We start from the raw sequence: 72089 nt of genomic DNA, 5'->3' as shown, positions 1-72089 counted from the left end.
TATATGGTCTCCAGGCTAACCTATCCTCGGAGTATGCACTAGGCTCAGCAGATTTGAATTGATCAACCCGGTGCACTCATTCCCCAAATCACCCCTGCTTGAAACTGAGTCAGCAACAGATGTATCCAAGTGTGCTTCCGAAAAGGAATCCAATATTTCTACAAGAGTTAGGTCAGATGCCCACCAACCACACCGAAAATTAATCAGACCACGCTCAATAATCCACTTGCACGAGTGGATGCGATGCCACATTTCAGAGCTATACAGCTTCTTTCTCTAGCAACAGACATGTCTTCACCTCTCAAATATTTCCTTCTCAAGAACTGGGCCCATATAGAAGACTATGACATGAGAACCCAAACCACCTCCTGTTTGGAAGCCCAAATTTTCTTCCAATCAATCTAGGATATTTTCGACGGCAAACAGTGGGCCCCACTTGTTAGAACTGAAATCTATGCAGCCACTACACCTATCATATAATTCACCATTGAGAAATATCGTCTTAATATCAATAGATGAATAGATGAATCAGGCCTTTTGTAATTTCCTTGCACATCAATGAAACGTCCTTTTTGGTAGACGAATCTACCAGACCAGTAAAAACCCAATGGTTATTGAAGTTGGGTTAGTTTAATAAGAAGCGCAGGTTTTAGTAGATCTAGACCTCTGCCAGTGACTCATATTGATGTGGCCACACATGAAGTGTTTGATGCTTATAATAAATAAATAAATAATAAATACAATAGTAGTTTAGTGACCCAAGTAGGGGGATAAAAGTCTCTATGTCATGGGCATCACAATCAGTGAACAATAACAAATAGAAACTAAGAAGTTAGGTTAGACAAGAGGAATTTTGGGGTCCCTATACATCATGATGACGTGTATAATGTTTGTCCACCCATCAGTACAAGTAGGGCCATGGTGTTGGATCCCAGCTGTTGATCTGATGGTCCCCACTATCAGTAAGGGTCACCAATAAATTATCGTAGTATCCAATCTTAGGTATTTTTTTCCCAATCAATAGAAGGGTTATGAAATTCCAATCTAGAGGTTTTTGTAGCACTAGCCATCCACAAGAGGCCCATCATATCAATGGTCTGGATCAGCGATCCATGGGCCCCATTTGTTCTGAACAACATGTACATCATCGCACCATAAATTAAAGTCTCCCATTAGGGAACTTGTAATTCCCTGGTGGCCAATGCCTTTAAGACTTCAATAAAGGGTTATGAATAGCTGGAAAACCTACCATCTTTTAATTATTTGTAGTACGTGTCATGCATTTAAGAGGTTTTATTCCGTTTGATGCCTATCAAATTCCATCCATTTGGATTTTAAATGCCGTTGTTTTAAAATCTTCGTTGTAGACTTTCATGAATGAAAAGCTTCTACGTCCAACAACTTATAAGATGGACCACACATGAACCCTTACGATAGAGAGTATCTTTTTTACTCCAGTAGCGTGTGGTGGTTCATATGCAAGCACTTAGAATTATAAATATGGCATGCATGTACCGCCTAAAATTAAGCCCTCTAAATAGTGGGTCCCGCTTTAGATGGATCACAAACCAAAAATTACATTAAGCCCATGTCCTGAATGGCTTATTAATGGACATTTAATGGGCGGATAACATGATAAATAGTCAACTGCCAGAATTCACTAAAAGTGACATCCAATCAGAGGTTAGGATGTTCAGACCAATCTGATTTTTTGGATCAGGTCCTATCTAAAGTGGGTCCCATGATTTGGACCGTTTAATTTTGAGCTACAAGTAGGCCATGTCTATTTAGAGGGATTAATAGAAAAAAAAAAAGTATGCCATGTCTGATTTTTGGACCAATCCGATTTTCAGACCAATCTGATTTTTGGATCAGGTCCTATCTAAAGTGGGTCCCATGTTTAGACCGTTTAATTTTGAGCTACAAGTATGCCATGTCTATTTAGAGGGCTTAATAGAAAAAAAAAAAAGTATGCATGTCTATGATTTTGAGGTGCATGAACCATCACATAATGCCAGAGTATCAAATAACTCCTTCATACTGTATAAATGTCACATTTTCTTTGTACTAACCCTTTGTATTTATTGTTTTGTCTTCTCTTACAATATAACACTTGTACATATCATTCCTATTCGTGTGGGACACCACGTAGAAATAAATGACGAAACACAGGAATATAATTAAGAGAATATATTTAATTATTTCCCATTATTCATACCTGCCCTTTCTCATGCATACATCCTTTTTCCTACATTTGTTAATGCAATAGTACAAAGTTGCACTTTGTACTACCAAGGAAAGAATCAAAGGGGTGTGTCTATGTATCTATCAACAGGAGTGGGTCTAAATATCAATTCTCTGAATTAATTAATTATAATATGCACCCTCAGCAACTTCACCTGTTCTTTATGATAAGTTGGATCGAATCCATGACCTCAACATTGGGACACCTTGCAAATTTTAAAAAATAAATAAAGGGAAATGATCCAGTGCTAGACACCCATACCAAAGATTTGCTATTGACGAACCTTACACCGCCCAATGAGAATGGTATGGTGATTTGGAAGTGAGCCTCAATTGATAGCAACTCATCATGAGAGTCAAAATTGAGATGGGTGATGGGATTTCCTCCTCATGGCTCGACCGGTCGAGGGCAGTGCTAAACCAGTCGAGTGGCGCTCGACTCAAAGTCCAGCGAGCTTTTGGTTTGGAAATTCTAAGGTGCTCAACCAGTTGAGGGATGTACTCGACCGATCGAATGGTCCGCTCGACCGGTCCAGGACTCTGCTCGACAGGTCGAGGTTTCGCAGATTCATGTCCGGATTTTGTGCGGACTGCGTAAATTTGAGGTGGTTTCACAAGAGGTGCGAAAGGAAGTTGCCTAGACTATAAATAGGGGTTCTTAGGGCTTTTCTAAGTAATGCAAGGGAGTTTCTTAAAACTTTGCAAGCGTTTGCTAAAGGGTTTAGGACTATCAAAGGTGTGTGAGAGAAAGAGGAAGCTTGTGGAAGGGAGGTTCTGCTCGTAGAGGTGATCTACTGTACACTCGACATCTCAGCGCTTCTACGTCCTCGTAATCGGTGAGATTTATCTGTTTTTCTTTATTATCTTATTGTTCATCAACTCCTGCATTAGTGAAGAAGGTTTGATCCAAGCGGTGTGTGCTTATAATCAGTTGTAATGTTCTACTTCATAGTAGATTGTTTATCTGGATGAGGTTCCGTGGTTTTTACCTCTTTGAGAGTTTTCCACGTAAAAATCTCTTGTGTCATATGGTTTATGCTTTGATTTATTTCATTGCTTTATTATCCCATAATTCTGGTGTTTTTGGGAGGATAGATCCTAAGGTTTTGTACAACGGCCTACAACAATATGGGCCCACTTCATTTTATCCTTCAATCTTGACGGGACAATGAAAAGGCGCTTCGAATAATCCGGTGCTAGACACCAACAGTAAATATTCGTTATTGATGAACCTTGGCACCAATATGGGAAGTGGGCAAAGATTGAGATAACCAAATCATAAGAATTAAAAAAAAAAAAAAAAAAAGTGAGTGTGACCCATTTCATTGTTCAATCTTGACCACACAATGATAAGGTCCATAGGGAGTACAAACAAAGGAGACAGTATTCATAGGGAAGGAAGGAGGAGAAAAATAAAAGGGTGGGTGGCAGATGAGGGCCAAAACCAGTCTCTGTAAGTTATTCCATGGTGTTGTCTCTTTCACTATCATCCAAGGATTTACTTTCCAAAGCTTTTGATAGAAAGACATTAGATGGAATTTGGAGTGCATGTCTTCACATATGAGAGGGCATTACATTAAAATCCTTGGGAGAAGAGCAGGTCAAAGGTAGGAATTTGTTTAAGGATTACGTGACAGGCTACAAGACACTTGGTTTTTTGTGATGTGAATATAACCATTGGGCTACATTATTGCCAGTAATAGTTCACCACCACTTTCCAAGCTACAGTGCCTCTCTTCACCACTTCCCACAAGGCATGGACCCCATTGTGGGCGGACCATGCATGGCTCGAACTTCAATCTGATTGCATGGTCTTATCGATCCGATTCGCTTGTCGGATTTGGACTGTTAACCATCATCATATTCTAACCATTCATCTGATAGCCGCAAATCATTTAGGTAAATCTACCCATGTGCAATATATGTACCGAAATCCTTAAACATGAAAAAATTGTGGATGGGTCATAGCTCAAACTTCAATCCGATTGCACCATCTTTAAAACGAGATCCACTTATCAAATCTGGACTGTTAATTGTTAGCGGTTGTATTTTTAACCATTCATTTGATGGCCACTAATAAGATGGTTGTGATTATCATATCATTGTGGGTCCCTAAGATTCAGATGGTTCGATACGGATGTAGATCGGTCCCACATGTACGATGGGCGATGCACCCCAACTTAAAAGATTTGTGGTGAACTATCAATATAGTCATGTCCATGATTATATGTATATATGAAAATGAGTGGCAACAGCAAACCAAACACGACCCACTTTGTGAGATTCCAAAATCAATAAGGACAAATATTCGAAGTAGTAAACTAAAGAAAAACAAGAGAGGGGAGAGAAGGAAATCGAGTCTCGTGCTTTAGAAAATGCGGTACGCTCACATCTTTAAATACCCAAGACATGCTTAGAAAACCTTTTTCATTTTGTCTTTGTATGCATGGGAGTTGACATTCTACTATTTTAGTCGATTGTCATGCTCTAAAGAATCTCTCAAAGGAATTGCCTTTTGTATGTTTTTCATCCATGGGTAGTCACGTCTCCTATTCTATTGCTAACACATATCGTAGTCGCTAGAAGTAGATATGTATTAGGAAAACAAAATTCTGGGAATTAATAAAAAAAATTACAATATAATATGTGGTATGAGGTCAGATCCACTGCAAAGCTTTTTAAGCTTAGCTTAGCTTATGGCACAATGTGTGGGGCCCACCATGATGTGTGCATAGCATCCCTTCCTTTTATTGTATGTGTCTCTTCAGGTTCTCCTAAAAAATCAGGCTAATTTAAAACGCAGGTGGGCTGAAATGTGATACATCATGCCTAAAACCTCTAAAATCATGTGATGTAGCCCACCTGAGTTTTTTTAGTGGCTGGATTTTTGGCTTGTTCATTCACTCTAGTGGGTCGCATCTTCTAAATGGATTGAATTGCATATGCAAAACACTGTACGCTAGGTGGTTTTTTTTTTTTTAAGTGGACGTTCCTATCACCACTGTTCCCTGTGGTGTGGCCCACTCGAATTTTGGATCAGCTTGATGTTTAACCACGTAGGAGAATGTGAGGGGGTGCACACTATGGACAGATTGGATGACCCGTTCACATCATGGTGGGCCCCACTCATCCCATTGTAGGCTAAGCTAAACCTCCAAAGCTTTGTAGTGGATCCCACTTCATGTTATTAAATAGTAATTACCATTACATGCAAGGACGAAAGATCTGGTTGGATATTTTATTTTACAGACGTCATGACAAATTAGGATATTGGGTCTTTTCTCGATCTTGCAAGGAACCGCACCTTGATTGATGAGAAAATAAAAGGTTTCTTTTATTTTCCTCGCGACTAAGGACTGCCAGCATATGTGGCCACTCTAGGTAACAAATTTTTAGATATTTTGATGATCGGCACCATTCATGTTATTGACGATATATTATATGGTCCAGTCAAGAGTCTGAACGGATTATTCTGACCATTACTGTGTAGATGAATGTAATAAATTGATTTTTTTTAAATCCAAAATCAAAGGTAAGGATCATCCTTCAAGTATGATTATAAAATTATAATTTATTTGTGGTACCACCAAGAAGATAGATGGCTCCAATCATCAGACCATCTCCGTATGTAGGTTAAATGGAGCAACGCATTGGGAAACCATACAGGCAAGACGCAGTCTAGAATAAACAGATCAGAAAAGTGGGGGAAGAGTGGAATTATACCATGGTCTGGAATAATACGGTGGATCATAGACACGCGCTCATCAACTGGGATTTACCTGGACACAAACTCCAAAACTATGGAAATCATGGATCCACCATCAGCTGGTCATAGCCCAAAATCACATCATCGAACAATCCTAACCAATTCTCGACGGCCACCCATTCAATGGATTAGATTGTCCGACCAATCACCCATCTGGGCCCACAATTTAGATGGTGTAGTATAGCATGCATATGTTTCACCTATAGTGTAGATATATGTGTAGTATGATCCACGTTATTCCTTCATACGTTGATATAATTCTCTTCAGGAACAATGTAATGCCATCAAAAACAGAACTTTGAAACGAACTATATAATAGAGCAGGTAAGAGCACTGAGGTAGTCCAAATACATATTTTTTTGGACATAGACTCACTTGTTTCTGAGGAACAGGGAACTTCCATGTTTTGCACCCAGTTTGTACATGTGGGCCCGTGGTTGGTTTATCCAAGCCATTGATCTGCCAACCTATACCATGGATGGACCATGCACCCAAAATCTCCCAAGTTGGGAGATCCTACCCATCGAATCTTTGGACTTTTGGCCCATGTCTTCTTAACCATGTATTTGAATGCCAACAATGGAAAGGTTACAGTTTACCAATTGTGTAGACGTTTTGGATATTGTCCATCCATGATAGCAGCAAGCAGATCAATGGCTTGGATAAACCAACCATGGGCTCTACATTCACAAACTCCTCCACAACAGGTAAGAACTGTTCTTTTTTTTTTCTTTTTCTTTTTTTTCTATTTTCATATACTATAATAGCTGTAGATGTGCGTGAACAGATTCCATGGGTTGAAGGTTGTTGGCAAAAGAGGCGCCGCGAACATTGGCATGTAATGCGACTGTGTATCACAGTCTCACATGCCATGTTTTCCGGGCTCTTGTATGCATCTGCAACTGATAGTTGTACTACTCTCACTACTGATAAACTACTCTATCTCCTCGTGTTAATTAAATTAATCACATTTTATAATTGCTAAGTAACTTAACTTTAACTGTGCTGAGAATTTCAAGAAATTCTCTACCAAATTGGGTCTATGATTCAACCAAAATTCCTCTTTGGGGCCCACTACTTGCCAATTTGATCCATCGATCTTTGATCCAGCGCTAAGGGCTCGGATCCTATGGTGGTGCAAATTCCTCGAGTAGGCCTGGCTTTGATCACAGTGATGATAAGGTATGAGTGGTCCACCTAGATTTATTTTTTTCTTTTTTCTACACATACACTCACACCACAATAGGATTTCACCATAATGGGTACTCTTAACCCATGATCACCTCGTGTTAAAACTCTTGTGAGTCTACGGCCGCGGCATGAGTAATTAAGGACCCAAATCCACCCTAGATTGCAATTGGATGATCCCAACCAATCAAGTAATCGCCCAGAAAATGGTCACCGTTGTCTAACTCAATTCGGGTCGATGACATGATCATGTTTGGATGTTCCTTTGTAGTTTGAAATGTTAGATTGTTAGGTTTTACGAGAAAAAGCCATGGCCAGTCCTATTGTGGAAAAATATCCACACATGATCCCCAAGCCACCTAAAAAAAGTAAATTTAAAATTAAAATAAAAATTAAAATTAAAAATTAAAAATTAAATAAATAAATAAAAGACGAGACTTAGAGGTTTAGCTTATGGTGTAATAATACATATCTTTCTCTTTTTTTCACTAAAGTAAGAAAAATTAAAAGTACATGAAATTTGTGGTGGACCTCCAGTGAGTGATTTTGGGACTCTGCAATCTATTTTGGACCTGACCTATACAACTGTCCGCCTTGATCATAGATGGCCAATTTGGGTGGGCCCTACATAGGACTGGAAGAATTCATCTAGATCATTAATCATTGAAATTCTTTTGGCAAGACAACATTACGAAATATGGTGCGTGTCAAAAGGGTTTGGTGTGGTGTCCCTTTTTTCCTTATGTTGCTGGGATTTTTCTCTCCTTGTTTTAATGATGTCGTGCATTTCTATTGAAAGGGACGTGAACAAGTATTCAAACGGAGGGTGTTTGTGTCAAACCAAACAGCCAAACCACGTGATAGTAGAAATTCTTATATGATGGTCCGCCATAGCTATGGTACAAGGGCAACAGTTTCCCAGTGAACCTAAGATATTGATATCGTGGACCCCATCATGGGATGGCCAGTGACCTTCATCAGATGATACTAGCTAATGTTGAATGGATGTCTTCATGTTATGCGGACAAGGGACAACCATCGATCTACAGCCATGCTTGATTGATCGAAGCTCCATGAGATCACAAGATCAGACACATTGTTCTTTGGACGTTTTGGACCATAATCGATCGATTGAACTATCAAGTCAATCAATCGACAATAATTTGAAAAATACCCCAAACTCTTGGCACTATTTTTGGCGTGTTTAATTGATCAAACATGCATCCTTGATTGATCGAGGATTGCTTAATTGATGTCGATCGATCGATAGTGTGCGCAGAACTGCGCAAGTGCGTGATTTATTTCTAATTCTAGTTGTGATAGTATATATATATCGGGTGTAATCGAGATTAGGGTATTCTACGTGAATAATGTTAAGACGTTCCTAAGAGTTTTAAAGAAAATAAATAAATAAAAATAAAAAATAAAAAAAAAAACTAGAGTTTTGGGTTATTCAAAGAGAGTTCTCACCTTATAAGTTCTTTATCTCTTGTAATATTGTTTTATAGTGGATTACTTATCGATTTGCGCCATGGTTTTTTCTGAGAGGATTTTTTCACTTAAAATTAGTGTGTTTTTTACATATTTTTGTTCGTCTTTGATTTCCTCTCGTTTGATTGAATTCGGGTTTGCTTCCTCGATATTCTCAACAAGTAGTATCAGAGCTAACGTTAGGTGTCGAGTTCTAATGTAAGACATGTCGACCAAAGGGTTTAACGTGAAGTACGAAACAGAAAAATTCACTACTAGAAACAATTTTGAATTATAGAAGGTGAATATGAGAAGCTTTCTAGTTCAACAAGGATTGCAACACGCTCTCCTTAGCAAAGCAAAGCGTCATGCGTTTATGAGTGATGAAGAGTAAGATGAACTTGATGAGAGGGCTTCAACCTCGATCCAATTGTGTCTAGTAAATCATATTCTCTACAATGTCTTAGATTAAAAGACCGCCGCAGGGGTATGGACGAAACTTGATAGTTTGTACATGAAGAAATTCATAGGCAGTAGTCTGTATCTTAAGAAACAATTCTATAATCTTAATATCATAGAGGGATCTAATATCAAGGAACACATAAGCACATTCAACAAATTTCTTTATAAATTAATGAATGTGGAGGTTAAGATCAAAAATGAAGATCAAACCTTAATTCTGTTAAATTCACTTCCATCATCTTATGAGAATCTTGTAGACACTCTGATCCATGATAAGGATATCATCGATATTGAAACTACCATATTAACCTTTCATGACAAGCAGTTGATCAGGAAAGATAGTGACCAAGGTACCTCTACAGATACGTTGGTTCCCGGGGGAATGAATTCTAAATGGGAGAAGGAGAATTCTCGATCTAGATCTAAATCGAAAGAGAATAGCAAAATGAAGTGCTGGAATTATGGTATGAAAGAACACGTGATGAAGGATTGTCAGAATCCTAAGGCTGAAAAGGGAGAAAAATCTGATAATACGTCGAAAGAAGCCAACACAGTAGAATCTATTGATGGGGCGGAGCGTATCCTGACGGATGTGAGATACATTACTGACCTTAGGAAAAATCGAATCTCTCTTAAGGAAGTTTACTTGTTTTGGGCGGGTCCTTAAAGTTTCTAAAGAGACAATTGTAGTGATAAAAGCGCAATGGAATAACAATCATTATAAGTTGATTAGGAATACCGTATCAAGTGGAGTTGAGGCATTTGTAGTGGAGTCCATATCGGCACGTTTATAGCATGTGCATATGGACCATATGAGCGAGCGCGGTATAAAGGTACTTGATGATTATAGCTTGATTCATGTATTTAAAAGCGTTGATTTTCATATATATGAGTATTGTATATATGTTAAACAATCACAGCTAACTTTTAATACTAGAAAGCATGTATGTAAAGGAGTTCTTGAGTATATGCATTCATATGTATGGGGTCCGTCACCCGTTGTTTTCATTGAGGGTCATCGTTTTTTGTCTCATTCATAAATGACTACTCTATAAAAGTGTGAGTTTATTACCTGAAAAATAAACCCGATATATTCATCATATTCAAGGTGTGGAAGGCAATGGTTAAGAAGTGAACAGAGCATAAACTGAAAGTTCTAAAGACAGACAATGGTGGTGGATTTACTTCAAAGAAATTCAACTAGTTTTGTAAAAACAAGAGAATTATAAGGCATAATACAGTGAGGCACACACCTGAACAGTGTGGTGTAGCGATACAAATGAATCGGACTCTCTTGGAGAGAACCCGAAGCATGTTAAGTAATGCTAGATTGGGCAAGGAGCTTTGGACTGAGCTTGTTATCTGGTGAATAGGTCTCTGTCTATGCCAATAAACTATAAAATTTCTGAAGAAGTATAAAGTGGTCATGATATTGACTACTCAGGTTGTATATATTTAGTTACAATGGTTACTTTCATGTACCGTCAGTTAAGAGAGATAAGCTATACCGAATGGCAAAGAAATTTACCTTTTTGGGATATGGTTATGACTATGATGATGGTGTGAAAAAATATAGGTTGTACGACCAGATCACTCAAAAAATCACTTTGAGTCGCGACGTTAGGTTTGATGAGGATTCTTTGTTCCGTAAGAACGAAAGCAAGGAAAAAAAAAAAATCGGCAGTAATTGACGTTGAAATCGAAAAGGGATAAATATAGTTTGAAGCTGAGCCGCAAACAGAAATACATGAGCAGGTGGAGAAGTCACCTCTCAGAAGAAATCTGTCGAAAGATTACGGATTACTAATTAGATATAGAAATTACTCAAATATTACATTCGCCCTCAATATAGATGAGGGGAATTCATCTACCTCCCAAGAAGCATTAGATGGCTCTGATGCTGAGAAATTGATGGTGGTCATGCATGACGAGATGAACTCTCTGCATAAAAATGAGACATGAGAGCTAGTAGAGCTTCTAATGGAGTGTAAATCGATCTTTTATAAGTAAATTTACAAGAAGAATGAGGATAGATACAAGGAGAGATTAGTTGCGAAAGGGTATGTGCAAAAGGAAGGTGTCAACTTCAGCAAGATTTTCGCACCTGTGGTCAAGCAGGTATCTATCATATTTGTATTAGCATTGGTTGCCCAATATAATCTGGAACTAGAACAGATTGATGTAAAGAGTACTTTCCCACATGGAGAGTTAAGAGGAGCAAATTTACATGAAGTAACTAGAAGGGTTCGAAGTACAAGGGGCTAAGACTAAAGTTTGCAAGTTTAGGAGGTCATTTTTTTTGAGAAGGTTTTTCCAAGTAAAATTTGTGTGTTCTCTGCGTATTTTCGTTTGCGTTTGATTTCGTCTTGTTTGATTAAATTCGAGTTTGATTCCACAATATTCCCAAGAGCCATCTGATAGAAGTCAACAAGCATAGCCTACGGCCCACATTTGACAAGTGCAGATTAGACAATTGGGACTATCTAATGGGAGAGTTTCAGATAGTGTCGCATATCCACCATGGATCACAAGAAGGTGGGCCCCACTCGTACAGTTTGTTAAGAAATAAAGGCTAGATGAAGCATTTTTATATTTATTTTTTATCTTCCTGCAGGGCGGCTGTGCAATATAGAAATAAGGGGCCTCTATCATGCAAATAATAACCACACCCTTATAAATATTTCTTAAATTGTCCACCCGTACAAGTTCCCTCCTAATTTTTTAAATTTTATTTGTATATTGATATTTTTAAATCTTATATCATTAATATGATTAGGAGGACGAGATCATGAAAACGCATTAAACTGTCTTAATTACACAGAACGAAGAAAGATGGACCATTAATGGTCCGGATCTTGGACCACGTATTGGGTCAGTACGAGAACAGCTATTCATTAAACAGGGCAGATATACATGTTCAGGTAACCAAAACCGTGCTTGGATCTGGGCTGGACCACACAGGGCCACAGGTGGGAATCCATCAAACCTGGGTCAGTCCTGGCCCATACAAATATAGGGCCTAAAAATGTACCTAGAAACAACACATGGACCAAAATACGACCCCAGAACAGAGCCAAATGGATTATGCTCGGAGGCAGGTTCGGAGATGGCGATGTTACAAGTCGCAGGGGTATGGATGTTGATGGCACCAGAAACTAGGGGTGCAACATGGGTTAGGTCAAACCGACCCCAATTGGCCCAACCCGAATTTTAGGTTGGGTTAGGCTTAAGTTGAAAATCCCAACCTGATGCTGACCAATCTCAGGTTAGGCTGGGCTTGGACCTAAGCCTCAGGCAACTCGAACCTTAACTGCAATTCATATACATGTGAGTTATGACTAACATACATAATGAAAAATAAGATTCGTAATTGGATTCATCAACGCAAGGAAAATAGAGTTAATATTCAGAGTTGATGCTCGGCCCACATGCCGAGTGGTCCAATATCTTTTTAATACTTTTTGAACATTAATGAGTTTCTTTTTTATCTATTGCTTTAGCTTTATTTGTTTATGAGCTATTTTTGCGAGTGTTAATTTGGTAGCTACAAGTATTACTAGCATTATGTCATGGTTTTAAGACTTGGACGAGTCTGACGTGACTCACCTGAGTCAACCAGACTCAATCAGACCCAATCCAGTTCGGTACCACGTCACCACTAACTTGGGCTATTGGGCTGATTCAGCCCTGGTTAGGGCAAGTCGTGACTCGATTCAGGCCAAACAATTCGGCCTGAGCCGTTGCTGAGCTTTAAACCACGAATGATGTCATTTGATATATAATGTTTGATTTCTAGTCAATTTACTATTTGCAGGTATTAAACCCACCCAGCTTGATCTAACGAGACCCAGACCAATTTGTGTTAGGGTTGAGTATTTGACACCTTGGGTTCGGTTTGGGTTGGGGTAGCTTGCATTGGGTTTGGCTTGGATTGACCCTCAACCCAACCTGGCCCACACCACTTCCAGAAACAGGAGAGACGCATCTAGCTAGGCTGAGTCCAGACCCACTAAATACAGCTAAGAACATGGTTCGTATTTGTGCTTGAGAGGAATTATACAGTGCTTGAAAAATACAAGCAATAACATGGTCCAAATTATCTGGACGGTTCATCAGTAAACAGGCCATAGTTGAAATATCACAGACAACCTCCGTTCAGTCTCTACCATCAGTTCAAGGGCCAAGTTTATCCGAGCCCAACCAAAAAGATCATACGGCTGCAGCTGGCTGAGGATGGTGGAATGGATCCTAATCAACTGGCTACCTGGCAACATGCCTAATTTTATTGGGATGAAAACATCACCTTGGTGAGCTATCCTAGGGAAGGTGCTGTTTGATAAGATGAAACGAAGAGAGTTGCAGCTCAGGGTTCCATTTTGTGTCACTGTTCGGCCTGCATTCTCAAATGTGTCGAAAGATCAGAACCGTCCAAATTCTTGGGCCCATGCCATGTAGGCCACCAAAGAACTTAGGCCAAAGGAATAATTCAAACCACCACTGTAGGTGAATATGCAACATCGAAAAGAACATTTCCCATGGCTCAACTTCATCTCCAATTCCAAGTTCAAGACACGACTTATGTTTGATAATGGAACAATAGCTTAGGGTGCGTTTGATTGCACAAAATATCATATAATATCATCAACCAAATGCGCCCTTAGATATAGTAGTACTGAGAACATGAATGGTTCAAATCAACGGGACATCTTAGACTGTTAGCACCAATGGGGTAACACATGCCGGCCATACTGAGTTGCAACATAAGGCAAGACGAACTCCAAAGTAAATGAGGTGTGACCAAAGCCGCTGCCACAATGGTCTGTGTTTCAACATTGAGATCATAGGTTCGAGCACTATACAACAAAAAAAAGGACGATAGTTCACGGCCTATCTAGGAGTTATCACTGGGCCCCATTGATTGGATGGTCCATAACACAATGAATGATGACAATTACTGCATGGTAAACAAAGATAAACAAATAACGGAATTTTCCATGCAAAAGCCATGCTCTGATGCATGGAACTATACAACCTACTCTTAATTCTTGAACATGGTCCACAATGAGACTTTGATGTGAAAGACAATGATTTACAAAAAAATAAAATTTGCACCGACCAAACACAAGAAGGCAAAGCCCACTAACATTATTTTTTCAATTGATTAAAGATAAGATAGGCTAAAGATTATTCCTTAACAGAGAGATCTGTTCAAAACTGATATCTGTCCAGAATCTCCATTCAACAGGAAAACTTCCAAAGGAATGTAAGATGATGAGGTTGCTGCTGATGATGATCCAAACCTCAGTGTGGGTTGCAAGATTTTGCTGCCTTTGGCACATTGAATGGTTAGGAGGCGGGGTCCGATTCGCATCTTCCAGACCTGCATAAGCACCATTTTAGATAGCCTAGATATTTGCAGACAGAAATTGCTAGGTGAATACGTCAAGTCTAGACTAGCATTTTTGGCATATATATACCACATACCAGAATCTGTCATAAGAATAATTGTCAACATGGGTGCGCACATAATTCATGAAATATTTATTATATGGTGCAAAGGGTGTCTTTGATTGACAAGGCAATGATATGGGCGAAGCCACCTTTCAACAATCTAAGCCATTCATCTAGGGACACTACTCATCACAGTATGGGATGTACCTAGGGCTGTCAACAGGTCAGAATTTGGGTTGGATACTACTCGTCATAGTGACAAATCTTATTCTTGGCAATTTTTCAGCCCAGAAATTTCTTGGGAGATTTTCAAATATTTGAGTTTTTTACGATATCGGGAAAATCTTGCCAAAATAAAAATATTTATAATAAATTAATAAATAATTTTAATTTTATATATATATATATATATATATATATATATATATATAAATATATATAAAACACAAATTCCTTGAGGATTTTACTATTTCTCAAGTCAATATCATGATATTTTAAAATCTGCCAATATTTTGACAAATATCGAGATAATTTCACGACAGTATCATCCTGTCCAGAGCGATTTCAGGTCCGGGCAGTAATTACAAGTCCCGGGAGCAATTTCAGGTCCATGGAGCGATTTGAGGTCTCGGAAGCGATTACAGGTCCCATGAGTTACTCAAGTCCCAGGAGCAATTTCAAGGCCTGAGAGTGATTTCAAGTCCCGGGAGAGATTACAGGTCCAAGGAGTGATTTTAGGTCTTGGGATGGATTTCAGGTCTCGGGAGCGATTTTGGGACACAGGAACGATTACAGGTCCTGGGAGTGATTTCAGGACCCAGGTGCGATTAAAGCTCCCAAAAGCAATGGAGGCCCCCTTACTCAAAGAATAACCTATTCAAGTACTATATACAGCTTATTCAACTCAGTTATCTATTCTATTCAACTATTGATTAAACATATTTTCTAATAAACTTTCGTGCATGATTACAGGTCCCAGGAGCGATTTTCAGTTCCGAGAACGATTACAAGTCCTGGGAGCAATTTTAAGTCCCCGGTGTGATTACAATTGCCAGGAGTGAATACGGGTCTTGGGAGCGATTTGAGGTCTTGCGAGCGAATTCAGGTCATGGGAGCGATTACAAGTCCCAGGAGCGATTTCAAGTCCCGGGAACGATAATGGATCTCGGGAATGATTTGAGGTCCAGGGAGCAAATTCAGATCCCAGGAACGATTTCAAGTCCCGACAGCAATTTCAGGTCCCAAGAACGATTTCATGTACTGCGAGCTATTATAGGTCAATTACCGCAAAATTTTCAAAACCTCAGTGATAATTTGTCACATTGGCAGTGATACCCATATCCAGACCTGACTAAGGGAATCTAGCTATTAATTGGACCCGAAATATGGATCCAAATCCAATTAAAATGACTCAAATACCTCATGGCTGTTTGGATATGAGGACAATTGGGTCAGTTAAAAATGCACCAAGTAATCCATTAAGAAACCATGTTCAGAAATGCCATGGGAAGCAGAGAAGTTTCAACTTGGTCAAAACTTTGACCCCAAAAAGGCAATTTTATATTAAATCTTTAAATAAATAAAATAGTTTCCGTTTTAACTAGCTTTTCTTTTTATTGCCCGTTGTCCCCCGCACAACCACTAAACACCACCATCATCCTCCAACCACTGGCAACAGCGCATTGGCAACCCAAATCTGCCCTAGTTATTAATCCGGCCAATAATCTAGATCTACATCCAATTAAATCAGACCAGATACTTCCAGGCATTTCAGATGCAAGGACAATCAGCTCAGTTAAAAATTTACCTTGTCATCCATTAACTAGCCGTGTTTGGAAAAGCTTTTTACTTCGTCGAAATTCTGACCCCAAAAAAAAAAAAAAATTTAAAACTTTGTTTGTCAACACTTTTGTTTTGACCAAATCAGACCTAACTGTTAATTGGGGAAAAATATGGATCCAAATCCACTTAAACCAGACCAGATATTTTAGAACTATTTGGATACAAGGACACCCAAGTTAAAAAAATAAATAAATAAATAAAAAGTCAATTTCTTATTAATTTTTAAAATAAACTAGTTCTTTTCATCATCCTCCCCTCAACCCTAAACACCACCATCATCCTTCCAACCATTGGCAACCATGCATTGACCAAAATCGATCAAAGTTGAATGCAGACAGTTTATTATCAATTTTATAACAATGTATTTTTTTTTATAATCATGTAACCCACCTATGAGTGGATATGACCTTTTGGCCATGGCACATTATCCATGGGTCCCACCTAAAGAATAGTGAGATAGATCACCTGGGTATGCCGTAGTATGCTATCGGTGTCTCAGATGTGAGCCCATTGGACAGACATCTTGAACGGCTTGGGTTCGCCAACACATGTTAGGCAAAACTCTTTTTGGGTTTCCAAGTGTGTAGTGGTTGTGGGTGGGTCCCACTAATCACAAGCACTGTGTGCTAGGAGAGTCCAACGAAAAATGGGGCTTAGAGCACAACACATAAATATGGGCCCCATATTAAAATCTTGTTGATCGATGAATCCTAACTATCCAAAAGTGGTAAAAGTTTCATACTTCGGGGGCAAAAGTAGCTGGTAAAGATCATTTTTTAAGGTATTTTTAAGCATGTGATCCATCCACAGGTGGGCCAGTGATTTGATCAATTTGGATCCCACAAAACTATGCCCGTGTGCAGATGGAAAAACAAACATTTGGAAGTGGAAAGTGTCCTTCGCATGACCACCTTTTCTTTCAAAAATCTTTTAACACTCATGCCATGCATGGTACATGATACACGTGCAACCAAGTGCTGGACCCAATGCATGCAATGAATTGAATCTAATTGTCCAAGTCCACATTGTGGGTCCCCAAATTGGACTGTCGCAAGCCAAAACTGTGCATATTTAATGATCCGACTATCAGATTGGTCGACATTTATTAACAGTTAAAAACGAAAATATCCTAGGGTACTTAATATGGGGGCATTTTCACACCGGGCTCAAGTGGGGTGGCCTGTGGGATGCAAGGGCACACATGGGGTGGGCAGCCCGTGGAACCCATGGATTTGGGGCTCGTGTGAGGCAAGTGGCTTGTGTGAAGCGGAACCCATGGATTTGGGGCCTGGGCTATGAGATAAAGGGATTAATTCGCCATGCTCTATCAATTCGAGCTTTTAGAGCAAGTGGTTAATTATCTTGCATCATATTGGTATCAGAGCGGGAAGTCTCGTATTCGAAACTCCTCACCGAGGGTGATTAATGCAGGGGCATTTTCACACCGGGGTCAAGTGGGGTGACCTGTGGGATGCAGGAGCATACTTGGGGTGGGCGGCCCACAGAACCCATGGATTTGGGGCCCGTGTGAGGCGGCTAACTCATGTGAAGCGGAACCCATGGATTTGGGGCCCACGAGGAGGGTTCGGCCGAGGACCTAACCCATATATTTGGAGCTTGGGCTATGAGATAAAGGGATTAATTCATCATGCTCTATCAGTTCGAGCTTTTAGTGCAAGTGGTTAATTGTCCTGCATCAGTACTATTTCAGAAAGCAAGCGTCCATAAATCAGTGGCTATGCATTTTCAACTAATATGATTTTGGTAGTGTCTTATCGGAAGTTTGACCTCACAATTTAAATGGTTTTAAGTATGCATCAAGTGTACACTTTCTAAATGGCCAAATATCAAACTACATAAGTAGCCAGTGCATTATATATTTTGTTTGACCATAAGCCTCTCATCACTTCTAAGGGGTTCAACTCGGGCAGGTTGAGTCAGGTTAAGGGTCAACTCGAGCCCAACCCAACCTCAAGAGGACCCAACCCGCGACTTGACCCAACCCGAGATGCCCAACCTAGATTCCTCTATGCTCAATCAAACCCAACCTGACCTAAATACATGTGATTATTCCCAACCCAACCTAACCTGTCATGAATTTGCTCAACCCGAAACCAACCTAAGGACCTTGACAACCCGGTCCAACTCAAGTTGGGTCAACCCTATCATTGCAGCCTTATCATCTCTATCTCTTAAAAAGAGTTGATACTCTAACAGAGCACAAGGAATAATATAATGCACTTAGAATTTGAATGTATAGCATTCTAGGAAATTAACGTAAACTATCCATCTTGTGGATCCGTTTTTGATGCATCATGGACTAGAAATAACACTTATTTGATTATCTCAACATCAGATTGGCAGGCATCTAATTACCCGTTTAAATTGAAAATATCCAATGCCCTTATTTCATCAAACAAATGTGCAGAATGGGAGGCTAAGACCATTGATGCGGGACAATTAATCACTTGCCCTAGAGGCTCGAACCGATAGAGCATGGCGAATTAATCCCTTTATCTCATAGCCCAAGCCCACATCTCATGGGTTAGGACCTCAGTCGAACCCCTCTCGTGGGCCCCACTTCACATGGGTTCCGCTTCACACGGGTGGGGCCCATCTCACACGGGCCGCCCACCCCGAGTGTGCCTCTACATCCCACAAGCCACCCCACTAGAGCCCGGTGTGAAAATGCCTCTGCATTAATCAACCCCGATGAGGAGTCTCAAACATGAAACCTCCTGCTCTGATACCACTTTGATGTAGGACAATTAACCACTTAAAAGTTCGAGCTTTTAGAGAAAGTGGTTAATTGTCCTACATCAACCATCCAACTCATATTATTTTTTAAACTATGTGCTATCGCATATACCAACGGTAGGCCACACATTGTGGACTGTTTAAATCAATTGTTGTATGGCACATGTACAACTGCAAAGAGCCAGACTATCAACGTTGCACATGCAATCACAGTGTTAAATCCTCCCTCTCTTCTCACTCTCCACACTAACTTGTTGGACATAAGCCTGTGGGGCCCACTAGTGAGCAATCACTAGTGGGTGGGTCCCATATGTTTAAGCCTCTTCCGGCCTCTTCCATTAACAGATGGATTTCAAACTCAATTTTGAATTTGGATTTAGATGGAGAGATAGGGATAAGACTAGATAACTTCTGGTCTCATCCAAACTCCCATCCTTTCCTATAAATAGGATAAGACTCTCTCGTGAAAAATAATTAAGGAATAACGAGAGTAAAAAGAGGAATAGTGGTACATATTAATTTGTCCATTTAGCTTGTCCTTGGAACTTGTCCTTGGGATGATCTAAGCCATAGGTCGTGATCCGGGGCTATCTATATCGTAGAATCAAAGGGGTGATTAGACCCATCCGCTCCAGTAATGGTTAGGCAGACTGCTAGATTGAACCGTTCATCTTCGGCTTTGTAGAGGTTCCATATCGTGTAGACCGTCAGATCTTGAGGGCTCACTCTTCTGCACTTCCTTACAGTGGTATCAGAGCAACCCGGGATAGTCTCATTGGCAAGCCATCAAACGTATATTTCGCTATCTCAGAGGAACAAAAGACCTGATGTTGTGTTATGAAGGTACAAGCCTCAAGCTCAAAGGATATTCTGATGTTGCTTGGGATAATGACATCAACAAGGAAAAGTCTATTTCAGGATATGTATTCTTACTCGGAGTGGTATCAGAGCCATCAACGGCGGATCTCCGATTTATTATGTTCATATATATATATATATAAAGGTAAGTAGCCCTTTTTTTTAAAAAGTAAGAATTCCTTTCAGAAAATCTGCTATGGATTGGATTCCTACCCTTGGGCTACCATTCAAACATTTTTCTGATCTAACAATGTTAACCATCTGATCAGTACATGAAATGTTTTTTGACTAAATTGCCAATTCAGATTAATCAGATGGACTATCCAAATGACCCAATGCAACTAGGAGCATTATAATATTAAGTCTTTTGAGATCATTGGAGCATTTCCCATCGATGCAACCTCTATTGCATCTATGTTGTGGAAATCGGATGGTTATGAGTGAAAAATGCCAAGTTTGGATGGATAGGATCATTGGATCAATGTACTTTCTGTGTGAATTCATTGATTGTGAAATAGACCTAATGGTTGGTCCAGATCTATCACCAATGGTCTGGATCACCGAACTATGGACCATCTGTCGGAATGGAAATAGGGGCGACTGATCGGGTAGATCATCTCATACATCCATTCGAGGAATTCTAACCGCACATTTGGAATCCTTCCAGAGTCTCCACTTAGTGGCTTGGATCTTGGGTCTCTCCCATCCATGATGGGCCCACCGGATCTTGTAGAAACAAACAATAAATACCCACCAATTGCCAAGAGAAAACATTACTAAATAAGATGAGATGACTGTAATGGAGTTGGCCATTTTAAGGGAAAAGCTTTTATGGCGGAGCATACGCTTTGTGAACACATACTTAGAAATTGTGCACGTGGAATGACAAAATACATCAAAAAATAAGTTAATTGGGTGATGGACGGCTGACTTTACCTTGTGGGGTCGGGCCCACAGGCTGCAAAGCTAGCCCGCCCGTTGCAAGTTGGGGCCACAGCTGAATCATGTGGGCCAGCGTGAGGCTAGCTTCGCAAAGTAGCGAAAACTTCTCGCTCTCAACAATGGAAGGAAAACGGATGGTTCTGATAATCCTATCCTATGATTTTTATACATGAATGCAAGCAATTAAAAATTTTCATTGTTCTAAATTCATGGTGATGATCAGCACCACTTTTCCGTGTAAGTTTCTTATATAAGTCATTATATAATAGATTCCACAATACGGACAGTTCTGATCATTGAAATACTAGGAAAGTGGGTCCCACTGAGCGGAGATACACGATGTATCTTATGCCTCGACAGAGGTAAAACAAACTCTCACTTCCGTGGTCTGGAAAAAGACAGAACTTGCCATTTTTTATCCTCATCCTATTTACAGCAAATGAAAAGAATGGCCCACTGCTTTTTGGATCCTGAGCCCATGTGTGCCACGTGTACATTTTCTAAGTGGCTGCATATTAATAATCATACTCCGCCAAAGCATCAAAACATTCCTCTCTTTTCTTGTTTTAATGTTCCTACTCTATCCTAATCCACTGCCAAAGTGGTTCACACATGCAAGAGGATTGAAACTATAGGTCTAAATTCAAGATTGGATGAATTGCCTGAGGACCGGAATTTCATAGTCATGGGATCTGACATGTATAAATTCAGATCTGGCCAATGTAAAATGAGTTGAGCCCAAGCCCAACCCATAAATTGATTGGGCCAAGCATAATCATTGGGTAGGGCAAGGTACTCGGCCCATTGCAACCATTAATGAGCCCATGTCAAAGATTAACTGGTTGGACGACAAATATATATCACGTTGGGCCCTAGGAAGCTTTCAACGGTGAATGCCCTTTTTCCTACTATTTTCTATTATGTGGTCCACTCAAGCTTATGATATGCTTTAATCTTGGGCTCATGCTTATACTGAGCTAGCAAAACAGACGGATGGTGTAGATAAAATCTGCTTAGAAAATTAGTGATCCAGAGATCATTAGAGATTAAAACGATCATCAACCATGATGATCAATGTTGATAATAGGATCCATCATCAACAATGATCATTAACGGTGATGATCAGATCCATCGCTAATGGACATGATCACTGGTGATCATAGAACCCTCTTTATGGCTAAGCACTTCATTTTTTTAAAAATCTGATGATAATGTTTATATGTGTGACATACTTAGGCTTGATGTGATCAGATCTAAACCCATTTTTCATTGGAAAATATAAAACTTAGTGTTAAAATGCTCTCTGTATATAAAGGTTGTGCATAACCTAAGTGGGAGTTAATTCTCCTCCACCAAATGATGCATGCAACCTATAATGGAAGGTTGCATGTTATACAAATAAATTCTTATAAAAGTATTAATTTCATCTTAAAAAGAGAACTTGATTGATCTACACCACCCATTCAGGTATGTGGACTTTCAGATCTCGTTAAGATGTATGGACTACTTTTATACCTTGAAAATTTGAATAACACGTAGAAATGCTGATGATGAGTGTCAATATCTTAGATCATAGCTACATAGTGATACTTGATACAATGTAGAGCTGGTCACCAAAGCTTTAATCATTGAACAGCTCAAAGGACAACAATTTGACAGTAACAATTACGGAGACTGGTCCCATAATTCGGCGGTGCAAAGCCTTCTAGACGAGGACGACATATCACATACACTCGATGAGGTTCAAGCGGAACCTATATTGGTAGAGAACGGAAATTTAGGAGAACATAGGGCTGCAATGAACCACTACAATAAGTGGCGTAAACAGAATCGTTTTGCCCGTAATGTCCTAATTAGCACTATGTACAAAGAACTCATACCAACATATGAAGTGTATGACACCGCTAAAGGAATCTGGGAAGCACTGACAAATGCCTATGCGCAGAAGTCAAATGCAAAAGTTCGGGTAATAGAATTAAAATTCCAGGAGTATAGGATGTCGGTCGGCTATCCCATCAAAGATCATATCCATAAGATGGAGCAGATGATAAGTACCCTTACGAATGTTGGGTGTAAATTAACTGAAAATCAAAAGATAATAGCAATGCACCATTCCTTGCCTGAATCTTGGGCCCCAATCAAAAGAATTCTGAACCATACTGATTCTATCACTATGTTCAGAAACTTTTGCGGCCATCTGGTACGAGAAGTTGAAATGAATGCAATTCAGTCAGGTTCGGCAAAGGCCTTTGCAGCAGAGACCCATAAGCGGAAAGCTAACAAGAAACGGTTCAAAGCTCGCAAAAATGAGAAAAAGCATAACCAAGAACAAAAGTCCGCAACACCTCCTCCAAAACTCAAGAAGAGGAATGGAAAGAATAAGTAGAAAAATGCTAACATTATTTACTTCGTTTGCGGAAATTCCGATCATTATGCCCTCCAGTTTGCTCATAAAAAGACGGTAATTCCTAGGTCACTAGACACTTTGTATGTATGCGTTTGTTCTGAAATCCTTTCCGTTGATACCATATTTAATGAGTGGATTTTGAATTCAGGTGCAACAAAGCACGTGACACGAAGTCGTCGAGGACTCGAATTCCGACCTGTAGCCAAGGGAAGTTACAAGGTGTATATGAGAAATAACGCTGTTGAAGACATACTGGGGATTGGCATTTACCATCTCCGTACGTGCATAGAACAAACAATAATCCTCCATGATACTCTTTATGTACCGGGCATGCGTCAGAATTTAATTTATATTTCTAGGTTATGGTTTTGATATTCGTTTTTTTTAGGACACGAGTTTCTTTAAGACTAAATAAGCTCATCTTTGCATGGGAAAATTTAATTTCAGATTTATTTATTCTGGACATAGATAGTGATAATGCACTTCTTGTTTTATCTACTATGTCGAATGAAACTGTAGCATCTGAATCTCTTAAATGGCACGCGAAGTTTGGTCACATCGGAAAGGATCATATGACAAGACTAATACGTTCTGCTCGATTAGATTCCTTATCTAAAGTTACTTTGTCATTTTGTGAACATTGTGTGTTCGGCAAGACTTCAAATAAATAATTTCCTAAATGGGCTAGGTCCAAGGGCCCACTAGAGATAATTCATTCAGATATCTGTGGGCCCTTTAATGTACATGCTAGAAATGGATGTCAATACTTTGTCACTTTCATTGACGATTACTCGCGCTATAGATATGTGTATCTCATCTCACACAAATCTGAGGCTTTTGATTGTTTTCTTAAATATAAAGCTGAAGTGGAAAATCAGCTTGAGAAAAAGATTAAAATCCTTCGATCTGATAGAGGTGGTGAGTATACATCTGAAACATTCAAATCATATTGTGAAAACGTTGGCATTGTTCGGCAGTACAAATGGCTTACACTCCACAACAAAACGTTGTTGCAGAGAGAATGAATAAGATACTATTGGACATGGTTAGATCAATGATGGCACAAGTCAATCTCTCTACCACATTCTGGGGAGACGCACTGTTAACAACCGTCTACGTCCTTAATAGAGTCTCATCCAAATCCGTTCCAAAGACCCCATATGAGATTTGGTCTAGGAGGATTCCTTCTCTAGCCAACCTACGCCCTTGGGGATCTTTGGGATATGTTTTGTTGCCTGATCCGCATATAGGTAATCTTGATAGTAAAACCATTGAATGCGTGTTCATAAGATACCCTATGCATTCAAAGGGATACGTTTTAATTTACAAGGACCATGGATGATGGATTGAGATAGAATCTCGAGACGTGACCTTTGTCGAAGATAAATACCCCGGCCGAATGAAGCAAAAGGTTTCAATAGAACTTTTTGAAACACCCGATGTATATCAGGAGAGTGGGAGTTCTGTTTCTCAAAATGATGATGCTCATATAGTTCACCAGGACAGTGGGGAACATCTCAGCAAGCTCCTGAGTTATGTCAAAGTGAAAGAGGATTGATTCCCCGAAAATACTTCGATATTGAAGGGCAGACATTCTCTTGCATTGCGGTTGATGATGATGAACCTGATTCGTATTATGATGCATTATTATCTTCTAACTCGGCCGATTAGGTGACTGCAATGGACGAAGAGATCACTTCTATGGAGAAGAATAAAGTCTGGAAACTTGTTGATCCATCTTACAATCGCAAAGTGATGGGTAATAAGTGGGTACTAAAGATCAAAAGAAAGGCATATGGTACAGTAAACAAGTACAAAGCACGATTAGTTGCTAAAGGTTTCACACAAAAAGAAGGCATTGATTGCGAGGAGACTTTTTCACCTGTTGCAAAGTTCTCCTCAATCCGCATGATCTTGTCCATTGTTGCAAGTTTAAACTTAGAGTTATATCAGATGGATGTAAAGACCGCATTCTTAGATGGTGACTTAGATGAAGAGATATACATGCAATAGCCCATGGGTTATATGGACAAAAAGCATCCAAAGAAAGTCTGCAAATTGTTAAAATCTATCTATGGGCTGAAGTAATCTTCAAGACAATAGTACATGAGGTTCCACTTAGCCATCACTATTTTTAAATTCACAATGAATGAAGAAGATCATTGTGTATATATGAAACAGTCTGGAAAATCTTTTCTGATACTATCTCCATACGTAGACGATATACTGCTAGCTGGTAATGACATGTAATTGTTGATATTGACTAAAGATTAGCTATTCTCGAACTTTGAGATGAAAGATCTCGGTGAAGCCAACTTTATTCTTGAGGTAAAAATCATCAGAGATCGTCCTAAGAAATTTTTAGGCCTATCTCAAGCCACCTATATACAAAAAATCTTAGAGCGGTTTAAGATGGAAAATTCAAAAGTTGTTGAAACTCCTATAAATAAAGCTACCAGGTAAGACAGAAAATCATGTCCCCAAACTGAAGTCAAGAAATTGGCCATATCCTCAGTACCTTATGCAAGCGCAGTAGGGAGCTTAATGTATGTTATGCTTTGCACCATACCGGATATTAGCTATGCAATTGGCATAGTCAGCCATTATTAGAGTAACCCGGGACTGTCTCATTAGCAAGCCGTCAAATGTATATTCCGCTATCTCAAAGGAACAAAAGACCTAATGTTGTGTTATGAAGGCACAAGCCTCAAGCTCAAAGGATATTCTGATGTTGCTTCGAGTATTGACGTCGACGAGGGAAAGTCTACTTCAGGATATGTATTCTTACTCGAAGGGGGAGCTATCTCATGGTCGAGTAAGAAACAAACATCAACAGCTCTTTCATCTATGGAGGCCGAGTAAATTGCATGTTGTGTTGTAGTTCAGGAGTGTGTATGGGTTCGCAGATTTTTACTGGGTCTGGATGTTGTACCAAGCGTTCGTCAGCCTATATCACTGAAGATAAACAATACTTCTGCCATTGACTTGGCAAATGACCCTAAACACTACCAGAAGTCCAAGCACATTGAGATCAAGTATCATTATGTCTGTGATCAAGTGAGAGATAAGAAGGTCACCCTCAGCTACATTTCTACTAAGGAAGTGATGGTTGATCCCATGACGAAACCTATAGCCAGATATCTATTTCAAGTTCACGTCAGGCAGATGAGATTGAGGAAAGCTTGAGTGATATGCTTGTACTTAGCACCTTTGATCTTTCATCAATGAATAACACATTCCATTTATTCGGTATTGAGTACTTATATTAACTAGGTAAGTAGATCATCAGCATTTACCATGAGATCATGTAGGATTTCTATTTTTTGTCGACAAGTCGGTCACCCACTCGCACGGGTTGGCCAACCTTGAATGGATAAGAGAGGTACATTTAGGGCGATGTTCATACACTGAGGTATGGACTTCTCTTTATTGTGAGTAATAAAGGATAAGGATATGAGTGAGTCGTATTCGCCTACAATCTTAAAAGATTGAAGATGGGACTGATAAAGTTGAATAACATAATCGGACCATTCATTTTCATGCGATCAATGTTATGGCCTGAATTAATAGTCAGGTTGTGAGGTTATGAGATAAATCATACCTCATGTAGAATGATGACCTGCGTATTGTAGACCCGACATGCACCTAGTATTGTCTACTTTACGACGTGGATTGTAGCCACGTGCTGGGACCTTTTACCTACAGATTACTTTGATTCGATCTAATCATTGCAACGTGCAAGTAGCTAGTCCTGTAGGTGACTCTTTGTGTCCTTAGCTACCCTCCTCTTATGTATAGGAGGATGAGATTTAAGTGTCACTACTTTAGTGTACTATGACGAAAGGTCCTTAATTGGCCAGACTCAGTTACGCTAGGAAAGCGGCTTGATTAAATTCAAATCACACATTTGCGTGAGGAAGATCCCGTGACAGCTACACCAAGTTTCTAGAACTATAAATACTCACTTGAAGACTTATCCGCCGGTAGTATCGAGTTGTTTTTATTACACTTTTGCAAACAATATTCTTTCTTAAAAGTGTGTGTGTGTGTGTGCGCGCGTATTGCTTTAAATTGATTTTAGTCGAAGTTTGTGAAAAATAAAGAGTTTTCAAAATAACTCGATAAGTTGGATAAGTGTGTATGTTGGCTAAGTACTCCAGATCGGGAATTCCATCCGGTGTGATCATGTAAACTAGGATAGGCATTGCAAAACTTGGGTTATTGAGTACTAGTTAGGTGGTCACTTAGTACTTTAACACCTGTGAGAACATTACAGTAATCCAGCTGGTCCCACACCTCTGATTCTTTTGATAGCAATGTTTGGTTTTGATTGTTATTAGGCGAGTTAGATGGACAAATTTTTGTGTCTATCCCACAATGTGATTGAGTGGGAGATGTTGGACATAGGCCTGTGGGGCCCACTGGCGAGCAATCACTAGTGAGTGGGTCCCATATGTTTAGGCCTCTTCCGGCCTCTTCCGTTAACAGATGGATTTTAAATTCAATTTTGAATTTGGATTTAGATGGAGAGATAGAGATAAGACCAGATAACTTCTGGTCTCATCCAAACTCCCATCCTTTCCTATAAATATGATAAGGCTCTCTCATGGAAAATAATTAAGGAATAACAAGAGTAAGAAGAGGAATAGTGGTATATATTAATTTGTCCATTTAGCTTGTCCTTGGGACGATCTAAGCCATAGATCGTAATCCGGGACCATCTATACTGTAGAATCAAAGGGGTGATTAGACATATCTGCTCCAGTAGTGGTTAGGCAGACTGCTAGATCTGGACCGTTCATCATCGGCTTTGTAGAGCTTCCATATCGTGTAGACCGTCAGATCTTGAGGGCTCACTCTTCCGCACTTCCTTACACAACTCTCTTTCTTTTTCAAGAGTGCACTTGCAGGACATGGTGGGCATTTAACCCTAAAGATCAACAATACCTTCTTATGTAGTATAGATATGACATAGATACCATTTTCAGTATCGACCAACAACAGTCTCCATACGAGCATGACTATGAGCCTCAACGGAATTAGCAACAAGCACATATTAAGAATCTGCCTACTCCTAAGTCCTAACCAAATAATAATAATTATTATTATTAAGAGAAACTTAAAAGAAAATTTTACTTCTCTGTCAAAACCAGAACCTTTGGTAAGATTTTATGGACCACAACAAGGCCAATGGGCAGATAATGTAGGATGCTAAACAGATGACTAATCATTATATGGACATCTTCTATTCTTTTTAATCTACCTACCACTTGACTTTTTCATAACATTAAATTTAAAACATGCTTTTCAGTTTTAACAAAATGGGTTGGTACTGGTATAATATTGCAATCAACATAAAAAGTAATGTGCAAAAATCAGGCAACATCAAGATACCAGTGTAAGAGACTGAGAAGTACCTCAACTATGCCTTTTCGAGGAGCATGGATGGCTAGGCATAAGCAATAATCGCTCTTCGATTGTTCATAGTAGGGTGTACTTGATGTTGTTGTATTTTGGTCAACGAGCATCTCCATGAAAAGGCAGCACGCATCACGGTATCCCTGAAAGCAGGATAATCAAATACAACGTCAGCCAGAAAAATAAATAAATAAAGGATCGTTTCAGATATGATTCGATTCCTTGGATACTGAGTACAAACCTTCCATAGTCGCACGACAACAAGTGCCTGTGTATCCAGGAGCAAAATGCGACCAAGCGAATCAGTTATAGCAGCCAGTGTACCACTTGGAGATAGGGTGAGTTTCTCTCCCTTCCTGGGGTGATCTTTCAAACATGTCAGAGGAGATGCTGCCACAATTATATCAGCAAGAAATCAGTTGAAGGATTTCAATCGCAGAAATTATAGTTGAAATTTCAGGTTAACAGAATACTAGGAACATTTCCTATTGATGAGTTTTACTGTCGAAATTGTTTAAATACAGGCAGAAAAATATGTAGATCAGCTCCGAGCTTCTCACCCTGTGGAAAAAACCAAGGGCCTGATTTACATTTCATTATCAACTATTGCACTAGGATGTTATGAATTGTTGAGCAAATTGCAATCTTCTGCTCCCACAGGCAACTTCTCATCATAGGAAACAGCACCATAGAAGTTGCCATTGACAATTAACTTCATTCAGTAAATGGACCTAAAAATCAAAGCACAGTGAACAGAAACTGAAACCTGGTACCCATGTGGCATGGGAATGAGTTCTGAAAGACTTTGCAATGCTTTTTTTTTTCTTTAATAAATCTTAGTCACGTGATGAAGCTCTAGGAGAGAGTGGTGGAACAGCAAAGACTAAGACAAGAAACACAGGTATTGAAATAAATAAATAAAGTTCGGATTCGTGTCAGAGAGATGAACAACTGGAAAAAAAAAAATCTACTTGAGACAATTTTTCAGCCTGGTTTAGGCTTCAACTCATCAAAGGCAGGCCAAACCAAGTCAACTTGGTTTTGGTCCAAAACGAGTTGAAGACCAAAACTGGGATTTAAAACCAGGGTACAATTGTCCCGTTACAAGAGCGAGAACAGCTGGGGGTGAGACCCATGACTACCCAGTATTGGAGGATCTAGGTCTCTACCAAGGCTCAGCTATTAGCCTTTACCTTCTGCACTTGTTCTAGATGAACTACCCGCTAAGGAAGTCCCTTGGTGTATGTTGAATGAGCAAGATGTGGTGTTGGTTTGTGAGAGTAGAGGAGAGAAATGCTAAATTTTAGATTGGATGAGGGCTCCAGAATCTGGAGGCTTTAAAATTAGCAGAACCAAGACTGTTTGAATGCAACTTCAGTAGGAACAATTATACAATCGAGACCAAGAGATTGCTCAAACCAATTTGTTTCATTATCTTGGTTCTATTATCAAAATGATGGTGAGATAAGTGAGGATGTTTCCAATAAAATTAGAAATGAATGGATAAAGTGGTGTAGCATGATCATCGCACACCTATGAAACTAAAGGGATTTTTTTTGTAGATGGCCATTTGACCAGCTATGCTATATGGGGCAGCATTGGAAGGAAGCACAAGCAGATATTGAGCATTACAGAGACGAGGATGTTGATATGGATGTATGGAAGACTTAGAAGAATAAAATTATAAATGAGGTCATCTGAAGCAGCCTGGGACATAAAATAATGGAGAGAGCATTTAAATGGTTTGGTTAGGTGCAAAGAAGACCAGAGACAGCTCCAGCAAGCAGGGAAATACTGATAATGTTTGAAGGGCATGAAAAGAGGATGAGAGGAAGATCTATGTACTTGGATCAAGATGATGAGGGATATAGAGGCTTTTCACTAACTCCGGATAGTGACATATATAACATTGATTGGTGAAACATGATTGTAAAGCTGACGCACAGTTGGAACAAGACTATGATAATATGATGTTTGAGTCACTTCTCGCAACAAGAAACATGAATAATGTACCGTACATGCAAAAATAATAGAATACATGCATACAACTAAACATGAATTCTGATGATGGGGACATCACGCGCACTCACGCCGCCTCCCCTATGCACGTACGCCAGAAGGAGGGCCCCACCGTCGATCTGGATCGATGACGACGTCCAGGGAGAGCCTCCTACCTAAAAGTCGAAGTTTTGATTCAAAAGAATGGGTCCGTTAGTCAAGAAAAGCCCATCATGGGATCTCATGATCGTAGCCCACTAGTCAAATTGATTTCATATTTTAGGTTTTGCTTATTAATGTTATTTAGAACATTATGGACGCTTTAAATTTCTTTAATTAGTTTTTATTTTAGTTTACTTCATCGCCAAGTAATAGGTTGCGCACATGGCGCGAGTTTTGGGGTATAGGGTTTTCTTATAAATAGGCACCCCTTGTAGCTTTTTTTTAATTGATTGAAGATTAATAAAAATTCTGCGTTTTCCTACTCTCCGAGTTGTGAAGCCTAATTGGGTGCGAAGCCCTCCCTTCATCGAAGGGTTAACTACCGTGGTGCGAAGCCACATCTATCCCGATTCGCCCTATCCATCACCATCTCTACTACCCATCTTCTATCATCCCTTACTTCTCATCTCACCTCATCATCTACACTTCGAATCAATCATCTATTGCAACAATTCTCTTCCCCACATCAGAATTTCAGAATCTGGCCCTCCAGGAGGGCTGAAACTTCTGCGGAGCACCACGCACAAACCGTACATCGGATTGAGCTGAGATTTGGGGGTTTTGGAGTCCTTCCCTGGCCGACCAGGGCCAAGGTGGCCTTTGTCTGAATAGTAGGCCCCACAAACATGCGAATGGGATCACACGCACGTGCGAATGGGCCATTGTTGTTGTCCACACGTACGGTACTTCTCTGGTTCGTCTCTCTCCTCTCTTTCACTCCGCTTTCACCCAAAATCCCTAAACTTAACCCTAAATTACTCAAATCTCCAATTTTATGCCCATTTTCTTACCCTAGGGTTCCTTGATTTGAAATTGGTGAATCCCTTGGATTAGGGACTGATTACTACGCATGTGTGGATGATTATTTCTTATCTTTGAATATCGTTTGATTCATAATTTTTATTGATCCAGCCCTATCATGTGTAGGCCTAGACCTACATAGACTCCCCTTAATTGAATGTTTGTACTTTCATGTGGGATGTGGAATTTGTGTAATTGTTTCTGAACTAACGTGATCTTAAGCCTAAAATCTCGCATATCATATTTAATTTTCATGTCCTGCATCAAATTTGGTATCAGAGCTTAGGGTTCCTATAGGGGAATGCATTACATGTTTAGGGTTTAGTTATTTATGGCCATTAAGCATCAATTCTCATCATATATGGCTATTTAGAGGTCCATAAACCCTGACATAAGCTGTTGAAATTTTCTGTTATCCCCTTATTTGAATTATTTTAGAAATTAACTTAGTTTTCTATTTCTAGGTTTAAAAAATTTCCTTTTCTATTTTTTAGAAACTAATTTTTTAGAAACTTTCTTAATCTGTTTTTAGAAACTAATTTTCTTTCCTTTTCTTTTTTAGAAACTAGTTTACTTTCCTTTTTTTTTTTTAGAAACTAACTTACTTTCTATTTTTAGAAACTTTCCTTTTTCTTTTTCTTTAGAAACTAGGTTGTTTTTTTTAGAAACTTTTCTAATTTGTTTTTTTTAGAAGCTTTCCTAATTTGTTTCTTTAGAAACTTTCCTAATTTGTTTTTAAAAACTTTCCTTTTTCGTTTTTAGAAACTAGGTTGCTTTTCTTTAGAAACTTCCTAATTTGTTTTTTTAGAAACTTTCCTAATTTGTTTTTTTTATAGACACTTTCCTAATTTGTTTTTCTTAGAAACTTTCCTTTTTCGTTTTTAGAAACCAGGTTGCTTTTTTTTAGAAACTTTCCTAACTTGTTTTAAAAACTTACCTTTTTCGTTTTTAGAAACTAGGTTGTTTCTTTTTTAAAAAATTAAATAAATAAATAAATAAATAATCTTACATTTTGACAACTATATTGCTGAATTTTGGTTGGCACCCTACACTAAACATGGAACAATTGCAAAAGTCACTAAACAAACTGTCCCAAAAGTTGGAGTTTATGATTAAGCGCTTAGAAATAAACCAATACTTAAAACAGCTTGATGTGTGCATTACCCAACTAAAGACCATCGCCAGGACAAACCCCACCATTGGGGTAGATGTCCCATCTCAGGCAGGTGGCCCAGTGGATAGACCAATAAATGGAGTTGGTAATTAATTATAGGTGTGCACCCGTGCAGCCACCCCATGAGAGACATCAAGACCACTATTTTGAGGGGTATGACACGTGCGGCCTTGTGGCTGGAGAGAGTGCACCAGACGCTAGTGTAGAGTTACCCACTGAGGCCATTCCAATAATAGATGAGTTACGTGATGTCTTTCCTGATGATCTACCGGATGAGTCTCCCCCTAGGAAGGATATAGAGCACACCAGAACATGGGACACCGTAATACCTACGGCTGAGTTTGCGTTTAATAGTTCTATCGATACGTCCACAGGTCTCGGTCCTTACGAAGTCGTTACTGTTTATAAACCTGGGAAACCTATTGATCTTGTCCCTATGTCACCGTCTCATAGGGTGTCAAAGCCTACGGAGTCTTTTGCGCATCACATTCATTCATGGCATTAAGAAATCAGGCAGAAGATCACTACTAGTAATGAACATTACAAATTTTCTGCAAACTAATATAAATGTTTCAAAGAATTCAATATTGGGGACTCTGTGATAGTCCGCATCTAGCCCGAATGGTACCCTCTGGGGGCCGTTCGTAAGTTACACGCGCGTAGTGCTGGACCCTTCAAAATTATAAAACGAAACGGTCTCAATGCGTATGAGGTAGATCTTCCACCTTCTATGGGAATTAGTTTTACATTCAACGTGGAGGATCTAGTTACTTTTCAGGGGACCACTAATACTTTGTCCGGACCTTCACCTACCTGTCCTCATTCCCCATATTTATCCCTTGAACAATGGCCCCTTCCCGACCCATTTTCCTAGCCTCTACCTCCCACACCCACTCTTCTTGACCTTTCTTCCCGGCCTCTACCTCCCATACCGACCCTTCCCGACCCATTTTTCCAACCTCTACGTCTCAGACCTACCCGTCCCAACCCATTTTCCCAGCCTCTACCTCTCATACCTACCCGTCCCGACCCATTTTTCCAGCCTTTACGTCTCATACTTACCCTTCCCAACCCATTTTCCCAGCCTCTACCTCTCATACCTACCCGTCCAGACCCATCTTCCCAGCCTCTATCTCCCATACCTATCCTTCCCGACCCATTTTTCCAGCCTCTACCTCCCATACATAACCTTCACACACCCAAAAGGAAAAAGAGGATATCCTGGACCATTATATAGTTTCAACGTCGGACAGCGGGTTTCAGAAGTACCTATTTAAATGGAAGTCACGCCCATCTTCAGACAGCACGTGGCCCACTGAGAAGGAGCTTCAGAGACTTGATCCTAACATCTTGGAGCAGTTAAAGAGTTTTATTTCGCCAGTGGTGAAATCTTCGTAGCCGGAGAGAATTGATGAGGACATCACGCACACACGTGCACTCACGCCGCCCCCCTATGCACATACGCCAGGAGGGCCCCACCGTCAATCTGGATCGATGACGACGTCCAAGGAGGGCCTCCTACCTAGAAGTCGAAGTTTTAATTCAAAAAAGTGGGCCTGTTAGTCAAGAAAAGCCCATCATGGGATCTCATGATCGTGGCCCACTAATCAAATTGATTTCATATTTTAGGTTTTGCTTATTAATGTTATTTAGAACATCATGGACGCTTTAGATTTCTTTGATTAGTTTTTATTTTAGTTTACTTCATCGCCAAGTAATAGGTTGTACACATGACGCGAGTTTTGGGGTATAGGGTTTTCTTATAAATAGGCACCCCTTGTAGCTTTTTTTAATTGATTGAAGATTAATAAAAATTCTGCATTTTCCTACTCTCTGTTTTGTGAAGCCCAATTGGGTGCGAAGTCCTCCTTTCATCGAAGGGTTAACTACCGTGGTACGAAGCCACATCTATCCCGATTCGCCCTATCCATCGCCATCTCTACTACCCATCTTCTATCATTCCTTCTTCTCATCTCACCTCATCATCTACACTTCGAATCAATCATCTATTGCAACAATTCTCCTCCCCACATCAGAATTTCAAAATTTGGCCCTACAGGAGGGCTGAAACTTCGGCGGAGCACCACGCACAAACCGTACATCGGATCGAGCTGAAATTTGGAGGTTTTGGAGTCCTTCCCTGGCCGACCAGGGCCAAGGTGGCCTTTATCTGAATAGTGGGCCCCACACACGTGCGGCTAGGATCACACGCACGTGCGTCTGGGCCATTGTTATTGTCCACGCGTGCGGTACTTCTCTGTTTCGTCTCTCTCCTCTCTTTCACTCCGCTTTCACCCAAAATCCCTAAACCTAACCCTAAATTACTCAAATCTCCAATTTTATGCCCCTTTTCTTACCCTAGGGTTCCTTGATTTGAAATTAGTGAATCCCTTGGATTAGGGACTGATTACTACGCATGTGTGGATGATTATTTCTTATCTTTGAGTATCGTTTGGTTCATAATTTTTATTGATCCAGCCCTATCATATGTAGGCCTAGACCCGCATAGATTCCCCTTAATTGAATGTTTGGACTTTCATGTGGGATATGGAATTTATGTAATTGTTTCTGAACTAACGTGATCTTAAGCCTGAAATCTCGCATATCATATTTAATTTTCATGTCCTGCATCATCTGACCTATCATCATCAGTCTTGTCACCTATGGTAATATTGATTTCATAATAGAAAATGCTAATTTCATAATAGCAGCTAAGTTCTATGCTTTTTCTCTAACACTCAGTTGCACAAGCCTTCCACTTGATGCCACGCCCACATTAACTCATGCTTAAGGTTCACATTCCCGCTCCCTCTTGCCAACCATTTCTACTTGCTGACATTTTGAAGAAAACACTTCTCCACTCCTACACCCAAATCCAAGTTTCTTAATATTGGAAGTGGAGGGCATATCAGTTAGGCCCAAAAACCATGGAGCACGGGGCATATCGGACCATCAGACCGGTATCACATCATTTTTTTGGGGCATATTGGCCAAAATTTATTTAGTCACTAAAGGTTTTGAAAAATTATCAAGAAGACAGGAAAAGATCTAACACACCAAAATGTATCATGTTTTTAACACATACAATAGCGTGTTATACCATTCTTTGATAGAAGTGTTGTCTATCGGCCAAACCCACTAAATCTCAACCAAATATACGAATTTAACACGAGTCAAACATGATTGCAGGATTAGCGCCCATTACATTGAACTACGACGAAATGATGATGAAAAAAATGAAAAAATAAATAAATAAATAAATACTCCTAATGTTTCCGAAAATGGTCCATTTTGCTTCAATCATCAAATCCCACTCAAATCTCGTGTTCTGATCCCAAAATGTGGCATAGATCTAGTGTAAAATGAGTTTGTAAGCTCTCCCAATGGTTGAAATGAATAAGTAGAAAATGAGAGGAAAACTGGGGTAAATTTTTGAAATTGGGCGATATGCTTGTATTGGCAGAATCCGCCTCATATCTTACATTTCATGTATGTAACTATGCTCTAAGCTTTCTTTTCACAGGCCACTAACTAGATGGATATCATACTCCAAATGCCTTCATTTTTAGGATCTGTCCTAGACTCATACCAGAATCCAGATACCTTCCGTAAGTGCAAGGTATTCAATAACAATAATAGCTGGCATAATGGCCAGCTGTTGGACCATTTTGTAATGGTCAAATTTTTTTAAAGAAAAAAAAAAAAAAACATGAAAAAAATACTTAGAATATATATATATATAGGATACCAAATATATATTCTTTTCTGGTTTTAAACATGCTTATGGTGGTGTAATGGGCCATTTTTAGTAAGATTGCATCTAGGGTTGTCTGATGATATTATTACCCTGAGAAGCTTCGACTAACTTCAAAACTCCTATATTTAATATTCTACATATCTAATATCAACAATTCAACATAAACTTGAGAAAAAAATTAATTAATTAATTAATTTTGAATGAATAGTATCGGGCCAATTTACACTTGAATGCCCTTAAAATTGTCTGAAATTCATGCAATCTGTGGAACTAATCCCACTAATGCATATCCGTAACCATTTAACACCATTTTTGTCAAGAAATTTGACGAAAAAACTAAGATTAAATCCAAATGAATAGTATCAGGCCAATTTAGGAAGACATCACTATTCATCCCAAAAATGATCCGAATTTACCAAAAATGCCAAAAAATAGAAAATGAGATGACAAACACTGATTTAGTGCAGGCATGTGTAGATCTAAACTTTATCCGTGTATTTGAACAATCTACAATCCGAATATTTTATAAAAAAATAAAAGAAATTTTGAAATTTGTTGGAAATTATATAAAAACCAGCAAAAAAAAATTAAAATGAAAATTATACAAACATGGCCAAATTTAACACAAATCTAGCAAGATTTGGTTGATTTGGAAGTAATGTTGAATCAATACATTTACAGTAAGAAAAAAAAATAAAAAGAATAAAAGGAACTTTTACCTATTTTTTCAATTTTCCCAAATTTAGTCCCAGATCTTCAATTATTTAAAAATGGCTTAAATTTTATGTTTTAATCTTCGAAAATTGCACAAATCTGGTCAAATATGGGTTAAAAATAATATCAAGAAGAAAAAAAATGTCAAAAGGAGAAGGGAAAATGGAAGAATGAAAAGTAGCCACTAAAAGGGGACCTATATATGTAATGGTGCTGGCCTATTACGTAACTGTTTTGTACAACTTGTTCATACATGAACCATGAGGTATTTTCATAGAATTATTATGTGCAAGTTGGTTATTAGCATTTCTCTCTTGATATCTCAAGCTAACAAGGGAAGCTCCCAAAACAGAGATTTACAAAAAAAGGGCAGGATTGCCCAATAGAAGAAAAAAGACAATTCACCCACTTCTACCAACCACAATCACACCATTGCCAATAATACAATCAAAGGAGAAAACAAGGTATAAAAGAAATCTCTAATCTACTTTCAAAGAAAAGCCATTCTCCACTGCTCCACAACAGGCTTCCTACTTTAAACTCATAAGGACACCCTGGCCGAATGATCTCCCAAGAGAGATTCTGCCTCCCTCTTGGATGAATCTGTACCCTCACCCAGGCTGGAAATATAATTGTTGATAACACCATCCACATCAACAATCACCCACTCCAAAGAAATTGGGGGCTCTAAACAAAAAAGGGGGCAGTGTATAATCAGCTAGTACACCAAAGGGGTCTCCCTAGACTAGTGTTTGATTGGGGGCTGCGTCCGTTTAGGTTGGACTTGGCATGGTTTATGATTGAAGATTTTAATGATCTGATTAAGAATTGGTGGGCATCAATAAAGGATCAGGGCTATGCAGGTTCCTCTTTATGTCAAAAGTTGCATGGTTATATACACACACACACACACAAAGAGAGAGAGAGAGAGAGAGAGAGAGATAGAGTTGTCTACATTGTTGCAGGAAATTCAAGCTTTAAATATTAAAGATGAGAGGTCAAAATTGTCAAAAGAGGAGTTAGCTTGGCGAGAGGTCAACAATGCTAAATATAATGCAATGCTAAGGGAAGATGATATTAAATGGAGAAAAAGATCAGGCGCGTTTTGGATCAAGGAGGAGGTCAGAAACACTAGATTTTTTTCATGCAATGGCTAGTGCTCAGGCAAGAGTAAATAAAATCAAGAGTGTAGAAGTGGAGGGAGAGAGGGCAAAGAAAAAAAATTAAAAAACAAAGATGTGAAATGCTATAGTAAAATTTTATAAAAATCTTCTTGTGGGAGAAGAGTGGTCTAGTCTGAAAATAGATAATCTTTTCTTTGAGGCAATTCCAAGAGAATAGGCGGAAGGATTGGAGAAGCATTTTTCAGAAGAGGAAATTGAACATGCAATTGATGAGTTACGAAAGGATAAAGCTCCAGGTCCAGACAAATTCCTATTGCTTTTTTCAAGAATTTTGGGAAATGACTAAAGAAGGTCTAATTGTTTTTTATAAATGAGTTTTATAACATAAGAAAAACAACAGTTGAATTGGGTGCTACGTTCATTGCTTTGGTTCTGAAAAAGATATGGGGTGGGGAGCTTGAGGGATTTCAAACCATTAGCTTGTTGGGTAGTCCGTATAAAATTTTAGCAAAGTTATTGGCTTCAAGGTTTCGGGCAGTGTTGAGTACGGTAATTTCAAAATCGAAAGGTGCTTTTTGTAACAGATCGGCAAATAGTGATTAGTGCTTTGTTTGTGCATGAAGTCATAGATTCACAACATAAGGAAGAGAAGAAAAATAAAAAAAAATGGGTGATTTATCAACTGGACTGAGAAAAGGCATTTGACAATGTGGATTGAGAATTTTTAGATTATATGTTGGATCGTTTGGGGTATGGGGATGGATGCATACATGTGTCAAGTCGGCAAAATTATCGGTTTTGGTAAATGGTTCTCCGAAAGGTTATTTCTCAACATCGTGGGATTTGAGAAAAAGGGACCCGTTATCTCCATATTTATTTGTAGTAGCGATGGAGACTTTAAGTCGTATGATTCAAAGAAGTGTGGAATGAAAACTTATAGAAGGTTTCAAAGTGGATAAGTTAGAATTCTGAGTGTCACACTTACAATATGTGGATGATATGATTCTATTTTGTGAGGCGGAAGTACAAAAAGTGGACAATTTAAGGAAGATTATCTCTTGCTCTGAGGCGATCTCAAGATTGAGGGTGAATATAAGTAAATGTGAATTATTGGGGATACATTTATCTAAATAAGAGGAGGGAGATTTGGCGAGTAGTTGTGGGTGTTGGCCAAGGTCCTTTCCTTCAACCTATTTAGTCTTACCACTAGGCATATGAAAACTGTCTAAGCCTTGTGGGATAAGGAGGTAGAAAGATTTGACAAGAAGCTCTTGGTTTGGAAAAGAAGATATTTGTCCTTAAAGGGAAGATTGACTTTGATAAGTCCAATGACTCGGTTTATTATATGTTTTTATTTAGATGTCTGAAACAAGTTGTCAATCATCTGGATTAAATTATGTGAGATTTTCTTTGGCAAGGTGCAGAAGAGAAGCAAAAATTCCATCTAATGAAATGAGAGGTGTGCACGCCTTTTTATGAGAGGGGAGCTGGCACAAGAAGTTTCGAATAGATGAATCCTACACTTTTGGGGAAATGGCTTTTGCATCTGGGTGGGGAGGAAGGTTTTCTGTGGAAACGGGTTATAGCTAGGAAATATGGATTAGAGGAAGGGGGTAAAGGTATAAGAGCATCTATTTTATATAGAGCATCGAGGGTATGGAAAGAAAAAGCAGCTTTGAGAAGGACGTTTATAGAAGGGGTAGGTTTCTCATTGGGAGATGGAAGGAGTATCCGATTTTAGGTTGACATCTAGTTGGGAGACAATCCTTTTCGAGAAGATTTTCCTAGTTTGGCTAGAATAGCAGTGAACCAAAATATTGTGGTTGTTAGTTGTTACTCTATATAAGGGAATGAAGTGATTTAGGCCCCTCTATTTAGAAGAAATTTGTTGGAAGAGGAAGAAGCAGCGATGAGTAAATTGTTAGGAATGCTTCTAAAGGTATCACCAGCAGTGGGAGCACGGGATTCTATGGAGCGGATGAAAGAAAAAAAAAAATTTTAAATCTCAATCAAATCATTCTATAATTTCCTACTTGGGTCTTCATCAGAGAGGGTTTTTAGTCATACAGACGCTGATGGTGTTACAGGGCTCCTCCCAAAGTAGCGGCTTTGGGTTCGCTTGTGGTAAGGAACAAGGTGCTAATTATCTCCATAGGAGAAGAATGGTGCTACCGAACATATGTTTGATGTGCATGCAGAATGAAGAGATGGTGGATCATCTTTTTCTTCATTGCACTTTTATGAGAGAAGTTTGGAATAAATTCTTCAGATTATTTGGAATATATTGGGTTATGTCTAAATCTACAGAAAGCTTCTTCCAAGCAGGGAATGGAGGAGGAATTGGTAAGGAAAGGAAAGCTATATGGAATTTGTACTTGTTGGGTTGAATTTGGCCTGTGTGGGAGGAAAGGAAGAATGGGTGCTTTCGAAATCAAAGTAGAAGGGCTTGTCTTCGAAAGGGCTCTAGGGCGAATGCTTGTAAAGGAGTAGGGTAGTTTTCATTTTAGTTTTTTTCCTTTTCCCTTTTTCCTTGTTTTTTGTATTCTTTTGGCTTGGGCCTATTATAATAAATTATCGCTAGAGCCCCCAAAAAAAGGCCATTTAATTCCTCAAATAGGCCGCAACGTAAAAAGAAAAAAGAATCATCATAACCTAAGACTTATCCCAACTAACTGGTTTACTGGGGTCAGCGACAAAAATCATATTCAACCATTCCAGTCTATAACAGAACATATCCTCAATTAAACCATAGGTCCTCCAGTTCTTTTCTTACTACCCCCCATCTTTTAGGGCCTTCCCGTTGCCCTTTTAGATCCAACTTGAACCAACTAACTCCTAACCGATGCAATTATTCGTCTCTATTGCACATGAGCAAACCAACCAAGACTACAAAGAAAAAAGAATGTCCAGAAATTTTTATTTAGCTACCCATTTCTTTTCTACATTATGACCCACCTGATGAGTGATATAGCATGAATTTTGAGCCAAAGGATCAAATTAGTGCAAGCAACCTGATAGAAAACTCAGATTCGACATACATGCTTCAAACTGGCACATTTGCTTGCCAGTGCATGGGCAGGGCTCTACACGCATGTGGTATGACGTATGAGCAAAGCTCTAGAAATGAAAAATAAACCTTTTACAGCCTGTTTGTTTTTTTTCGATTGCACTGTAAATAGGCATTTATTTTTTACACTTGTAATTCATTTCATTTGCTTTCCCTTGAAGTTGACAGCTGCTCATGTTTGGAAGCTGTGACGCTAAAACCAAGGAAAAGATCAAACAAATCCACTAAAATTTGTGGGGCCCACTGGTATGCATGTCTGATCCATGCCGTCCATCTGTTTTACCTGCTCATTTTAGGGCATGAGCAGATCTGAAGCTCATTTCATGCATCATTTTATAGCTCACCCCTTGTTTCCTCTGGTGTGGTCCACTTGAGCTTACAATCTGCTTCATTTTTTGGGCCGTGCCCTAAAATGAGACAGTAAAATGAATGGACAACGTGGATCAGACACATACATTATGGTGGGACCCACAAATTTTACCACTAGGCAATCCTGGTCCATTTCATGCATGCATAGTTTTTCGAGGCGCATTTAGGAGAGGTATTTCCCTCTTTTCCAAACATCATTTTAAAGTAATTATGACTCATTTACACCTATTTGCAGTGTAATTCTCAAAAACAAACAGGCCCTTAAGGTACCTCTAATTATAAAATCCCTACTCGAGGAGGTGCACAATTAGCTGATTTAGAATTAATTAGGGCCATCACTGGTAGGGACCAACCCATCAGGCTCTCAATCCAAACCCGCGATGGGCTAGGAATGGGTTTACTTTTTAGGGCCATGGGCTCGGACCTGATCTTCAGACCCAAAAAATAAACAGGCTAGGCCTAGGGTTGAATGTAATAAGATTTTTCTATTCAAAGCCTCGCCCAAGAATAAATCTAGGCCCATTTACATCTTCCATGGGTCGGGATTGGGCCCAACTTTCTGGCATGCAAGCTAGGGCCAGGCTGAAATTTCATGCCCAGAATTCAAATTGCCCAAGCTCTGGGTAAGAACTGACCTCATCACAGCCTGTTGACAGCCCTAGAGTAGCTATTAATAAAAATCATCCATCAGTAGAAGGGACCCCTTTCAGCTGATAATTTGCTAAAATATCCAGGCGAAGCGGGTAGAGGTCAGGGTTTTAAATAGCGTGTGGCGCATAGCGTAGTGTTTGGCCCTCTATAGCATGTAGCATGAGCTACACGACTAAATAGTTTTTAATTAAAATAATAGAAAAAATATGATAAAATTTACAAAATGCATAATTCCTACGAGTTCTTGACTGTGAATCTGGATCATCAACCACATATTTCCATGCAAAATCTGTCTCTTTGCCTTCAGACATCTCCAAATGTGACCGCTTTTTTTATTTATTGAAACATCACAAATTCACAATATGGACCACAATTTGGATGGTCCGGATTAATGTAAGTGGCTAAGTGCTCTATCCACAATATGGACCACAATTTGGATGATCCGGATTGATCTAATGTAGTGCCACATGTGATGGGGATGAGTCGCCACCATTTTAAAATAGGTGTTGAACTAGCATTAGAAGAAAAACTTAATAATAATAATAATAAAGGAGATTTCAGGTAACATACACTACTTGCGCTACACACTACGCTACGCTGCATGCCCCGTAGCTCACGCTACCTGCATATGCTATATAACATTTTAACTATGCTACGAGCGTTACCGAAAACACTGGTAGAGATTAATCAAGATTCTTGATTCGCAAGGTCAGTCCAGACAGTATGCAATTTTCAGGTTCACAATGCAGGCAATGGCGGACAATTTTTGCAGAATTTCTGCCTGCTTAACATTTCTGAATAGGTTACTGACTTCTTAATGAAATTTTGTGGGTCAACGAACCTTATGCAGAGATAGATATGCTGGACATTATATCCCTGACTTCACACTTTAGTATAGAATAATGAAAAATATTGTTGAGAATTATTAAATTATTTACATAAAATGACTTCTGACCTTTAGCAAATGGCTGAGGCTTAGCTTCTGATTGTTTTTTTGAGGGTTGCTCACTCCGCCAAATCATTTTGGAGAAAGATGCTATTGTCGAAAATGTTGCAGGCACAACTTTTGACAGAATAGCTCCAACTAAAGATCGGTTCCTGTCTTCTGAAAGCCTGTGAATTGAACACAACATCAGTTAATAACCAAATCAAAGAGCAGCGAATAGATGCAATTAAAGCAAGGAATAAAAGTGAGAATACTGGGTACAAAGATACTGAGGCTATGTTTGGTGCCCACGACAAATATATCCCAAGGGGAAACAACAGATTAGTGCATCTGACAGGCCATTATGATGACACCCAAGTTGAACACCACTGTCATTTTGTAGTTTTACATCTTTTTTTCTTTCTTTTTTTTTGGAAGATTATTTTTTGTAATTCTACTTCAATGAGGAAAAATTATGAAAAGAGAACTATCATTATTATTAGTTTTTAAAAAATGAGGGAGGGAATCCAACATGGCATGTCATCGTGATGCCCGTCCGGCCAAGGTCAATGCTTGTCTCCCTACAACATATATTCCTGGCAGGCAGCACACCTAGATTAAGAGCAGGAAAAAACTAGATTGTATGTGCCAAATACAATTGCAGTCACCTGTACGCTGAAATCACAGCATCCTCTCCAACAGTAACCGCACAATAATAACGTTGTCTTGACTGCCCAACAATAAAAGCAGCTGAATTCAAATACCAGAATAGCTTCAGAAGGATTCCATTATACTCATTAAAAAAATCAGCAGCAATGGGACTATAGAGTGAAGTTCAGTGGTACTCCAACATAGCACAAGATATCCAAAATTTCAGACCATTCAGCAATAAATACAGGGAATATATCAGGGCCCACTTATTGCGCCCCCAAATTCATTTCTGTTGGAGGATCTGGGCAGAAATCATCCAATACACATTAACACAGCACAGGAAAACAAAACATTAAGTGAGTTCCCTTTTTTCCACTGCAAATCAAAATCATCTGCTTTCTGGAGAGTGCTGAATTGGAACAGATTTCAATTTGCACCAGACATATCCATCCACCACAAAAAGCGGAAACACCAAAATGGGCCCTCATATACTGCTCAAGTTGAAAGCGTCCATGGAAATTAGCAGAAACATCTGAGTGTGGTATATGTTTACAATAACATTGAGTACATTGGACAACATGCAAGAGAAGGTATCTCACCTGAATCTCCATTAGTGGAGGAGGCATTATCCCAGTAATTGCTGCATCAGCACATGGCCCAAACTTGCTAACATTCCACAGCTGATAAGGTATTCTCCCGTAAGAATTCCCCAAGTCTTCTGTTTCTCTCTTTTGAAATCTTTGCCCCCACAGATTTGAACGTGATTCTTGAGACCATCGTTGGAGCAAGTTCTACACCTCAAGGGTGTAAAGACAAGTTAGGCTTCTGTAGAACTTCAGAAGACAAAATATCATAAAATGGTGTCTCATGAAAAAAGTCAACTGGTAAGCAGGGATGTGACTCAATTCCCCCTTGTATTTTTCTCTTTTTTACTGAAGCGTTATTCCCTCAAAAAAGAGAATGGATAATTATTTTAGTGGGACTGTTTGTACCATCAAATCATGGTTGGCACTCAAGGTTTCAAATCCACATATCGGGTATCATATCATTCACCACCAATACAGCCCCATATCGCCCTGAGTCCCCCTGTATCGGGTTGTTTCCGGCTGATATAGCCACACTGTTCACGGACAAAACAGCTCCGTATCGGGAGGAACATACTGGTTTTTGACGATATTTTAAACCTCGTTGGCAAGGCTACCCAAGTGTTCTTAGGACACTTGGTTTCTGAAGCACTGCCACTTTTCTTTTTTCTTTTTTTGGTGAAAGACGAGGCACTGCTACCTTGGAAATAAGGAACACTCAAATATCCCTTATTTCTACTTAATGGGTGCATTTCATACGAAAATATCAAAGATCATTGTGAATTATTAAGAACAATACTTCCTCGCTGTCATCAATTCAAATGACACGCCAGGAAACAGGATGCACCTGAACATCAGAGCCATCAAAACGTGCAACTACACCAGGCATAACAACGCAGACCTCCTCGGTAGGTGCATCTTCTGTAAAAGTACTCTTAACTGCACGCACTCTGAACCTCAGTACACATCCAGGATGTATCATCTGCATGTGCAAAGATTCATCAGACATCACTAATTAAAATAGCAAAACCCTAACCTGAGCAGAAGACCAATTTCCTTATGGTGCACCAATTTCCCAACCGTTCATCACATGAGTCCCACCATGAACAGATGGTAAAAACTTTCACCTAATGAACAATCTTAGCTGTATAGTCAGGAGCAACAAACATATAGTGTGACAGAATATTAGAATGGTTAACATTGAACAGCAAAAGACCTCCAAATTGGATAGATAGGATTGTCCAATCCGTGCAATTTTCAGGCAGTAGTCCATACCTTGTAGGAATAAAACAATCAACGGTCTTGATCATGGACCATTGCACCATGTGAACAATATGACTGCAGTGCACCAATTAACGAAATCGGTGCTGCAACTGTGCTTAAGAGTAAAAATTACTATGAAAGACAATCCAAACTAATGAAAATAGCAAAGAATACATTTTACTAATGTATGTATGTATCAAACCACAAGAAAGATATTCAACACAGGCGCACATTTTCCATTATTTTAAAATAAATGACACTGTCAGCGTAAATACCAATCCTTTTTGATATTATTTTCTTGTAGGAATACATTTCTAATCGTTCGGAGTTAGATAATTATAATTCATTTAGTTGACAGTTCAGTTCTATTATTTTTCAGGAACTTCTTTGGCATGTCATATACCAGAACAGAATTTTGTGATTGGTGCGATTGAGATCAATGGACCGTAATCTAGACCGTTCATCTGGTAGGCTCCAGTTGAAAATGCAACTACCAGAGAAATCGAGCCCATGGAATGATCCCGAGGATCAAATTTGTTGAGATTGCGTGCGGGGCGATTTTCTTTTCATGTGACGATTTGGATCCGGATTTGAGCGTGTAGATTTACCTGCTTGTGGATCAGCTCGGCTCCTAAGGAGTAGAGGAGGAGATAGCCGTTGGATGTACCGAGGGCCAGGACACGGAGATCTTCGAAGATGAGCCATTCGACGGCGGTGATGTCGCCTTCAGTGGGGGAGAGAGACGGGCGGAACTTGATCGGGCCAGATGAACCGTAGCTGTGAACGTCGTCGTCGTTCCAGGAGACGATGAGAACGAGAGAGCCACGGGCCAGGGCAAGGGAATGTGAATCGAGAGCGGAGAGGAGGGAGGGGTTGTCGACGAGCCAACCTTCCTTGCCAGCTCCGAATTCCGATAGTTCGTCGCATGCGATGCACCCTAGCTCTCTCAGATGATGCTGCGTCCGTCGCGCCATATGCCTATTACAAACATCGCCTATTAAGAAGGAAGAAAGAAGATGAAACGGAGACTATAGAGGAGTGAAGAGTTTGGACCTGAGAAGTGCTTTCCTTTGCGTAACAAAGAGAAAACTTCGATACTCCGGCAGAGTGTGACGGATGATACGCAGTCACTTATCTATTACATACATGGAAGTAAATAATTCAAGTTAATCAGTTTAGATGTGTTATAAGCCACCAATTTATTTTATTTTATTATCTGAATGCCTGATTGGATGACATTTGATGGACGGTTAAAATGAAAATATTTAATGGCGCTATTTCAATAGACAATTGCCCAGGGATCAGAGGTTACGATTCTTCGACCAACCTGATTTTGGGAAAGTAACTTAGGTATAATGGTTTCAACAATTTAGTTGGCTTAGTTTGAGTTAAGGTGTACCTTGTCTGCAAATTTTTGAGTGCCTGCGTATCAAGCTCATATGCAGCCAGAGTACCAAACAATTCCCCACTTCAACAAAGCACGATGACCGGACGGAATTACATGGTGAATTTGGAATTTGAGTTTTACCAAATCAGATAGTTCGTCACTCAGAGAATAGTTAAGAATCTGCATGATGCTAATTGAACTCTCGCACGTGCAGACGATTCATACGTGTAAGAGATCAGAGCAGCTCGCGAGGTGCCATGTGTGAAATACCAAGCCTATGTTATCATCAGGGGAGTCACAAGCGTACAAAATAAATGACGGTTGAGAGGAATTGATCAACGGCACAGCCCATCCGATGATCTTGTGTTCCTGATCTAGATGAATAGTAGATTCTAACCAGTGAGGATACTCACATGCGACTCATTTTCACGTGCGAGGCAAGGGCGCTTGCAAAGTGAGCTACAGCTATTCTTATGAAGCTGCTTGCGGGAGTTGGATTGGAATCCTAGAACGGGCGTTAAAGATCTTACCAAAAAAAATAGGGCTGATGGGCCGGACGAACATATTAAGGAAAGAAGAACTGATTACCTACAGGCAACGGTACCACTGCTTGTAGTACAGTAAAATGTTTCCAGCCAACATCCGCTTGTGCAGAGCACTAGTTCGCATCATGAACATGGTTCGCTCATCAGGTGGGCCACACCAATAAAATCAATGAACAACCGACTGGCTGGCTCAACATAAAGGTATGACCCACCTAGTGACTGGATCAGCTTGATTATCCACATGGGTAATCTTCCTGGTGGGAGCTACCGTTTCACGGTGCTGATGTCCTACTCAAGTAGCATGTTGGCGGGTGGATGGTTAGGAAATGGATAGCGATGCAGCAATCCAGACCATCAAAATTGTGAGTCTTATCATGGATGGAGCATTCTCTAAAATCACACAGATCAGGCAAACATAACCATCCAATCAATGGCTATGAAATGGATAGTTATGAGTAAAATAGCGAGTAGCCTAAAGTCAAAGGTAAAAACAGATGATTAACATTAGCTTCTCATGTGTAAATTTTAGGGTGGGTCAGCATTTCGGAGTCTGGATTGTCGTACAAGTATGCCATGTGTACGGTTGAAGAGTCTCCACTTTTTAGGGTGTGCATCTTATCACCGTGGCCTAGCAAGCAGTAGGCCATCCTTCGCTTTGGTCCACACAAAATCCAATCGTTCGTTTAAGTTGACCACTGGATGTAGTTGAATAGCGTCCCCAAAGAAGACGTTTTAGATGGAGCGTGTTCTTTTGCCCATTTTCTTTTCTTTTCTTCTCCCCCTTGTGGAGTTTCATACAATTTTCAAGATTTTGAGGGATGTCTGCCGCTAATGTGTGATCCAGACCGTCCATCAGGTACGGCACATTGAGCATTCCCGGGACCAGAAAGCAGGCTAGTCCTATCACGTAGGCCCCACGGGCATGTTGTAAATGGACTGTTGGTAGTAGGTGATATCGGTCGTTTGAACACCCCCAGGAGCTGGATTCCGGATCCCACCCCAGGCAGCGTTTCACCCCTTGGCATGATACCACGCGCGCCATCATGGCCCACCATGTACTTCCATTATTTCTTGGACACCCCTCCAATTTCAATTTGACAAAATCTGTCTACTTTACTTCTTTTTTTTTTCTTTTTTTTTTAAAAAGGATATTTCCATTATTTCCTGGACACCCATCCAACTTCAATTTGACAAAATCTGTCTACTTTCTTCTATAAAGAAAGGATGGAGGCGGTTTGTTTGATTGCTCTTAAAGTTACAAGATCGCATTAGGAGGAAATGATGCATTTGATGGCTTCAAGCCGTGCAGTCAGAACAAGAAACAGGCTTTGAATGGTGACGAAGAGGTCTCAACCAGCTTCAATAATCTAGCGAAGAAATCAACTCCAACCAAGATAATTAAAAAGAGCCTGAGTTGTTGCAGTCTCATAACTCATTTTCACTGGTTAAGCAATGAGGTCATTAAATCATGGAGAATCCTACCAATATATATGTACAAACCCAATGCCTAACTTACATACTGATATCCATAATTATTCCCATAATTATCGACAACCCAAATATTGGACGGACAGAAGGATCTACCCTCAATGGATTGGAGCAGCTTTTTTTAGTTGACTACCAATATCTACCTTGTTGCATTTGCATCCCCACGTGATTCTACATTGCACACCACATGGGCCCATCACTGGAGCTGGCACTGAGCTGTGGTTTGATCATTTTCTAATGACAGGACCTCTGTATACCCCCCTCAGAACAACAAAGCTATCAGGGGGCTGATACTCTTCTAACCAAGCCACTTCAGAGATGTTCTCGTCGCACAGCTGGGTAATACCTTCGACAAAGTCAACTGAAGCAGCAACAACAACAATATGAGTTTTTCGACACCTCAGAACCATAAGCAGATTGTTGATGATAGGAGATCTGCTAATCCCACCCGCACCGTGATGAGCAGCCATGTGTTAGGGCACGCGGGGGGGGGGGGGGGGCATCCACCTTACCTGATGCCCCACCATGCAGATGGCCTAGTAAAATGAAAAAAGGCAAAGACTGCTCATCAGTTGGGCCACACGTATAAGTAGAATGGAGATTATGGGCATGCTTCCCAATAAAGGCCCACCTGGTGAGTGGAAGAACCTGAATCTTGGGCCAAGTAATATACACTTGGGCAGACCTAATGCACAGCTAGGGTGCCCATAGAGATGTGCCAGGTAAGCATGTGGAGCACTATGCAAACGTGTGCGTGGTGCTTACCAAAACAAGTGATAGTTATGAGTTAGGAAGCAAAAGCTAACCTGGAAGATCCCTTCTCGGAGATTTCCGGAAATAAGAGCAATGCCGCCCGCTCTCCGAAGAGTAAGGGGGTGATAGAATGTCGAGGATAGCACAGGGTGTTACAGCTTTGAAGGAATGGATGTTGCCACCACTAGTCGGATAAAGAACTGTTGTGCCACATGGTGCAGACATCTCATCATCTCTGACAAGCTTTGCTAACCTTGCTGCGAATCCAAACCCAAAAGTAATCAACTAAAGAAAGAACAAACAGTTTGCGCTACATTCTTCTTTGATAGAGAAAATCTTGATGGGCCAAAGGACAAACCACAGTTCCGGCGCAATAGGAGAATACATGGCTAAAGCTACATGTGGAAACCAACATACAATCCAAGTTTGAATGGAAGATATGATCAAACATCTGTACAATGCCAGAAAGTTGGGTTTTGACAATATCCTCAAAGACCAACAGAATGCATGTGACATAGACCGCATAACGGTAAGGCTTTGCGTTGAATGTAAAGAATAAGACCATATGTAGACCACTTGAAAACTCATCAGTACATGTAATCAGTGTTCAAAATATCGGTATCGCATTACGTATCACATTCTTGGGATACGGATACGTATTGGTTATCACATGGGATATATCGATTGTATCGTGGAATGTATCGCTGTTGTTGGAAACATGGGGAAACATTGGGAAATTGGTCGAATCTTTCAATGAAACTTCGGTGATTGTTAAAAAAGACATCAAGACACATTTATAAATTAAAACATTACAAAAAACAAGTATACATAATAGGTTTTCTTTGTATTGGCGTCCTAATCTATGTGTTGTCTAACTGAATTGATACAAGTATATTCAATGTCTATTCATATAATTTATAAATGTAAGAAGGCGTGTGGAAACACAAGCAATACGCTCAAAAGCAAAAGAAGAATCACTAGATTAGGTTACATGCATGTTTGATTTGATGTTTGGACACAGATTGCAAAGGATTTGCAAGAAATTAGGAAATTTTGAATTATTTTTTTTTCAATTTTCCGCAACTCAGCCCATCTCTTCCAAATCTCGAAATCGAAGCTCCCAATCCATGATTTTTCATGCAAAACATGAAAAATCATGGATTTGTAACAATTTAACACTAATTTAACATGATTTACAGAAAATAAAAGGATTGAAATTCGAAAATCCTCACCAAATCGAACATGTGGGATATATCGCCCTACTTGTGCGTTTCGTATCGCACTAGTGGGATACAAGATATATCGTGGGATATATCGGCCGATATCGTTGATATTTAAAACACTGCATGTAAGCACCCATGGGCTGTTGTATCTATGCTTTTCTCTCATATCTTTTACTAAAATTTCACGATACTCACAGAAAAATGGACAATATTAGATGAGTTTGGCTAATGTCCTCACCTTCATGGGGACGTTCCAAAGCTTTTAATTGACACGTGAGGCGTCCAATCAGTAGTCAGGACAGTTCATTCACTAGTACCATTGGGAGCAAGCCATGGTGCAAGAATCACGCAGATCGGATGATCCCTAACCCTATGAATGAGGCCAATTTGTTACAACCATCTGTTTTTTTTACGAGCAATAGATTGCACGGTTACAATCATCAAACCAAGGTGCTCCTTTGGAATCATAAGCATCAAGCAATACCAAGTGGGATCTAGCAGCTAGATGGTTCAAGATGACAATTGGACCCATTTTTGTTTACTGCTCAATCTTGACTGTCCATGTTCCATGCTATGGATCTGATGCATAGGATCATCGGATTGGCACAATTTTCGCACCACGGCTTATCCCTAGTTGTATGAAAGAAAGGATGGTTCATATCAATGATTGGACATCCCATGTGTCAATTAAAGGCTTTTGGGACATTAGTAAAACCCATATTAGATATATTGTAGAAGTGGATTATATTCTTGTTGCTACAAGAATAATAAGTGCATGTAAATATGATATAAAATTCAATATCAGCCAACTAAAGAAAACATGAAATCAAGTCTTACGCAAAGTGAAAGAGGTAACGATGAGTAAGCATTAAAAGGAAAAAACACCATATTTGATTGATTTACATGACAATTTTAAATGGAGAGCAGTTTCCTTTCAAAAAGGATAAGGACAACAGACAACCAACATAGTGGGGAGTGTGTCCTTTATAAAGACATTACCAAGGGATATGACTTTTCTTTTTTAAGATAATAATTTTTCAAATAATGGGCATGATTTCAAGGAAATGGATTCAGAATTCTGAATTTCACCTGCAATTACATGGTTAAGATGTATTGAGAGAGTGAGAGATAGAGAGAGAGATGCCATGTGAGTAGCAGCTCACCTTCTGATTGATCGACGGGCACAGGCACATCCAGCCAATCGTATGATCTGACATGCAATGTACCATACAGTAGCTTGCTCAACACAGTCATTCCAGGATGATTATGAAAGGGTATAATAGACGAAGGTGGCATGCAGAATATTCCTATCTGTAAACACATTTAGAAAGCCCTAAAACGAGTTAATAATTTTTATTTTTATTTTTTTGAAAGATGAGAATTTTAATAAGCTTGAAAGAAACACTACGAACTAGGGAAAAAAAAAAAAAAACAAGATTCCGATAAATGCTGTAGATCAAATGAATTCCGCCCTACAATAACTAAAACCAAGTGAATTTCAAGAGTCCCAATATCGATGTAAACAACCATAGAAACCCTACAGTCCTACAAACTACTCTTCCAACTTACAGAAAAGCTGTCACATTCATGTAAATGGAGATATTTGATGGCAGGTGGATACTGGGTGCTTCCATTGCGCCCTTTCTTTCCATTCATACCATGTGTGGAACTTTTCGAGCCACGTACCGCTTGTACCTCCTGTTCGAGACCCACATCAGAAGGCCTGATTTTATCTGAAAAAGGAGACTGTTAAAAACAGTTCACTTTAATAAATTCAAAAGAAAAACGAAAAAGAAAGAAAGAAAAGGTCAAAAGAATCATTCAGTTATGAGTTAGAACTTAATGCAAAAGCACATCCCAGAACATGTTATAAAGAGTTAAACACGTTTAGATCATTACATAATAGCAAGTCTTCGGATAAGTAACAACATTTCAATGATACAAATGGGAATATGTCGCCACACATGTTGCCCCAGAGAAAAATCCATGTTCAAGAACATTTTCTAAGAGCAACTAGAAAGGATCTGTTGTGGATGTAAATCAGCCGTCAAGTTAGGTGTGTGGTTTCATCCAACATATGTACAAAAGAGAATTGCTATGGCAACTCACATGAGAGATTGAAGAGACAATTTGCAGCATCCGTGAAATGTTAAATGTGAAAGATCTGGACCATTCATCAGGTCGGCCTCTCCTTGAACATGCCCCAGCCCAACATCCATCTGGTTTATTAATAAGGTGGACCCCACATGTACGGGATAAAAGGAACAATTAGAGAAAAGATGACCCCTTGATGCCGGACAACTACCCACTTGCTCTAAAAGCTCGAACTAATAAAGTGTGGCGAATCAATCCCTTTATCCCATAGCCAAGGTCAAGCCCTCGGCCAAACCCCCCTCATGGGCCCACTTCACATGGGTCTCACCTCACACGAACTGCCCACCCCGAGTGTGCCCCTGCTTCACACAAGCCACCCCACTTGAGCTCGGTGTGAAAATGCCCCTGCATTAATCATCCCCGGTGAGGAGTATCTAACACGAGACCTCCCACTCTGATACCACTTTGATGCAGGACAACCAACCACTTACTCTAAAAGCTCAAATTGATAGAGCTTGGCGAATCAATCCCTTTATCTCATAACCCAGGTCAAGCCCGAACTCGAACCCCCCTCGTGGGCCCCACTTCACATGGGTCTGGCCTCATACAAGCCACCCACCTCACACAGGCCACCCACCCCAAGTGTGCCCCCACATCAGACAGGCCACCCCACTCGAGCCCGATGTGAAAATGCCCGCCCTTGCATTACCCCCAATCAATATTCAACATGTATGTGTGTCTACTTGATGAGTAGACTGTCATAATACTTGCACCAAGTCATGTCTACAGTAGGCTCCACATGATGAGTGGACTGAATGTTAGACGTGCCAGGAGTGCCTCTTCAATCACTCATGCAAATTGCCAAAGCTTTTGTCACTAGTATACAAAACGCCTGACGTGCAATATTCTATGATAAGCAATTTTGTAGCCCTTTTGTGCCAAATCCTAATGTTTTCAAATATTTCATTTCCAAATTGTATTATGGCTGCAAAAAATATGTGCTCGACTAAACATATTTTGTAGCATTGGATACTACCATATCGTCTACAACTAGCTTAATTTGTAGCATGAAGCACAAGACTGAAACCATAGCATAGAATTTAGCGTTCACAATTTAAAGCAATGTCATCGATAGTCTATACATGAGGCACTGGCATGTTTGTTAAAATTTTAAAATCCAACAATTTATGGATTTATGATTTACGATTTGAGTTGAATCTTAAGCAAAACAATTTGAAACCCTTTTTATATGAATCCTGCGATTCTATGATTTAAATCCTACAATATATGATTCAAATCCTGATTTTCGATTCAAAATATACTTGTTCTCTTATATGTTAAAGCTTCACTTGGCTTACATTTTATGTTTTTAAATTGGTGAGGGCTTTAAGAATCATTTAGAAAAAGGGTAAATTATTCTATTTTCTTCTTTATAAGAGATTAAACGATATATATTCCCTTCAACGTTAAATCATGGAGCTTTTTCTTACTTCTTAATGGGTCAAAACACCAAACTAATGTATGACTTATCTATGAATGTTTTTATGGGTAGTTATTATGATCATATTGACCTATTTGTAGTTCTTCTTAAAGAATATGGACCAATATGTATTGTGGAATGATTATTTTGTTAACTTGTTAGTACACCCCACTGTCAGTTCATACTTCACTGTTAGCCACCCCCACTAGGGATCGATACCAAGACCTCAGTGTTGAAACGAGGTATCTTTCACTCAGTCTACCACTTGAGCTATGGATTAGGGTGTGATGGTTAGAAATCATATCTTTTATTGTTGGCCCATAAAATCAAATCTCGCCTTTCCAACGTGACCCAACAGTCACAAAAGGTAAAAAGAACATAAATTATTAAAGGATCCTCTTATGTTTTTTAAGGAAAAATCTCTTAAAAGAGGAGGAAAAAAAAGGATAAGAATCCTTTAACACTATCATGATATAGTATTATTTATGCACATTAATGGCAAAAGGATGATTGATGAGGTTTTATTTATTTATTTATTTATATTTCTTGTATTTTTAAATTTTTTTAAGAAAGTCATAAAAAATCTTACAATTTACGATATGATTTGTGATTCGATACAATTCAACCCTTATTAAGATTTGCGATATGATAACGATTTTGACAACATAAGGCAGTAGTAAACATGGTTTTAAATTTGTTTTGGTAACAAGTCGACTCAGTGACTCAACTCAGTTTTGGTGGAGAACAAAATGAGTCCCCACTTGATAACTGCATGTGTGCAGGTATGCCCACATGATGACTGGACTATCTGATTTTTGGGCTGGGTGTATTTAGTTTGTAGCAAGAAGCAAAAGACGGATCTTTAAAAAAATTAAACAAAAAATTAGAAAAAGGCAAAAGACAGGATCATTGCATAAACTTTAGCACTCACAATTCCACCAATGGCATTGACTATGCATTATTGGACATTAGTAAACATCGCTTTAAATATCATTTGCAACCAAGTCACTCGGTTTTGGTGGAGAATACAATAAACCTGATGGGTCATTAGACCCAACCTGAAAATAAAGTTGCCTGGAACGTAATTTGGAACCATTGGAGTTGGTCTGGGTCCAAAAATTCACCCCGATTACTAAATAGGTAGAATCCAGGACCTCTCAAAATCAACCCGATCCAACCCAACCTGGATCCAATTTTTTAACTAGAACTGATTAGGGCTGTCAATGGGCCGGGCTCGGGCCAGACAAATTTTATATATATATATATATGTCCAGCCGTCAGGCCAAGCCCAAACAGTTCGAAATGCAGGCCGAAGCCACCCCAAGGCCAGGCCCGTTGACGGCCCTAGATCTAATCCATCATATTAAAAAACAGTTACATTAACAGCTGTTACGTAACGGTAATGGTGGGAGTCTTTACACGAAATGGAGTTGTAATGCCCATTCTGAAAAGAAAAAAAAAAATGGCTTGCAAGTAACAGCTGTTATGGGGGCGTAACAGTCCAACTTGGGCCGATACATTTCCTTACTTTAAAAAAATTCTTGAACGTTACGGGGAGCCTTATAACCATTATTGTAACAATCATAAGGTTGTCTGTTACAGCCACCGTTACCGTAATTGAATACCTTGGTCTGATCTGAACCAACCTATCTGAACCAAGCTAAATTGGACCAGACCTAAGCCAAACTCAGACCCAATCAAGAGTCAACCCCTAACATTCCCAGTATATTTATTCCATGGTATCTTATGCTTAAAGATTATGAATAAAACTACAAAATTACATTGCATAATTTCGCCTATGACATGCCGGAGTAGGAGTCTTTGGTTAAATTGGATATCATCATTATGCCCCTCGACACATCGAGCTTGGAACCATTGATTGTAATCATTGAAGCTCTATTTAGTATTATCTACAAGTGCAGGAGTTTGTGATCTAGACACTTTAAATGACCCATATCATTGACCGAAGATCTTGGTCGTCACCGCATGCGGTTGCTGTGCAAAATCAAAAAAAAAAAAAAAACTGGTTCGTATGCCATGGGCACGAATAGAAATAAATTTACATTTGTACATAGGGTACCCTGTGGTTGTATTAGTGTTTGCGCAAGTATGGACCATGCATAAAATGAGGTCATTTTTGCCCTTTTATAAGAAGCTCACATCACTATTTGTGACTTTTTCAGTGACAACAGAGGTTGACAACTCAAGTGAGCACATATCCCTTAGATAGGCATAGTGTGGTTTAATTTTTAAAAGAGTCTGACAGATGACTGCAATATCGCCTTTTTTCTGCTCCAGTTACTAATTGCCACGTAGTCCACTTAGAGAGCCTCACCCTTCCAGTGTTCTACAGACTACCTAGGATTATGGGGATTCTTCCTCAGGGGCAATTCCTCGTGCACCTATCCGTATTCCTGGAGATAAATCTGCAATGGACTAGTTGACAAAGATCTGAAATTCCAGAACTGCAACCTCCAAAGAAGCATTCTCTCTGCAGAACAATGATTCCTCAGGACTGTTGATGTGCCTGTGGATTCTTCTTTTGCATATTCCCATTGAACCACACTGTCATTGGTCATCAATCCATGGCTTCAAGCTATTGTGGCACGCCTGGAGTTGGTTGCCTCGAACTCTGACGCGAATGAATTCAACTTCCTCCATGGAAATAGAGAACGAATAGATCTCTTCCATAGATCTAAAACAAGATCTAATGACACAGATGGCTTCAAGAACTCAGGCCACCAAAAGAACTACTGAATATTATAATTCACCTTGAGTTGTTGAAACCCACTTCTTTTCCAGCCAGTGAAGTATATATAGCTAATTCGGCCTTTAGAAAAATTATAACAAAACTGAAGAAGTTCCTCACCAACACAGCATTAGAGAGTTGAATCCATAACCTTAATTTACCCAAGGTTTTCAAAGTTGGCTTGAGGTTGTGAAAAAAAAAACTTTCTAGATGGGATCCATTCCATTTACCTCCACTGGAGAGACTGCTTCGTAAACTAGGAATCCAACCACACTTGATTCCAAAGCTCTTCTTCTCTCCTTCATAACATCATTCCTTATTTGAATAGCCTTATTGCCATCATCTTTAATCACACATACTCCTCATTGGGCCTTAGCTCCAGAACAGAGCACGTCATTGGAGAGCCTTAGCTTTGCCATAAAGACAAAGCAACCTGAGCCAGAGAGGACATTAAATCCCTATTATTTTACCACCACAAAGTCTTTAGGAGACTCAAATCCCCCAAATGTAGACATTGAAGAAGCTGCCCCTAAACTGTCATCCTTCATTTGGAGATTGAATCAAGGCAAAACTTTGCCTTCTGAACTCTCAGCGCATTCCCTCCCCAAACAGCATTGTTTATCTCTTTGATAGAGCATCTGATTCCAATGCCATCCTGACAAATGAAATCCCCTTGTCTTCCCTAAATCCCTAGCCTGTGGGATGACAATCTCTCCCACCAATCCAGTCATTTCGAAAACATCTGCTAGCTCCTATTTAGAATGGTTCTGGGGAAGATTGGAGCCTTGGAGATGAAGGGTGTTCTTCATCCCTTTCTACAAGTTTCTAGAAGAAAAGCAATTTTTTACCCTTTCATCCTAACTTCAATCTGTTCTTCAACAATTTAGCCACATGAACTCCCCAACAAGAAGAAAAATGGAAAAAGATACGGAGAAAAAAAAAAACAGAAAATGGTGCATTGTGCATCTTATCCCTAATATAGGGTCCTAGAGTGGAATAGCGAAATAGAATTCATGTAGCCAACCCTAATTAGTTGGGATAACGCTCATACAATGATGACGATGATCTTGACATAGGGGTGCAGAGGAGACAAAACAAGTGATATCGGCCAATACAACCCAATACAAATTGGTACACAAGTCAATGAAACAGAGACAATGATGCACCTTATATCCTTTTTTCTTCTTTTGAGAAGCACAATGGACCTTGTAATGCAGAGGCATTTTCACACCGGGCTCGAGTGGGGTGGCTTGTGGGATGCAGGGGGCATACTCGAGGTGGGCAGCCCGTGTGAGGTGGGTGGCTCATGTGAAGTGGAATCCATGTGAAGTGGGGCCCACAAGGGGGGTTCAGCTAAGGTCCTAACTCATGGGAGGATGTGGGGCCTAGGCTATGAGATAAAGGGATTGATTTGCCATGCTCTATCAATTTGACCTTTTAGAGCAAGTGGTTAATTGTCCTGCATCACCTTGTATCATCTCTAGGGATATGCCAATATAGATACATAACAGCCAACACCTGACCAGCTTTTGCATGCTTGCTTTCAGGTTGCCTAATGTGATTTGGCAAGTGATCCATGTTGTGAGAGCTTGCCAACAAAAACCATGTGAGGAGAGCTCTAATGTGCTTTCAGCTAACCCTTATTTCAGTGATGCTACCAAAATTCAAAAACTAATTTCTAAGTGGTTATGAGAGCCAGTAGTCCCTTCTCCTTTCCTACCAATCAAGGTTTGACCTCCTGTCAATTTATTCAATATTGGTAACAGTTGTTGTAATGGCTAGCCTTACGGCCATTACCATATAGGATGTAATGGCTGTTACAGCCCTATAACAGTTCACTTTTCTTAAAGGAAATGTATCGGCCCGTCACGGGCCTCTTTTTTTTGGAATGGCGTTACGACACTGTATCACATGACGGGTCACACTGTTTCCATTACGAAACAGCCATTACGTAACCACTTTTTTAATACCATGCCTCCCTAGCTAATAAAAGGCTATACCTTATAATTTGAACCAAGGAAGCCCTGCATCCTGACGAATCTGTTCGTAGGCTTCTCATTCAAGTTGTCGTGATGAAAGAAAAGAGATGGGTTCAAGATGCTCTAATGCATGTTGGCAGGCAGGTCGGAGTCTCGTATGGGGACAGAGCTGAGGACTATTATGAATTATTCCAATTTGTGGAGGCCCGAGTCAAACGGACGATGCATTCTGTGGTTCTAAGGATAATTTCCTCCTCCTAAATGCAACAATGAACTAGTACGACTTAATTCTTCTATTTCTTATGATGGTGGTTAATGCGGGGGCATTTTCACACCGGGCTTGAGTGGGGTGGCCTTTCTTATGATGGTGGTTAATGCGGGGGCATTTTCACACCAGGCTTGAGTGGGGTGGCCTTTGGGATGCAGGGGCACACTCGGGGTGGGCGGCCCGTGGAACCCCATGGATTTGGGGCCCACGAGGAGGGTTCGGCCGAAAACCTAACCTATGGATTTGAGGCATGGGCTATGAGATAAAGGGATTAATTTGCCATGCTCCATCAATTCAAGCTTTTAGAGCAAATGGTTAATTTTCCTGCATCAAATTGGTATCAGAGCGGGATGTCTCGTGTTCGAGACTCCTTACTGAAGGTGATTGATTAATGCAAGGGCATTTTCACACCAGGCTCGAGTGGGGTAGCCTGTGGGATGCAGGGGCACACTCGGGGTGGGTGGCCCACAGAACCCATGGAGTTGGGGGCCGTGTGAGGCGGGTGCCGCGTGTGAGGTGGAACTCATGAATTTAGGACAACGAGGGAGCAGAACCCATGGATTTGGGGCCCACGAGGAGGGTTTGGCCGAGAACATAACCCATGGATTTGGAGCATGGCCTATGAGATAAAGGGATTAATTCGTCACGCTCTATCAGTTCAAGCTTTTAGAGCAAGTGGTTAATTGTCTTAAATAAGTGGTTCTACTTCTAGGGAAATTTCTAGGGGCCGACAAGCAATATCGTCGCCTAAATGAGGATCCTCTCCTAGAATGTGCAGGGTTTGGGGTCCAGTGAAAAGAGAATTCGGATTAGAGAGGTCTGTAGGAAATCTAAGGCGCAGATTGCTTCCTTTCAGGAAACCAAGTCTCGGGATTTGATAGTAGGTTGCTGGATTCTATGTGAGACACTCGCGGTGAAGATTGGGTGGTTATCGATTCGGTAGGGGCTTCAGGAGGTTTTGTAATGGCTTGGGATACCAACTTGTGGAGGTTAGTATCCTGGTGGGGGGATAGGAATTCCCTAATTGTTCTATTTATTTTTTTATGTATTTGGGGATTTTTAGTGGATGTTTATTGCCGTTTATGGTCTAAATGTAATAGTAGATGGAGAGGCTTTTTGGGATGAGATGGATAGGGTGCGTGCAAGAAACAATTTCCCTTGGTGTGTAGGAGGTGACTTTAATGTTTTAAGAAGCCTTCGAGGGAGAAATCACCAAAAGCATGTCAAACTTTTCTGGCTAGGTGGAGAGGCACGAACTGATTGATCTTCCCATAGAGGGAAATTCAACTGGTCCAATGGTTAAGATCATCGAGTTATGACTAGGATTGATAGATTTCTTGTTTCACCCAGTTGGGAGGAAAGGTTTCTATTGGTTTCTCAAAATGGGTTGCCAAGACCAATCTCGGATCACTATCCGATCATGTTGGCGTCTGAGGAGAATTAGGGGCCAGATCCTTTTAAGTTGGAGTTCTGATGGCTGGAGGTGGGAAGGGTTTTCTGACCTAGTTAGAGACTAGTGCGCTACTCTGGAGGCATATGGCTACTCAGACTTCATTTTAGGTCGCAAACTGAAATTACTGAAAGAAATATAATAGATTGGAAAAGAGAGGTATTCCACCTAAGGGAGAGTGAATCGGAGCAGATTCTATGTAAAAGCCATTCCCTCGATATCAAAATGGAGGGTGAGTCATTGTTGGAGGAGGAATTGTCCCTTCGCATGAACCTAGGACAAGTCTTTTCTAATCACCTTAAAGAGGAAGAGGTTAAGTGGAAGTAGGGTTCACGGGTAAATTGGCTTAAGGAGGGGTACAAGAACACTTGTTTCTTCCACAATATTGCAAACGCTCGGGCTAGAAGTTATAAGATTAACAATATTGTTGTGGGTGATGATACAGTGGAAGGGAAAAAAAAACATGATATACAAGTGGATTGTTACTTTGGAGTTTGGACCACCTGAACTTTTGATAGCATGTCTTTCGAAGACGCAAATGTGCATGAGGGGGAGTTCTCAGAAGAGGAAGTTAAGAAAGTTGTGGACTCCATGGGAAGAGACAAGGCCTTGGGCCTTCCTGTTTGCTTTTTTCCGAATCTTTTGTTATGAGCGTTGTGAAAGAATTTCTTAGTAGGGGAAACTATCCAAAGGTTTAAGGGCCTCTTTTATTGTGCTTATCCCTAATTTGAAATATTATAAAACTATTAGTCTCATTGGAAGCATCTACAAGATTCTGGCAAAGGTCTTAGCTTATCAGGTTTAAAAGGAAGCTAACGGAGGTTATTTATAATGCTTAGGGGCTTTTGTGGTGGGTTGCCAAATTCTGGATAGTACTCTCTCAGCTCATGAATGTATCGACTCAAGGCACAAGGACAAATTAAGTGGCATGGTTTGCAAGTTGGACACAGAGAAAGCATATAATCACATTGATTGGGGCTTCTTGGACTATATGTTGAGTTGAATCGGCTGCACTCAAAAATGGTGAAGTTGGGTTAAGGAATGTGTATCCTCAGCTTGGTTTCAATGTTGAATGGCTCGCCCAAAGACTTCTTTCAGTCTTCAAGGGGATTGAGGCAAGGGGATTCGCTTTTCCCTCTCCTTTTTGTGGTGGTAGCTAAAGCGCTTGGTAAGATGTTGGAACAAGGGCAACAGGTCGACCTCTTTCAAGGTTTTAGCATGAGCAAGGCGAGTACTGCAATTGCTCATCTCCAGTTTGCAAATGACACAATTATGTTTTGCGAAGCCGAAAAGGAAAAGTTCAAAAATTTAAGAACGTTTATCTGTTGGTTCGAGGTTGTCTCAGGGTTGAAGGTTAATATTCAGAAAAGTACCATGGTTGAAGGTTAATATTCGGGAAAGTACCATGTTGGGGATTCATTTGCCGACAGAAGACATTTTAAGGCTAGAAAGGGTGTTTGGATGTGAGGTATGCTCCTTCCCGTCCACATATCTCGGGCTACCATTGTGCATTAGCAAACTAGCAAAGTATCTTTGGGATGTGGTTGTTGAGAGGTTAGAAAGGAAGCTAGCAAGATGGGAATGTCAATATCTATCCCTCGAGGGTCATATTACTTTGATAGACACAACTCTCTCTAGCTTGCCAATTTACTTTATGTCATCTTTAGGTGTCCAAAGTCAGTGTTATCTAAACTTGATAGGTTGAGGAGGAATTTCCTTTAGCAAGGTGAGGAAGGAGTTCATAAGTTTCATCTCCTAAGATGGTAAAAAGTCGGTAAGCCTCATGGCAAAGATGGGGCTGGCATTAAAATCTTGGAGGTGATGGATGAATAAGCTTTATTGGGTAAATGATTGTGAAGGTTTGTGATGCAGGACATTAAATTCAAATATGATGTGCGAGATTTCAGGCTTAAGATCATGTTAGTTCAGAAACAATTACACAAATTCCATATCCCACATGAAAGTCTAAACCATTCAATTAAGGGGAATCTATGCGGGTCCAGGCCTACACATGTTAGGGCTGGATCTGTTAAAATTATCAACCAAACGATGCTCAAAAATAAGCAGTAATCATCCACACATGCATAGTAATCAGTCCCTAATCCAAGGGATTCAGAAATTCCAATTCAAGGAACCCTAGGGCAAGAAAAGGGGCATAAAATTGGAGATTTAAGTAATTTAGGGTTATGTTTAGGGATTTGGGGTGAAAGCAGAGTGAAAGAGAGGAGAGAGACGAACCAGAGAAGTACCGCACGCGTGAACAACACAATGTCCCAGACGCACGTGCGTGTGATCCCGGCCACACGTGTGTGAGGCCCACTATTCACAAAAAAGGCCACATTGGCCCTGGTCGGCCAAGGATGGACTCCAAAACCCGCAAATCTCAGCTCGATCCGATGAATGGTTTGTGCGTGGTGCTCCGCCGAAGTTTCAGCTCTCCTGTAGAGCCAAATTCTGAAATTCTACTATAGGGAGAAGAATTTTTGCAGTAGATGATTGATTTGAAGTGTAGATGATGGGGCGAGATGAGAAGAAAGAATGGCAGAAGATGGGTAGTAGAGATGGCAATGCATGGGGACGAATCGGGATAGCTGTAGCTTCACACCACGGTAGTTAACCATTCGATGAAGGGAGGGTTTCGCACCCAATTAGGCCTCACAACTCAGAGAGTAGGAAAACACAGAATTTTTATTAATCTTCAATTAATCAAAAGAACTACAAGACCCTATACCCCAAAACTCGCGCCATGTGCGCAACCTATTACCTGGCGATGAAGTAAATTAAACTAAAAAGCAAACAAAGAAATCTAAAGCGTTCATGATGTTCTAAATAATAACAATAAGCAAAACCTAAAATATGAAATCAATCCGACTAGTTGGCAACGATCATGAGATCCCATGGTGGGCTTTTACTGATTGTCGGGCCCACTCTTTTAAATCAAAATTTTATCTCCTAACTAGGAGGCCCTCCTTGGACGTTTTCATCAATCCAGATCGATGGTGGGGTCCTCCCTCTTTTGGCGTAAGTGTGTAAGAGGCGGCGTGCGTGCGCGTGTGCACGTGATGTCTCCATCACTTCTCCCTGGCTGCGAAGATTTCGCCACTGACGAAATAAAACTCCTGAATCACTCCAAGATGTCAGGATCAAATCTCTGAAGCTCCTCCTCAGTGAGCTACATGCTGTCTAAAGCTGGGCGTGACTTGCATTTAACCAGGTATTTCTGAAACCCGTAGTCCGACGTTGAAACTATCTGATGGTCCCGGATATTCTCTATTTCCTCTCTGGGTGTGTGAAGGTTAGGTATGGGAGGCAAAGGTTGTGAAGAAAGGTCAGGAAGAGTAACTATGGGAGGTAGAGGTTCGGAAAATGGGTCGGAATAGGTAGGTATGGGAGGTAGTGGCTGAGAAAATGGGTCGGGACATATAGGTATAGGACGTAGAGGCTGGGAAAATGGGTCGGGAAGGGTATGGGAGGTAGAGGATGGGAAGAAAGGTCGAGAATAGGAGGTGTGGGAGGTAGAGCCTAGGAAAATGGTTCAGGAAGGGACTATGGTTTAAGGGACAAATATGGGGAATCAGGATAGGTGGGCGAAGGGCCGGACAAAGTATCAGTGATCCCCTGAAAAGTAACTAGATCCTCCACATCGAATGTGGAACTAACTCCTATGGAAGGTGAAAGATCTACCTCATACACATTGAGACCGTTTCGTTTTTATAATTTTGAAGGGTCCAACGCTATGCACGTGTAACTTACGAACGGCCCCTGGAGAATATTGTTCGGGCCTGATGCAGACCATCATAGAGTCCCTTACATTGAATACCTTGAAACATTTATGCTGATCTACAGAAATTTTGTAATGTTCATTACTAGTAGTGATCTTCTGCCTGATTTCTTGATGTCATGAATAAATGTGATGCACAAAAGACTCTGCAAGCTCTGACGGCCTATGGGACAGTAACATAGGGACAAGATCAATAGGTTTCTAAAGTTTGTAACCAGTAACAACTTCATAAGGACTGAGACCTATTGACCTATCGACCGAACTATTAAACGCAAACTTGGTTGTTGGTATTACGGTGTCCCATATTCTGGTGTGCTCTATATCCCTCATAGGGGGAGACTCATCCGGTAGATCATCAGGACAGACATCACGAAACTCATCCACTACCGAAATTGCCTCAATGGGTAACTCTACGCTAGCCTATGGTGCACTCTTTTCAGCCATAAGGCCACACATGTTGTATCCCTCAAAATAGTGGTCTTGATGTCCCTCATGGGGTGGGTGCACGGGTGTACGCCCATAATTGATTCCTTGACCAACTCCATTCATTGGTCTATCCTCCAGGCCACCTGCCTGAGATTGGACATCTCCCCAATGGTGGGGTTTGTCCTGACGATGGTCTTTAGTCGGGTAATGCACACATCAAGTTGTTCAAAGCATTGGTCAATTTCCAAGTGCTTATCCAAAGACTCGATTTGCTAGGACAACTTGTTTAGTGACTCTAGCAGTTGTTCCATGTTTAGTGTAGAGTGCAAACCAAAATTCAGCAATATAGTTGTTAAAATATAAGAAATTTTTTTTTCCTTTTTTAAGAAACAACCTAGTTTCTAAAAACGAAAAGGGAAAGTTTCTGAAAACAAATTAGGAAAGTTTCTAAAAACGAAAAAAGAAAAGTTTCTAAAAAAGCAACCTAGTTTCTAAAAACGAAAAAAGGATTTTTTCTAAAAACAAATTAGGAAAGTTTATGTATATATGTATACACACACACACACACACACACACACACACATATATAAAACAACCTAGTTTCTAAAAAAAGAAAAAGGAAAGTTTCTAAAAATAGAAAGTAAGTTTCTAAAAAAGAAAAAGGAAAGTAAACTAGTTTCTAAAAAGAAAAAGGAAAGAAAATTAGTTTCTAAAAACAGATTAAGAAAGTTTCTAAAAATTTAGTTTCTAAAAACAGAAAAGGAAAGTTTCTAAACCTAGAAATAGAAAGCTAAGTTAATTTCTAAAATAATTCAAATAAGAGGATAACGGAAAATTTCAGCAGCTTATGTCAGGGTTTATGGACCTCTAAATAGCCATATATGATGAGAATTGATGCGTAATGGACATGAACAACTAAACCCTAAACATGTAATGCATTCTCTTATAAGAACCTTAAGCTCTGATACCAAATTTAATGCAGGACATGAAATTCAAATATTATATACAAGATTTCAGGCTTAAGATCACGTTAGTTTAGAAACAATTACACAAATTCCATATCCCACATGAAAGTCCAAACCATTCAATTAAGGAGAATCTATGCGGGTCCAGGCCTACACATGTTAGGGCTAGATCTGTTAAAATTATCAACCAAATGATGCTCAAAGAAAAGCAGTAATCATCCACACATGCAAAGTAATCAGTCCCTAATCCAAGGGATTCAGAAATTCCAATTCAAGGAACCCTAGGGTGAGAAAAGGGGCATAAAATTGGATATTTGAGTAATTTAGGGTTATATTTAGGGATTTTGGGTGAAAGCGGAGTGAAAGAGAGAAGAGAGACGAACCAGAAAAGTACCGCATGCGTGGACAACAACAATATCCCAGACGCACGTGCGTGTGATCCCGGCCGCACGTGTGTGGGGCCCACTATTCAGAAAAAGGCCACCTTGGCCCTAGTCGGCCAGGGATGGACTCCAAAAACCTCCTGTAAAGCTCGATCCGATGTACGGTTTGTGCGTGGTGCTCCGCCGAAGTTTCAACCCTCCTGTAAAGCCAGATTCTGAAATTCTATTGTGGGGAGGAGAATTGTTACAATAGATGATTGATTCGAAGTATAGATGATATGGTGAGATGAGAAGAAGGGATGGTAGAAGATGGACAGTAGAGATGGCAATGGATGGGGGCGAATCGGGATAGATGTGGCTTCGCACCACGGTAGTTAACCCTTCGACGAAGGGAGGGCTTCACACCCAATTAGGCTTCACTACTCAGAGAGTTGGAAAACGCAGAATTTTTATTAATCTTCAATGAATCAAATGAACTACAAGACCCTATACTCCAAAACTCACGCCATGTGCACAACCTATTACTTGGCGATGAAGTAAACTAAAATAAAAACCAAACAAAGAAATCTAAAGCGTTCATGATGTTCTAAATAATAACAATAAACAAAACCTAAAATATGAAATCAATCCAACTAGTGGACTACGATCATGAGATCCCATGATGGGCTTTTCTTAATTGTTGGGCCCACTCTTTTAAATCAAAACTTCGTCTCCTAACTAGGAGGCCCTCCCTAGACGTTGTCATTGATCCAGATCGGCGGTGGGGTCCTCCCTCTTCTGGCGTACGTACGTAGGGGGCGGCATGCGTACACGTGTGCGCGTAATGTCCCCATCAGTTTGGGACTAAAGGCAATGCTCTTTGGAGGGTCTTAGTTGCTTCCAAGTATGGGTGTGAGATTGGTGGGTGGTGTACAAAGAATTCATCCTTGCATCGGGTCTCGGCGATTTGGAGAGGAGTCCTTGCTACGAGGTCAAATTTTGAGAAGGGGGTGCGTTTCAAGCTTGAGGATGGGGAGCGGATCAGTTTTTGGGAAGATTTGTGGGTGGATGACATTCCATTGTATATTTTGTATCTTAATATTGTCTACCTTTCATCTTCCCATGATATTCTAGTAGCGCATTGTGCCTCAATTTCTAGTACCTTGACAGTGTGGACCCCTCCTTCCCGCCTCTATATATCGGATGATGAGGCGAGTAAAGTGGCCTCACTTCTTTCGGTCATCTAGCATTTCCACCTGACCAATAGGTAGAAAGTTCATTTGGTATGGAGGATGGAGCCATCTGGATGTTTCTCAGTCAGATCTCTTTATACTATGTTGTCCAAGTCCAAAGGGAATAGGGATTTCTTTTATACCAAATATGTTTGGTCCTATCAAGCCACACCGAAAGTTGTAGCTTTTTGTTGGCTTGTTAGGCGTGAAAAGGTTCTAACTATAGAATATCTTAAAAGGAGGGTGATAGCTCTGCCCAATGTTTGCTTGCTTTGTAGGGGGGGGGGGGGGGGTGTTGGTGGTGGTCTAGTGTTCTTTCCAAATTCAACATCTGTTAGGGTGATGCTGCAATCTACTAGTGAGTTGTTTATGGCCTGGCATGGTGTAGATTTATCGAAGGATAAGAGAGATCTATGGAGGTCCTGTTGGCTAGTTAGTCTTTGGCCGATCTAGGAATAAAGGAATGGAAGATGCTTCCATAATTCTAGCCATTATGTCAAATGGATTGCTGCAAGAGGTTGGCCCTACTCTCAAGAATGGGGTTGATGCTTCTTGGGCTGTGTGGGGCATGGGTCTTTCCTGAGTTGGTTTTATTGGGGCTTTTCTGTTGGGGGCTGTTTTTTCTTTTATTCTTTTTTTTTTTTTTTGAAACAATGTTTCTGTTGGGGGCTGTTTCTTTGAGTTTTTTTTTTTTTTTTTTTTTTTTTTTTTTTAATTCTGTTGTTGTATTCTTTGTCACCTGTTGGCGCTTCCTCAATAAATAAATAAATAAATAATTCAACTTTCAACAAAAAATAAAATAAAAGACCACAGTTGTATTATCATCTGCAAAGATGAACAATGACTATGGAAGTTACATCAGATAGATTATCCAGTGAAATTGAGATGTAACTTCAAAGGTACTTCTCCATTCGGTATAGAAGGACAATAGCAATTCTGAATAGCTCAATCGGTCTTGCATATAGTACCTGCCCTTTCCATGGAAAAATTGACTTCCCATGTCTACAACTCAAATACAGGCAGAGTCTGGAAGTATGTAACATTGGCATTATTTGCAATAAGAACAAAGTCAACATTAGAACCTTTCAAACACATTTGCAAGACAAAGTCTTCGCTGTGGAATTACTCGACGACTGATCAACAAGTCCATTACATTGAGCTAAGGCTAGATGGGCCACATTCTAGAATATCTCCTGAAGCCATAAAGTGTGTATGCCAGCCAAACACAATTAGGAGTGACAATGAACAAATGGGAAGGGAGTGTTTAACACCTAGAACGGAATCTGTAGAATGATGTTATCCTTGGGAATAAAAATGTCATCCAAAATGAATGTGCTTGATTACAATAGTTGGGAGAGCACCAAATAAAGCAAGTACATAATTATAAAAACATGTGGGTTCACTAACAGGGGTGCATCTGGAAGCTATTGAAAATGGTATGCACTCCAAGAATTCCAAACCTCAAGTAAGATAAGAGTATGACCTCCTGTCTTATACCACTTGCAATTAGGGCAGAAAAGGTGGTAACATGGAATCCACTTCATATTGTTTTCTTTTTCCATGCTGACTAAAGACAAAGCGGATGGATTCCACTCGAGTTGCAAACCAATCCCAATTCGGTAGTACTTTCAAAAAGGCCAAAGATACATGTAATAACAATAAAATATAGCATCCGTAGCATCCACAAACAGAAGACTAGTATATTCAAGATCTTCGCAATAATAAAAATTAAAAAGGGATGAAGAGAGAGATTTGTCTTTCACACCTAACATAGAACGAACATTTTCAAGAGCTTCTTCGGATACTGGTCCATTTGTAGAGAACGATGATCTGCAAGTATTGTACAGCCTTTGTATAGGTGGCATAGTGTAAGCGGGATATCAATTAATCTGAAAAATGGTATTTGGCGGATGTGGTGCGCTAGGATGCCTTAGCAGGGACCCTACAGTTCTCAAGCACTTGCAAAATCACCATCCAAATTAAGAGAAAGGGTTTTGAGCGGCTCTAATACATAGGAGACCGGACAACGCCACAGTTGCTTCTCTGAGCTGACTTCAAAGTACAATTATAAGAAATTTGGTTCTCGTCATGTGATCTAAGACAACAGCAATAGATACCCATCCTAGGCATTTGATTCCTTTCAATTAAAAGGTTTCTTGAAAGTATCTATCTGCAGCAATATATCAAAGATGGGAAAGAAACAGTAATTAGCATTAGTACAAATGGGTGAAAATTGTAGAGATTAGCATCATTATCATAACTCTGACAGTACCAATCACTTAAAACTGACAGATTTTGAAGTTCAAAGGCATCCAAAAACCAAACACCAGTTATGATTTAGATGATTGGCTCATACGACCAAAAAAACCACTGGGAAAACAGGAAATGTATGAATCTGGACAGACAGATAGTATCATCGAGCCCATCGTTTGTGCAAGTGGTTCCGACAAACTGGTAATCCAGACGGTTGATCTGATGGGCCACGAGTAAACTGATCATGGCCCAAAATATCTCCTCAACGAGCAAATCCTAACCCTTACATGGGTGGCATGCGGATAAATGGTTAAGAGAAGAACACAGTAGTTGATATCCAACTGAAGAAAATGGCAAAGGACTGGAGAGGGACTGTATGATCCTCGACTGAGGAGATGCCCTGTATACTCGGGTTGTCAGTTTTTACAAGTAGGCCCCACGGTTCAGCCATCCGGACCGTTGGTCTGTTGGGACCCATCGTGGATTGACCACGCACAAAATCTCCAACATGTGAAGATCCTGACCACCAATCTCGGGCCTTTTTAAGTTGAATGTGAATCAACATAATGATCCGCGCCAGTACAAATTGAAAAACCCGAGGATTCGATACAGATAACTTCTCAAGATTGGATGGTTAAGATCTTCCAGTCTATGAGATATAAATGAAATATGAAGAATAACAAATTGCAAGCGATACAAAAACCCTAGAATTAAGATGAGACGCGTCTGACAGAGACAGATGCCTCACTTTCATTAATCATATAATCAGACGATTTTCTTAAAATTAAGAGAAAAAAAAAAATCGATTAGAGGTTGAAGAAAATGGCAGAAGGCAATCAGCGCACGTTCGAAATGAGACGAAACGATGTAGAAAACTGAAACCCGGTTTAATGAGGGAGACGAAGTCTGAGGTTGAGATAGTAGTTGCAGTTTAACGTACCTGAGGTGCGCAGGATAAGAGAGGGAACGTTCTAGAGAGAGGGGTTTGGGCGCGGAATGCGCGCAAGGAGGATGGATGGAAGGGCCATCGCTTTTGGGGCTCCGGCGAAGAGAGCCCTGAGCGCGTTGGTCTGTTGACCACTTGCGGACTCGACTATAAATATGGGAGAATTACGGAAAGAGGATTCCCAGCGGACCCCTACCAAAATCTGAGGCTCTTCGCGCTTGCGGAGATTGAATGCGCTCTTCGCAGTATGCCTGCCAGCTTGGCACACTTTTGATGACGTGGACCCATCGGGTGGTTGTGACCATTCTCTGGACCTGAAATTAAGAAGTCGATCTTATTAGGTGGGTCAGATTTTACATTGTATGTAGACGGTTGGTTACCATCCATTTTCCCTCTGAAAAGGAAATTGTGGACCGCCTGATGAATGCACCAGCCTCATTTTTGGTCCAGGACATGTTCACAGTGGCCTACTTGACTAGTGGCTCATATGATTCGTACGTGTGTCAAATCTGCAAATTGCATCTCCAATCTCTTCGACACTCGCGCGAACCGTCCAGATATCTCCCGCGAAACTCAATGGACAACCATGTACTAGGAATTTCC

The 72089-nt window shown here is 40.0% G+C and overlaps 1 protein-coding gene across 3 annotated transcripts; it reads right to left on the bottom strand.

Moving 5' to 3' along the window:
- Positions 1-14104: 14104 nt before the first annotated feature.
- On the bottom strand, positions 14105-71638 carry LOC131240986 (uncharacterized). Of its 3 annotated transcripts, XM_058239573.1 has the most exons (14): positions 71481-71638; positions 70053-70457; positions 69370-69480; positions 53071-53234; positions 52665-52812; positions 50332-50535; positions 46714-47099; positions 45690-45824; positions 44858-45049; positions 44276-44337; positions 43638-43795; positions 29047-29195; positions 28805-28948; positions 14105-14510 (listed from the first exon to the last, which is right to left on the bottom strand). In XM_058239573.1, the coding sequence occupies exons 3-14, from the start codon at positions 69380-69382 to the stop codon at positions 14322-14324; spliced, it is 1944 nt and encodes a 647-aa protein (XP_058095556.1). In that variant the 5' UTR covers positions 69383-69480; positions 70053-70457; positions 71481-71638; the 3' UTR covers positions 14105-14321. The 3 variants fall into 3 exon arrangements, with proteins under 3 accessions (XP_058095556.1, XP_058095555.1, XP_058095557.1); XM_058239572.1 differs by lacking the exon at positions 69370-69480; XM_058239574.1 differs by lacking the exons at positions 50332-50535; positions 52665-52812; positions 53071-53234; ... (1 more) ...; positions 70053-70457; positions 71481-71638 and adding an exon at positions 47159-47290 and having other exon boundaries at positions 46714-47083.
- Between the last annotated feature and the right edge of the window lie 451 nt (positions 71639-72089).

This window comes from Magnolia sinica, chromosome 3 (assembly GCF_029962835.1).
Source record: "Magnolia sinica isolate HGM2019 chromosome 3, MsV1, whole genome shotgun sequence".
Lineage (NCBI taxonomy): Eukaryota > Viridiplantae > Streptophyta > Magnoliopsida > Magnoliales > Magnoliaceae > Magnolia > Magnolia sinica.
The sequence above is the reverse complement of the archived record's forward strand: the minus strand, read 5'-3'. Positions and strand labels throughout refer to the sequence as shown.

Excerpts from the sequence above, each read along its gene's own strand:
- LOC131240986 (XM_058239572.1), bottom strand. The coding sequence starts at position 70,152 with ATGCCACCTATACAAAGGCTGTACAATACTTGCAGATCATCGTTCTCT. Across the intron at positions 45,050-45,689 it reads TTGATGGCTCTGATGTTCAG|AACTTGCTCCAACGATGGTC; the intron begins GTGCATCCTGTT and ends CTTGAGGTGTAG. Across the intron at positions 14,511-28,804 it reads CTCGAAAAGGCATAGTTGAG|GTCTGGAAGATGCGAATCGG; the intron begins GTACTTCTCAGT and ends GTGCTTATGCAG.